This window comes from Chanos chanos, chromosome 7 (assembly GCF_902362185.1).
Source record: "Chanos chanos chromosome 7, fChaCha1.1, whole genome shotgun sequence".
NCBI classification, from domain to species: domain Eukaryota; kingdom Metazoa; phylum Chordata; class Actinopteri; order Gonorynchiformes; family Chanidae; genus Chanos; species Chanos chanos.
This window is the reverse complement of record NC_044501.1, coordinates 23,029,619-23,101,707: the sequence shown is the minus strand read 5'-3', so window position 1 is coordinate 23,101,707 and position 72,089 is coordinate 23,029,619.

Here is a 72,089-nt window from a genome sequence, read left to right as displayed (position 1 = left end):
ATATTTGCTGTAAGTGGAGTAAAAGTCAAAAGTACCCACAACTAAATCTACTTAAGTAAAGTATAGATACATGAAAAATGTACTTAAGTACTACATTCCACCACTGCAGACCAGTAATCATCAAACACAACTGAACAGGCTGACAGACGCACAATTTGGCAAATTAACAGGTAAATTAATGCATTTCAGAATTATTTCCTTTACCAAAGCCATGTGAGAGAGATCAGCTGGAATGTCTGAATCTATTATAGAAGAAATTTTTTTATAATGGGAGCACTCCTTCCTGTACGTGGTAGAGATGTGAGATTTCAGACCTGAATAAACTGTGTATATGGTGAATTCACAATTTTACAGTTGTGCTAACCAACTTCAACCCCACTGTTGAAGTTTTCTATTTAACAGAGATATAATCAGAGCTTTGACTAAGAGAAATATTGTACAATTAAAAAATAGTCTGGGGACATCTCTTGCCTTCTATGCGATAAAAAAGATTAGTAACGATAGTGAGAATGTGTACACCATGTATGTATGCGTTTAATTCCTACACTTTAGCGCAGTACAGCTGAGAGAATTTCTATACCAAATATGCATATATCAAGGACAATTTATTTGTTTAATAAATGTATAATTTATTTCTATACCAAATGTGCATATATCAAGGACAATTTATTTGTTTAATAAATGTATAATTTATTTCTATACCAAATGTTCATATATCAAGGACAAACATCGGTCTCTTGATTGCTTCCAACTGGAAGCAGACTGATTAATTAAAAATAAAAAAATGTGAGTTACAAGCAGGAAAATTACAATCACTTTATCCAAATCATCTTAATCTGGGCAGTTTGTGATCTCCACTCATAAGACAACCTAACTTCACTTATACCACTGTAAAACTGAACACAATACAAGCTTTATACCCACAACAAGAAAAGTTAAATTAATAACTAACTACATTTCCCAAGGTCCCCTGTGCCAGAAGACAGCTGGTAGACCACAGAGATGGACAACAATTTCAAATAACTATGTACTGTGCAAGTTTGAATGAAAAGGCACAGGCCAATAATCAGAAGAGACTTTATTTAGTCTTTGGGGCATTTATTGACACAGGAGAGATAAAATTGTAGATCAAACTGTCTGAAAACAGATGAATCACCGAAATTGATGGAACAATTGATCAGCTTTTTGTGTAAAACTCCCAGTGTTTGATTGAGAAAAATGCATTTAACAGTGGCATGACATCAGCCTTACCTAATTCTGGGGATGTGTAACAGTTACCCATCACTCCAGTTCAGCAGTAATTTTGTATAGCTGTCCCTGTGAACACATATCAAGCTATGTTTGCTCATTTTGCTGGCCTGACCACACAGCTCCCAGCACACGTGAGGGAAAAACTATAGAGCAAATGTCATGGAGAACTATTTAAATATAAGAACACTTTGGTAAGGATTAAGACTGTGCATTAATTATTTTTCCTTATTTGATTTTTAGGGCTGATGCACCGGAGGTATGTGTGCAGAACCACAAATGCATGTAAACAGCACAATACAAAGGTTACAATCAGCACGGTCTCACAGTGCATGTGAGTAAACATATATTCATAAGGTCTACACACTTTACTTTGCACCCATTCAGCAGAAGTCATGATGTTAGAAGTCTTTTTTTTAGGAAGCAGATGCATGTCCACAGTGGGTGAAAAGCAAACAAGTGACAGTGGAGCGGGGAACATTTTATGAACACTCTCCACTAAAACATATGTTCAGTTTACTAGAGATCAGCAAAGTTAAAAAACAAACACCCAGACCTCTCTACAAATCTTTTTTTCCTCCACAGAAAGTTTGTAGTACATAGCAATGGCATGTACGCTAGCAATAGTCTTGTCTTTTCATGACAAGGCTGTGGGCTACGGCCAAAAATATCCAACTGACACGTCAATGTCGCACCAGGGTACAATCCACTTTGAGCTAAATCATTCACAGCATGAAGATTTTTTTAAATGACCTTCAATTTGCACACTAATCTAAGTAAAACTTGATTTATACAAAAGACCTTTCACTGCTCAACACTCAAGCACCTGTTTACAGCTATTGATTATAATGGAAATGTTGACACTGAAGCGTCTATACACTGTAATCATGGAAGAGTCGGTCTTGGGCCTTCGTGTGGTCTCTACGTTGGCTTGACCTTGAAACACGGCGAATATACTGGATACCAAGAGGAATGCTGTCTCAAAAGAACAGGACAATAATCCAACTTTGCATGCAAGCTCAAAATATCGCCTGTCAGCAGTAGCCTTTCCACTCCAACATTATGACAATACAGGTGCACTGCCCCCCCACCCCACCCCCCTCCACCAGCTCTCTGTAAACCACCCATTCTGAATCTGTGCAGACACATGTTCAGTGAATTAGCCATTAGTCTGTTTGGACCAGGGACCAGGGCCAGGAGCACCCCTGCTGGCCTCATCAATTCAGAAGAGCCCTTAAAAAACAATCTGCACTTACTCCAAGGACATGCCTGATTTTCACCTCCAGTCTTTACATCACAAATTCAAATGCCCTCTCATTCCAGCACCTGTACTTTGTTTTAACAGTGGTTTTGTTATGTACAATGTTAGATGGGCTTTTGTTGGTCCTCTTGTATGAGGACATGCATTTCTGCCTGTCTCTGAATACCAGAGTAGGACAACGAGACTCCCTGAGGGGAGCAGGGCTACAATAGCATATGCACTCTGACAACCAACCAAAGGGTCATGTCTGTGTGAAGAGATTCATAATAACAGTAAGCAAAAACTGTTAAATATTGACCTCAGAGTCCATTTCAGGACGTAGCACAAGGCCCTGTCAAATCAACTTCCACAGTCAAATCTGAGCTGAAATTGTACCTCTGGGTACATTTAACCTGCTGGGAGTTAATTCAGTTTTTGTGTTTCACGTTGGGATCTTTGTTGAAGTCAGAAAAAAAAGACATGTTGCCTCTTTATGTGGGTGAAATGGAACAACATCCCGCCAGTTGATTTAAAATCGCAAAGGTCTAGCGTATAGACACTGCCCATTATACAGTTTATACTAGCCGAAGATCAACTGCAAGAACATGACAGCGATACCTAGCCTTTTCATTGTTTTCAGCACTTGCCTTTTCATAATTTTCAGCAGTCTCTTGACTCAGTAATATGTGACAGAAGTAATGGATGGGATGACCCTGGGCATGGGCTTTAGCACATAAACAATGCAGGGAGGAAGTGATAGTAAACGGGCTGTTACACACACACATGAAGGATCACCTGCCACCATTGTCATTAACATGCTAAGTATCTACAGCTGAACTTTCTGTGGCCCTTTTACATTATACAGCATCTTACATGACATCAAAAGTGATTTTTGAATCATTAATGCACAAGAACCAAATATGTGTTCTGTCCTGAGGTTTAGCCACGCTACATTCATTTACAAAGGCAGCAAATGGGACATGTTATCGCTCTCCCCAGTACACTGTGAGTTTACATTTAAGCCTAGTATGAGATAAAACACCTCAGTTATGGTCATAAGACACTTAGTATACAGATGTTATACTAATACAAAATCTATTGATACCTATGACAGTTTGATCAGTGGAAAACAGGGCATCTTTAAATTGTGACTTAACACAGAGAACTGTGCATTTACAGGTATTGTCCCCCAAAAATCTTAATGTGCCATTCTTACCAGAAGAAGCTGATACGGAAAAATCACATTTCCTTTAGTATGAAAAAAGAGGTGGAAGAAGAAGAAACAAAGGAAGAAGAGGAAAAGAAAGAAAGAAAGAAAGAAAGAAAGAAAGAAAGAAAGGAGAAGAAGAAGAAGAAGAAGAAGGAGGAGGAGGAGGAGAAGGGGAAATCATATCAATCCCAAACTGAATGAAAAAAGTTTTTCATTTGTTTTATCAAGCTATTGTTTGACAAGGAAATTGTTCAGGGTTTTAAAATATGCACTTGAGTGACCAAGGCGACGCAGCAGTATTTGTAGATATTTAGGGTTAACACACTCCGCGCCAATCTGAGTGTGTCTTATTACTTAGACCTATTCCGTTCTCCCTGTTCATATACCATGTGGCGCAGCCGCGACACTCGCTAGACTTGCAGGTTGCCCGAGGCAAATACCTTTTACATTTTTAATGTACATTTACAATACGCTACGCAATTATCTTCCATAGCAGAAGGAAGATATTTTCCTGTCTCCCATATTTTAGGAGATAATCTCTCTGACCCCAAAGTAGACATGTGCTCTACTGACAAACAGCAATATTTCAACAGCACAGTACGAGCACGTGCCACTGTCAATACCGCTGGAAGCGCTGTGGTGAATATCACGATCAAGGGAGAGCCAAGTTTGTTCATTTAAGAAGACGGTATAAAACAGGTCGCTGTGAAAATATTCCCCGCTACATGAAATCCCCTTTTAAATTGCCAAGAAGGAGCTATGATACGTTAGCCTGTTTCAGTCGTACAGCCAGGTACCGTTTCAGTGTTATATAGAGACAAAGGATTCCTAAAAATTTGTTTTCTTACGAAGTATCATTCTTAGATCGATATTTACGTGAAAATTCAGCAGGCCCAGTGAATCCGCGAGTAAGAGTCTGAGGCGTATTTCCCGTTCACTGCGCAAAATAATTCCGTCTTACTGAGTTGGCGACTCACATTCTTTGATTATAAAAGAAGAGAACGAGAAGTAAGCTGGGTAACCGTTGTCATGAATATCATGTAAATCTTCTACATATTTAAGTACGAAAAGCACGAAGACAGCCGACAGCACTTCATGAGCGTGTTTCGTGTTTGTGAGTAGAATACAGTAACTTGATTTTGTTCCGACTGAATCTTTAGGTGTGCTAGATGTCATTTAAACGGACAACAGAGACGAGTGGAGTTGAAACTCAAATATATTTATACGTCACATGTGCTCGTTTGATCAGGCACCTGACACCATACTAAAAGTGAATATTTGCTAAAAGTAGCGGTGCGTTACTGAAAATTGGGGAAAATAAAACAAATTCAAAAAAGGACAAAAAGTCGAGGATTAAGAGAAAAAGGAAAGAAATTACTCACCAATGAAAATGTCAGAGCGAGTAAAAATGTTGAAAGAGTAAAAAGACAACAACTGCAGACGGACCCAGACGTGAGAGCGGTGCAGCGAGTGAAAATGATCTGTCGCTCCGCAGAAAACCACTATCGGTGTGGACCAAACCATTCTGATCAGCATAGGGGTTAAAGCAATCACTACTGCGTTAAGTGCGATGCACCGTCCGTATTTCATCACTAATATGGCTTGAGGGTTGTTTCAGTTGAACGCAACGAAAAAACATGCATGTTTAATTGACAAGTTGACTCCAAGGCTAAAAAAAATCCAAATCACTGTTTCAGGCAGCAACCAGTTCTTGTATCTAAAACTTAAAAACGGAGTTAACTGAGCAGATTCTGTATAAGAAAAAAAAAAAAATCATGACAGAGGCGTCAGTTTGGAAAATCCAGCTTCCCTTGGTGACGAACTTAGTACTGACTCGTGGAAAGGCACCAGTTCAGAGCGTAAAAACACGACTGGACTGGTCCTTCAGCTCAGGACTGGTCATTCACATTTTTCTGAGAGGAGATTTTCTCTGTTTTTCGGTTAAAAACCACTGTTACCAATGTATTGCAACATTGGTAACTTTTTGTCACAGCTATTTATTCAGTAAATATAAACACTGCTTTAAAGAAACTCATTGACGTGAGTGTTCGTACGGTAGATGTCAGTTTAGTTTAGGTGTAGTAATTTGACTAAAATTATAATAACGTAGATAATCGGTCACTGGACTCATACTGAGCATCACTGTCCATATTAAAGCCATTGTGTTCTGGTCTGCACTAATGTTCACTCAGAGACTGTTTATAGCCTATTCTGTAGTAGGAAGTTCCCACTGGGTAGAGTTAGATTCAGGCATACCCTCCCATGAAAGGCTTAAAATAACAGTGAGTTTACAGTGAAAGGTATTAGTTTTTTGCTATAGTTTACTGGTGGACTGCAACTTTTGTCTTTGTAATCAAGTGGTCATGGTGAGTTCTGGACAGTCAAAGGATCTTTTCTTCCTCTCAGGCTCTCTCCTCAGCCGTCCTCTGCTAGCACCATACAGCTGCTGAGAATTCAAACATTGAATGTGGACAGGAAACTCAATTTGGAGATTTAAGACAACAATTTAATGTATTCATGCCTGCACTTAAACATTGTCACACACATACACAAGCACACACACAAGCACAAACACACATACACACACACACACACACACACACACACACACACACACACACACACTGCTAGCCTCTCTTTGACACGCCTTATAATTACAGCAAAGACATAGATGGCCAAGACCACTCAGGTCTGGGCAAAAGGCTGTATACATCATCTGCAACACTCAGGGCTTGGATTAATATTTTTTCCTCCGTTTTTACTGGAATTTGACAGGGCAGATGCAGACATTTTCCATTACTGGTGGCAGCTAAATAATATGATCCAAGAAGCTACAGACTAAAATCAAATCAAAGAAATTGAAGATTTTTCATAAAGTGACTCTCACAGAAAAAAAACATCAGTTAAGTAGAGCCAGATGAGCAAGTTCATTTACTGAAAAAGAAAAAGGTTGTTTTAAGAAGGAAAACCTGGAGGAGAGGAAGAGATAGACAAAAAAGAGGGAGGGAGGGAGGGAGAGAGAGACAGAGACTTTTGAACATTTGTTCATTAAAACAGTCCCAAATATCGACAGGTTACATTACATGTCACATTACAGAATATTCAAAAAGAAATATATTTACACCTTTCACCAGAGTTCACCTATCAACACTCACAACAGTACTAAAAAAGTCTTAAAATGCACAGAGACCAAAAGGCTCTCTAAATCTCTGAATAATTCTCTTGCCCTTAGGCATCTACATCAGGACCAATGTCAGCCCCACTCTTCTGAACCTGTGACCTGATTCTGGAAGCCTTAAACAGGAGAACCAATGCCTGTGTGTCACAGGAGACCAGAGGTCCTGCTGTCCTGGTCATATAAACTGGGCAACTTTGCACCACATGACCTGGTTTTGCAGGCCAACGCTCCAAGCCGTTTAAGTTTGGACCTTCATACAAACCCACTCCCACCGACTCAGAGTGATCAACTGATCTGAGCACAGCCTTTTGGATCTTCATACCAACCCACTCCCACTGACACAGAGCGATCAACTGATCTGAGCAGAGCCTTTTGCTCCTAAAACCTGTCAACAATATGTAGACAAAGGAGGATAAAAGAGAGAGAGAGAGATAAAAGACAGAGAGAATGAGAGAGTGGGAGAGAGAGAGTAGCTGAGAGAGAGAGAGACAGAGAGAGAGAGAGAGAGAGAGCCTAAGCTTCTGTAACAAACATAAGTATTCACACATCTGTTTCTGTGGAAAGTATGCCAACTTCACAGCTTTTCATCAGTTCCCCTAGAGAGCCCACTCCCTCTCTGGCAGTCTCAGGCTTTGTTCAGTCCTGTTAGCTTTAGATAACCCTGAAAAGGAGCTCCTATTAAAGCTGACGAGAGGAGACAAAAATCTGAGTTCTTTCTCTGGGATTGTTCCATACTGGAAAAAAAAATGTTTTCAGGAAGCGAAGCTACTATAAAAACCACGTGACATCAAATAATTTAAGGGAAAAAGCACATTTCTTATTGTACCAAAGGACCTTAATCACAGAGTTGTATAAACTACAGTCTACTCAGAAATTAATGTATGTGTGTGTATATGTCTATGTATGTGTTTTTGTGTGTGTGTGACCCATGGCTGCCTCTTTGTTATTTAATCCATTACCTGGGCTGTGGATGAGTATAGTCTGTGTGTACCATGAGCTATAACCTGCATAAAGGAGTAACTGAAAGTCAGTGAGAAACAGGATGGCATGAAAAACAGCACTGTCATCTGTACATCTGTACATCATTGTAAAAAAAAAAAAAGTACTCATGACATATTGATGATTTCAAATCATTCAGCGAGGCAAAACCTTTGACATGCCCAAGACATAGCATTTACGATTACGGCCTGTTTTGTTTTGTTTGTTTCTGTTTGTTTGCTTGCTTTCTGTGTAAATCTCATTGTCAACAAGAACAGAATAACAGAATCATTATCTGGGTTATTCTTTTCCCTGTATGATGGTTTCTGAAATTGCAAATTGTATTTGCTAAAGGTGTGCGAGTCCTAATCCATGTATTACAGTGTTAGCCTTGACACCCTGCCCTATACAGTGTTCCTGGGTTCACCTTGCTGTAAATTACTCTGCATGAACAAATTAGTCACTTATCTTTGCTCTGAAAATGAACCAAGAGAACCACCTGAATTTTTAACCAAAGCTAAAATAATACTCTACCCCATGCTGTTTAAATAATAGAGGGATTTTAGCATGTCTGTATTGGTACACTGGTCTGAGAATACGGGATTTTAAAGGACTGTAATCTGTGTTATGACTGACTGGGCTTTTGAAACGCTGAAAGGGTTATGCCTACAGGCACCTCTGAGGTGAATAATCACAAACATTCACAAAATCTTCATCATAATCACATCACCAGTCTAACTGTCTTACATTCCCTCAGGCTAGACAGCATGAGTCATTCACAGATAACATCAACACCATGCCAACTTGCAAACCATCCAGAAAAGACAAGATAGACACTTCCAACATTGACCTGACCAACAAATGCAAAACAATGGACACTTAGTCTTTTCACCAGGCATATGAATACAAAGACATGCAACACAGCTGAACAGTGATACACTGTAACATAACTGTCACATTGTGACAACTCATACTGTGGTAGAAAGAGCAAACTGAACAGTATAGTCTGTAAATGCACATAAAAAGAGGAGAAAGACAGAAGAGAGAGAGAGAAGGAGAGAAGAGAGAGGGAGAAAGAATGAAAGAGACAGAGAGAGGAAGAGAGAGAAAGGAGAGAGGGAGAGAGTGCTTTAATGTAGAGCTATAAAGAATAGTAAGTATTCTGCAGTAGTTTGTCTTTTGTTTGCTCTAGTGTTGAATGTCCAACCTTTCCAAGCAGTGCCTTTCCCATCCTGTTCTCTATAGATATCACAGTCTCTGTGTTGTCTCACTCTTGTCTTAATCTAGCCCACTGTTTTCTGCCATAGTGAATATGATGATGGTGCTATGGCTGGCTGTGGTTTATCAGGATGACTCTGGTTCAAGAAAGGCACACACAGACAGAGCAGTCTCCATCTCCTCCATGATCGATGCTCTTATGTAATGTGCTGAGTTGTTCAGACTCTATTCATAGTCTCTTCAGTACTTATTTCATGTGAGGGGCATTGGACAAAGCTGGGAAGGGAAAAAAAAGACGGTTGACAAGTAATGTAGAACACCAGCTAATAAATGAATAATGCATTGAACAGAGGTAAATAAATCATAAATTATATTCTAACACAACGCCAAACATAGTGTGTGACAGTTCACCTGTAGTGTACTGACTGTAAAAGCTTACGACAGATGTTTGGCTGGGCTTGTCTCCTTTACCATGTGGGTTTAAACACACGCAAAGAATACCAGATGGAGAAAGCATCATCAAATATATGAAAATTTTTTTTTAAAAATGGCCAGGAGGTGAGGATGTTCAGCACAGACAGAGCGGTGGATGAAGGTGGTAAATGGGAGCAGGGACATTTAGAAGGGGGTGAGGTCCAGGTTAGTGAGTGAGGTACTGATGTATTACTCACAGCGAGGGTTGGACCATGCTCTTTCCCAGTGACACACACGGCAGTGTAACATTAGGTGGGTAATGAACCTCTCACCCTTTCCGCTGAGGAAAGGCGGAGCCAGATGTTTGTTAGGACACAAGATTCTGTGAGATGTTACAGTATATATGTTTCAATCACTTCATTCATTTCATCTTAAAAAAAACAAACAAACAAATAAAGACAATGATGTTTATGCACAGTGTACTATATCTGATGTTAATTTGGCCAGATTTGAAAATATCTCCAAATACATTAAATAACCAGATCAAAATTAAATTTGGATCTCCCTGTCACTACAAGACACTTTTAACTTTTCTTACAGCTCTGCACTGAGCCCCCCCCCCCCCTCTCTCGCTCTCTCTCTCTCTCTCTCTCTCTCTCTCTCTCTCTCTCTCTCTCTCTCTCATATTACATCAAATATAGAGGAAAAAGATATTAAAGTATGAATAGTATAACTCTGAGTAAAGTTACACAGACACCCCCTCCCAGTTTTGTTTATGCAAAGCAGATTTGTTATTCCGTGGCTCAATGCATATTATTCATTAATGATGAATGATTTTCATTATTCATTTTCATGTGCATTGCCTCCTCTCAGCTGTACACACTGGAGTAAACTCTGTTGGTTTAAATCTAGCATGCAATTTTTTAGTGCCAGAGATGGTAACACCAATAATAAAAAAAAGTTTTTGAGTATAAAGTAATGTTGACCATCCTTTTGTTCTCATCCAAACTGTGCATCTTGTTACGGGGTTCTGACTGTGAGCTGGGGCGTGTGTCTTTTTATGGAGCTCTGACTGTGAGCTGGGGCGTGTGTCTTTTTACGGAGCTGTGACTGTGAGCTGGGGTGTGTGTCTTGTTACAGGGCTGTGACTGTGAGCTGGGGTGTGTGTCTTGTTACAGGGCCGTGACTGTGAGCTGGGGTGTGTGTCTTGTCACAGGGCCGTGACTGTGAGCTGGGGTGTGTGTCTTGTCACAGGGCTGTGACTGTGAGCTGGGGTGTGTGTCTTGTTACAGGGCCGTGACTGTGAGCTGGGGTGTGTGTCTTGTCACAGGGCTGTGACTGTGAGCTGGGGTGTGTGTCTTGTCCTGGGAGTCAGTGGTCTGACTGAGAACAACATCAGAGACAAGAAAAGAGAATGCACCAGCACTTCTTTTTCTCACTTTAGGCCCCATTAGCCTTTACTGGCTGTGTGTGTGTGTAGCAGTCCTGATTAGAGATTTCTGTCTCTCACTTCAGGAGCAGTAAATCAGACTACACAACATCAGTTAGCATTTTCATTTCCCCTGAGAGGGGAAACAATGACAACCTAAAACCCCAGCCTGCCTCTGAGAGCCAGGCCACGTTCCTCCACACAGACACTGACCAAATATTTTTCAGAGGCAGCTGTCAGTGCTGTAAAATAACCCAAAACAACTTAGAAAATTGAAAAGTAAGTGACTGTCATTAAAACAGAGTTTCTCTTCAATCCATCTTCTCTGCAGTCGTGCCAAAACATTTCATTTTCAAGCAGTTGTGTTAGTGGTGTTATAGGAACCTGAACATCGTCCTCAGGCAATGCTTCCCTGCTGTCCAGCGGGAGTGCTCTCTTAACACAATGCAGTCTTATTGACATTATAACAATACATGTATATTCATAACAAAACTGTTAAAACTGTACAAATTTTCATTGAAAAATTCATATCTATACAATGGTCAAATCGTCATCTCACATACACCATTACGTTAAATGCTTAGACATTATTCCCAAACCCTAAGTATTTACTCTGATAACTGATGAGATCTCAAGGAAACACAAGGAAAACAAATACAGACACAAGGCCCTTCATGTTCTACATAAAACATGATTAACTGTTATTTCTGCTCACCTTCCCACTCTGCTGTCACAAACCATTGAGTTCTTAATGGCTTTAAAGGTGGTAAAGGGCGTAAAAGAGGTTGGGAGGAAAAGAACATGAGGTAAAAAAGCACTTTCCATCTTCCTGGAAAAAGGTCACATCTTAATGGACTTTATGAGGGGGCAAATTATGATGTCAACGCCCAAACACCTTTGTCCTCATCGCCCGCCCTCTCCTCGTCATCGTCCTCGGGATCAGCTCTGTCATTCCAGCAGAATGTGCAGATCAGGGTGTGTCTGCAGTGAAGTTGAGTTTCACAATATCTCTCAGTGGTGAACATGTCCTTTTTTGAAAAAATCAATTGTCATTGGATTTTTGAGATGTCCTGGACAACTGTAGATTGGTCGTTTACAACGGTATTTTTTAGTTTTCAGCATTTTTGGAAAATTGATTATTGCACAAACTTTGTTAATGAGTAGGACGCATCTTTTTCATAATATTCAGTAGCCTATGTTTTGTTAGTTGTCAACCTTGTCTCCGCCACCATCTTGTCTGGCCAATCAGAGCTCTGCTTTGTCTACTCATTATCCACCAACTCAGTCAAATCATTGTCTGATAATCATACCCACCTGTCTCTCGTTCATTCACTCATTTAATCCACCATATGTATACACTCCTCTCTCTCGTTCATTCACTCATTTAATCCACTGTGTATGCATGCTCAGAGGTTTTCCCTCTGTGCATTGGGAAGTCTCTCACTATCTAGAGTCTACTAAGCCATGTTAATCCTGTCTGTGTTTCATGGTTCCTTGTCCCTGTTTAGTAATCCTTGTTTTCTGTTCTGATTCTCGCCTGGTTCCTGGGTCCCTGGGCCCTGGTTCCGACCCCAGCCACACATGAAAATAATAAGTAATTGAATAAATAATAAGTAACTGGTTTACCATTGACCCTGATGCCTGATTGTTAGAGATCATTAATGTTTATAACAGCCCGACACTGCAGTCCAACAATCCCCTCAACTTCCTCCACCCTGAGTTACTCTACAAACCCACAGCATAGCACAAACACAAACCAAACACAACACTGTCCTGCATCAGACCCCATCCCCATCACTCCAGATGCTTCCCCTGTTCCATCAAAGCTGAGACAGATCAAACAGCCAGTGACTGTCTTTAGTGTCAGACACATACTCTGGTCTGTGGCCTATGGATAACAGTTGCCATACATGGAAAATGATGAGAGAGAAAGTGGATGAGACATTAGCTGTGACATAGAACACGAATATATTTTCTAACTGTATAAATGTTTAACTGCTCAGAGGGCAGAAAACCATTCAACACTCTATTTGGGGATGAAATTGTATTTGCCTTGTACAGTAATGTTATCTTTACAAGTGCTACACTTCTCCTACAACTCCATGCTTCATTTCACATTAAATATTCAGCAGATGAATTATTTTAAAATAAGGAGTAGGAATTATTCAGGGCCCGTGCTCCCCTGCCCCAGGCGTCCAGAACGCTCGTCTGAATTTTATCTCCAATGTGAGACACATGGACACAGATATTGTCAGAGAAGCTTGCAGTCAAACACGTACGTCAATGTGCTTTCGATTTTCCAGAGAAGTACTTTCCTCCCTTAAAAGCTCTAAAATGAGAAGTTGTAGATGAACAGAACTGTTTGGAGTGAGGGGGAAAAACTACGTCTAAGCCTCCCGAAAAAATGTCACATATCAGACATCACCCCCTGTAAAAAATGTAACTAAAGACAACAGAACAAAAATTGTTTTGAGCGACATATTGGTAAATTACACTGTGTTCTGACACTGAGGTGTGAGTGTGAATTTAAGTGTTGTTACTGCCTGAATCGGATTGTAATGAAAGAGTCAGAAGACCCAAGTGCAGAGCTCTGGTACTTTAATAAAGCAGTCCAACAAATCCAAATCAGAACCCTCACGAATAAGTTAAAAAAAAAAAAAAAAAAAAACACAAGCTAGGGTCAAAACAGCATGGAGAGCAAACTGGAATCCGTACAAACAATCCAAATCTTAAGACAAAGAGCAGGGTCAAAAAAGACAGGCACACAGGTCAAAAAACAGGAACAGAGTAACAAGTAGAAACACCAGTGAAACCATTCAGTAGATCAAGCTCAATACCTCATAAAGAGGTGCCTGAAACTGCAGTCCTGCAGTGAATTTGCTGCAGGTTGTGGTTAATGCTCAGGTGAATGAGAGCATGGGCGTGGCTGAACAGAGAGCGGGCTGGAGATGGGTCTGACACAGACAGTGCTGCACAAATGCATAAGCACTGGATCACATGGCGTGGTGTCAGAGCCCGTTCTCCTGACTCATGGAACTGGATGTGCAGCAAAAAAAAATAGAAAAATATTTCCTTGAAAGTAGAATCATGAAGCACTCTATGTGTGTAAACTGTACCATTCTCCTGCGGGTGTTCCTTTTGCAGGAACCACTGCTGAGAGGGAACCAGTTCTGAATTTAACTAAAGAACAGTCTGAGTCAAGTCTCAAGACATGTTATAGGCAATTTCTCAAGTTATATGAAATTTAAATGTAGCCCTTGCATGAGTCATCAATTCAAGTCATCAGCTGAAGTCATAAACCTGAGTCATCTGCTGAAGTTATCGACTGGAAAGGTCATCTGAGGACATAACTGAAGTCATCGTCATAGATGCAAACCAACATGCAAACACCTTAGTGAAATTTCAGTGAAAATTAGGTGCATTTCAGTGAAAACTGGTTTAAATGACTTGAGCTGGCTCTACAGCCACCCTGGCAATCTTTATTTTTAGCAGAAAAAGGTGAACCTGAATATTTAGAATATACTAGAATATTTAGAAATGACTTTCAGAGATAATCAGATTTCAGTGTATTGGATGTCAGAACAAAGGGCAAAAATGAAAGGCCTTGCTCTGAAAAAGTCCTCTGGCCCTGATAACATCAGCAATGAAATGACAAATTCTGAGAATTGCACCTGAAATGATTAACTTTAAGAGGCCAAGTGTTTCACTGAGATGGGATCTCAGTTTTAAAAACAGATAAATTAAACTCTAAAAATTATTATTATTATTCGTGGCCTGGCGCTCTCTTGGTTTAAATCTTATCTCTCTGAGAGAAAGCAGTGTGTCCACTATAATAATGTGACCTCTGAATACCACAAGCTTAACTATGGTGTTCCTCAGGGATCAGTCCTTGGCCCTCTTCTATTCTCTATTTACATGCTCCCTTTGGGTGACATTATTCGTAGTTACAACATTAACTTCCATTGTTATGCTGATGATACTCAGATTTTCTTACCTATCCAGCATAATGACTGCTCTGAATTGGCTAACCTTGAGGCATGTCTTTGTGCTATTAAGGCTTGGATGTCTTCAAATTTCCTGATGCTTAACGCAGGCAAGACTGAAATGCTGGTCATTGGTCCCCCTACGCATAAGCATCTTTTTAGTGATCTAACTCTAAATTTTGACAACTGCATCATCTCTCAAAACTCTTCAGCTAAGAACCTTGGTGTGATTTTTGACTCTAGTCTCTCACTAGTCACTCATATCAAGAACACAACCAAAACTGCCTTTTATCACCTCCGTAACATTGCTAAAATTAGGCCCTTTCTAAGTATGGCTGATGCAGAAACCATTATTCACGCATTCGTCACGTCTCGCCTCGATTACTGCAATGTTCTTTACTCTGGCCTGCCTGCCTCTAGTACCAATAGTCTTCAGCTGGTCCAGAATGCTGCTGCTAGAATTCTGACCCGAACGAAGAAGTTTGATCACATTAGCCCTGTCCTGGCTTCCCTTCATTGGCTCCCAATTCATGCTAGGGCAGATTTTAAGGTCCTCTTATTAACATATAAAATTTTACATGGGCTTGCGCCTTCCTACCTGTCTGGCTTAATTACACCCTATAACCCACCTCGCACCCTGCGCTCTCAAGATTCTGGATTATTAGTCATTCCAAGAGTTAAAAAGAAGTCCGCTGGCAACCGAGCCTTTTCCTACCGCTCTCCCTTCCTTTGGAATGGTTTACCTAAAGAAGTTAGAGAAGCAAACTCTCTCAATACCTTTAAAACAAGACTAAAGACTTATCTACTTTCTCGAACTTATGCATGATATAATTTTGATTTGACTTTGTTATAGACATGTAAAGCCCTTTGAGACTATAAATAGTGATATTGGGCTCTAAATAGATATTATTATTATTATTATTATTATTATTATTATTATAAAAAAAAAGATCAGCACATCTGTGCACACCTCATCTGTGGAAGGTTTTTCTGGCCCTACTTTCAAAATGCTAACATCTTAAACATGATATCTCTACCTCTATCTCTTTCTTCATCCCAGTGAGAAGCACAGAACCTAAAAACTAATATGACAAAAGTGCTGAAAACAATCATACATTCTGGGTGTCATCCAGTCTGATTCTAGCAGTATTAAGTTCTTACAGTGTTGGATTAGCTGTGATGCTGTGGCAGTCTGTTGGCCCTGGTTTCACTCTCCATGACACTGGAGTGAAGCTGCTAATGTACGCAGATATAACATCACTCTGTGTCCCACTTGGGGGAGGAGTTTCAGTCTCGTACCAACAGAGATTGGCACTGTTGGGAAATCTGGACAATCCCAGCATAGTATTCTGGAGGAAAACCAGATGTCATGGGAACAGACACCACTTCACACTGGGAAACAGAGAAAATTCCCATACTTACTCTGGTACAATCACAGTTTTTTACTATTGCTAAAACACAATTCTGAAACTAGGGCCCTCTTCGTCAAAACTCTACACACAAAAAACAAAAACATATACACAAAATCCGAAATATCTTACATCTTTTGCAAAAGCAAACACTTCATTCAAGACTATATAAACTCTTCTAAAAATTGCATTTTTGCATCACAACTTTACACGCAAACACCAAAAAGCTCTTTCCACATGACAGCTGGACACTTATGTGCTAAGTGTAAAACACTATTATCTAGAATCTTTGGCATTTTCATTTGTAGCTTGCTGTAAGTATAGACTATGAACACAAATGCAATAAGGAAACAAACAAATTTATATATTCTCAATACTCATATACTCATAACAGTATCAGACACAATTACTTTAACTCATTAAGGCCAGATGCAAGATTTGTGTGATCCCTTTAAGACTGTGTGCGATGTTTGCATGCTTTTACCTTTAGAGCCAGATGCGATGTGAACACGTTTTAGATGATTTAATCGTTTTCAAGACCAATGAAATACATTGTGATTCACTGAAATACACATGAGGAAGGCGAAATGCTTTGTTTATTTTTAGCCCGTGTTAGCCTCTTAGTCTCTGTTTGGACTGCAAAAATGTGTCTAGAGTGTTTGTTTTTTTTTGAAACTTATGACTTTCACACCACTCCATTTAAAAGAGAAATATTGTCCTTTTCACTCCACTATTTCAATGAATGTTCTCGTTACTCATTACTTTGAACCCTAGCGTTGAAGTCAGCAGATGAATTTTCTTTTCTTAAATGTAATAGGCCATGTTATGTTCGTCATAGGGGAAAAAACAATCACAGTAAACTACTCCAATGCTGTCATTCAAGTCCGTGCTACATTTTTTTAACAGTTGAACTTGGCGGTTTTACTGGTGGCTGCTACTACGGCAGATAAAGATGATAAAGATAAAGGTTACTCATCAGAGCACCCATGACCAAATCTTAAGTCCATATTTGAGATATTTGAAATCAACTGGTTTTCAAGCTAACTGCTTCCCATACACGTTCGCACGCTGTGCGCTGTGCTCGCCTAACATTTTTTCATAGGTGGCTGTGATGTAGTGCTCACCGTTGACTTACAATCATATTCGCTGCAGTAGATATGAGGTGTGACTTGAAAATCGTGATTAATATGTTTGTGAATATGTGACGAATCTGGTGACAGAGGCAGACCACAACGGCTACGGTTAACACAGCGTGTGAACATGAACGGAAACCAGTTAGGTTGGAAACCATTTGGGACATAACACCAGGTCCTGTGTGAATCCACTGCTGATGCATACTAATAGTTAGCTAGTGAAAATGCTTAACGTTACTGACAGATGTCCTTTCAAAAATATATGTTTTAATCTTGTCTGATAAACACATTATTAGTAAGGTCACGCGAAGGCAGTGGATTCACGCAGGACCTGGTCCCAATAAGATGGAATAGTGAAGCTATACAGTGTCTTTTATAGAGGAAGCATTCGATTCAACTGTGTTTCTATAGGCTTTGTAGCCTATACCACAAGCTTTTTATTCTACAGGCTCTACAAGCAAGTCAGTGCATTCAGTAGGTTGTTTCAGAGTCATTAGGTTCTGTAAATGCATTGTGGCAACAATACAACAGTCTTCTTCTTCTTCTTTCGGCTGCTCCCGTTAGGGGTCACCACAGCGAATCATCCGTTTCCATCTTGTCCTGTCCTCAGCATCTTTCTCTGTCATGCCAACCACCTGCATGTCCTCTTTCACTACATCCATGAACCTTCTCTTTGGCCTTCCTCTTTTCCTCACGCCTGACAGCTCCATCATCAGCATCTTTTTCCCAAGGTATCCAGCATCTTTCCTCCACATATAACCAAACCACCTGAGTTTTGCCTCTCTTACTTTGTCTCCAAACTGTCTGACATGGGCTGTCCCTCTAATGTACTCATTTCTGATCCTGTCCATTCTCGTCACTCCCAATGCAAATCTTAACATCTTCAGCTCTGCCACCTCCAGCTTCACCTCCTGTCTTTTCGTCAGTGCCACCACCTCCAAACCATTCAACATAGCTGGTCTCATTACCATCCTGTAAACCTTCCCTTTCAGTCTTGCTGGTACCTTTCTGTTGCAAATCATTCCTGACATTCTTCTCCACCTACTCCACCCTGCCTGTACTTTCTTCTTCACCTCACTTCTACATTCCCCATTACTTTGTACCATTGACCCCAAGTATTTAAACTCATCCACCTTCACCACCTCTGCTCCTGGCATTTTCACCATTCCACAGTCCTCCTTCTCATTTACACACATGTATTCCGTCTTGCTCCTACTGACTTTCATTTCTCTACCCTCCAGTGTATACCTCCACCTCTCCAGGCCCTCCTCAGCCTGCTCCTACAGATCACAATGTCATTTGCACTACAGATCACAATGTCATGCGCAAACATCGTAGTCCACAGAAACTCCTGCCTGACCTTGTCCATCAACCTGTCCATCACCATTGCAAACAAGAAAGGAATCAGAGCCGATCCTTGGTGTAATCCCACCCTACATCTTGAACCCATCCGTCACATGTCCTGTACCACTCTTACATACCTCTCTGCCACTCCCGACTTCCTCATGCAAAACCACACCTCCTCTCTTGACAAAGACACAGTGCAACTCCTTCTGGCCTTCTCTATATTTCTCCATCAACATTCCCAAAGCAAACATTTCATCCGTTGTGCTCTTTCCTGGCATGAAACCATACTGCTGTTCGCTAATCATCACCTCTCTTCTTAACCCAGCTTCCACCACTCTTTCCCATATCTTCATGCTGTGGCTGGTCAGCTTTATGCCCCTGTAATTGCTACAGCTCTGCACATTGCCCTTGTTCTTGAAAATCGGTACCAGCACACTCCTTAGGCATCCTCTCTCTGTCCAAGATTGTGTTAAACAATTTAGTTAAGAACTCCACCGCCATCTCTCCCAAACATCTCCAAGCCTCCACAGGTATGTCATCTGGGCCAACTGCCTTTCCACTCTTCATCTTCCTCATAGCTGTCCATACTTCATCTGCTAATCTGCTGCACTTCCTGATTTGCTATCACCCCACTGTCTGACCTTATCTCTCTCTCGTTTTCTTCATTCATCAGCTCCTCAAAGTAGTCCTTCCATCTTCTCAGCAAACTCTCCTCACTTATCAGTACAATTCTATTTCTGTCTTTCATCGCCCTAACCTGCTGTACATCCTTCCCAGCTTGGTCCCTCTGTCTGGCTAATCGGTACTAACCCTTTTCCCCTTCCCTAGTGCCCAGCCTCTCATACAACTCGCAACATGCCTTTTGCCTAGCCTTTGCTACCTTGCGCCGCATTTCCTTATACTCTTGTCTACTTTCTTCATCTCTCAGGCTGTCCCACTTCTTCTTGGCCAACTTCCTCCATATACTTTCCTGTACTTCCTGGTTCCACCACCATGTCTCCTTGCCTTCTTTCCTCCGTTCAGAAGACACACCCAGTACCTTCCTAGCTATCTCCCTTATCGCTCCTGCAGTAGTTTCCCAGCCATCTGGCAACTCTTCCCTGCCACCCAGTGCCTGTTTTAACTCCTCCCTGAGCTCTGCATGACAGTCTTCCTTCTTCAATTTTTGATCTTTGGTTCTGCCTTCATTTTCTTCCTCCTCTTGATCCCCAAAGTCATCCTACAGACCACCATCCGATGCTGCCTTGCTATGTTCTCCCCTGACACCACCTTGCAGTCTCCAATCTCTTTCAGGTTGGACCTCCTGTGCAGGATGTAGTCCACCTGTGTGCACCATCCTCCGCTCTTATACGAAACCCTGTGCTCCTCCCTTTTCTTGAAATATGTGTTAACCACAGCCATTTCCATCCTTTTAGCAAAATCTACCACCATCTGTCATTCTGCATTTCTCTCCTTGACACCATGCCTACCAATCACCTCCTCATCCCCCCTGTTCCCTTTGCCAGCATGCCTATTGAAGTCTGCTCTGATCATCACTCTCTCTTCCTTGGGTACATTCTCCACCACTTAATCCAAGTCACTCCAGAAATCTTATTTCTCCTCCATCTCACACCCAACTTGAGAGGCATAAGTTTAAGTTTCCGTGATTGCACACACACACACTGTGAACAGTGAATTTGTCCTCTGCATTTAACCCATCCAACACACCAGTAGTGAACACACAGACCAGATGCAGGAGCAGTGGGCAGCATTCCTTGTGCCCAGGGAGCATTGGGGTTAAGTGCCTTGCTCAAGGGCACACAGCTGTGGATGTTGGGCCTGGGAATCAAACCAGCAACCCTCCAGTCACAAGTCCGGTTCTCTAACCTTTAGGTCATGGCTGCCAAAGCTAAGGTTCCACCGAGATTTAAACTCGGATCGCTGGATTCAGAGTCCAGAGTGCTAACCATTACACGATGGACCATATACACTGACGTTCATTATCACACCTTCAATATCCAGCTTCATACTTATCACTCTGTCTGACACTCTCTTCACCTCCAAAACACTCTTGACATACTCTTCCTTCAGGATTACCCCTACTCCATTTCTCCTCCCATCCTCACCGTGGTAGAACAGTTTGAACCCCCCTCCAATGCTCCTGGCCTTACTCCCCTTCCACCTGGTCTCTTGCACACACAGTAAATCTATCTTCCCTCTCTCCATCATGTCAGCCAGCTCTCTCCCTTTTCCAGTCATAGTGCCAACATTTAAAGTTCTGACTCTCACCTCCACACCCCTACCTTTCCTCTCTCCAGCTTCCTCCGGACATGCTTTCCCCCTCTCCTTCTCCTTTTTCCAACAGTAGCATAGTTTCCACCAGTACCCCACTAGTCAACAGTGCCAGTGGCGGCCGTTGGTAACATGGGAATCGACCGATCTGGTATGGACATCTGATTTATGATCTGGTATGGACATCTGATTTATGATCTGGTATGGACATCTGACTTATGATCTGGTATGGACATCTGACTTATGATCTGGTATGGACATCTGATTTATGATCTGCATTTTGATTTGGCCTAGGTTTTAGGCCAGATGCCCTTCCTGATGTAACCCTCCCCATTTATCCGGGCTTGGGACTGGCACTGAGAATGCACTGACTCTGAGCATCCCAGTGGCTGGGTTGGCATCAATACAGAAGTGTGCTGACATTAATGTACAACAGTGTGTTGAACTTTTGAATACTTAAGTTTTTTTAAAAGCAAGTACTCCAGTACTTTAACTCAAGTAAAAATTTAACTGAACAACTTTTGCTTGTATTGGAGTAATATTTGACCTGGAGTATCTATACTTTGACTAGTGGAGTTGTGGACTTTGTCCACCTCTGACAATGGCTGACGACCTGAGTGAGGGGAGAGACATTGATGTTCTCCCCTCGCTCAGGAAAACAAGCAAAACATTTTGTGCTGAAAACAAACAAACAAACAAACGAAAACAAGCATTTCACCTTCCCCTCGTGTATTTCATCGGTCACAGGTCTTGAAAACGATGACGTCATCTAAAATGCGCTCGTGTTGCATCCGACTCTAAAGGGAGACAAATGAAAATGTCGCATGCGGTCTTAAAGTGATCACGCAAATGTTGCATCTGGACTTAATGGGTTAACTGAAGATGACATGAACATAGTTACTGTATTGTTAACAAAATACAGTATATTGCAATGACAATCCATCCTGTCTTCGATATGCATCTGGCCACAGAACCTCATCAACATCACAACCAATGTCCTCTCTGGCCAAACACTGGGGGAAGTACTGTCTTGAGTGGCATACAGGCCTCTTCCAATGCCTGGAGAAGAGTTGCGCGTTGGTGGGGTTGGTGGTCATATACCTTCCAATGCCAGAAAGAACTCCTCAATAGGGCTCAGGAAAGGAGAGTGAGGTGGAAGGTGGAGAACTTGAAATTGTGGGTGATTGTCAAACCAATTATGGACCACAGCAGCTCGGTGGAAACTTACATTGTCCCATATGACAACAAACCTGGAGTACCCTGGCACATTCCTCTGGTCATTAGGAATGAGGATGTCATGCAGGGTGTCAAGGAATATGATAATATGAGCTGTGTTATGTGGGCCAAGAGTGGTATGATGGTGACACTATTCTGGCCAACTGCAGCACAAAATAAATGAATAAATAAAATGTAACTTCCTTATATATATTCATAGCGCAGTTGTTTCACCCTTCAGAGCTTCTTTTAAACAGAACTCTGTACAGCTGTTTCATCCAAAGTTCAGTAGGTGGCCCAGTGTGGAAAAACTGTTTATGTTGCTGAATGTTGTGTTGTCAGTGATGACGTGGTGCTGCAGTTGTCGCAAAAGTATGCTGTTGTTTGTAATGACCATGTTTATGGTATGTTGTTCCTGTTCTTGTGTCAACAGAGTGGCCCGGATCTCATATGTGACAGTTATCCTACTTCTTCTGACTTGTCCTCTCGCCACTCCTTGTCCTCTTCCTCCTCTTCCTCCTTCTTCTCCTCCTCTTCCTCCTTCTCCTCGTCCTCCTCCTCTTCATTGTCTTCCATTCTCTTCCGAGTCCTTGTCCTCCAACAACTCTTCCTCTAACTCTCTCTCCAAAATTGGCCTCTACTGTTGTGCACATCAAAGAGCAAACCTGAATCCTATTTATAGTGTTCAAGCTCTGATTTCTAAGTGATCAAATTGGTTACAAGTGTGTATTCTGGGTGCAGGTAATTGATAAATGAGTGTAATATTTCAATGGCAGTGTTTTGCAAAAACACACACAGGCTTTTAGTTTTGAATAAAGTGTCTAATGAAGATAACAATGTTTAGTTATTTGCAAAAAGTGTGTTTTAGAATTTATAACTTAGTGTGAAGCAGACAATGTGCTTATGATTTAGCATACCTGACCAATTAGATGGGCTACATGAGGTAGTGGTTTCAATAACTGTGCTTCAAGTACCAGTTTTTGTGTCTTAGCAATAACAAAAAACCTGTATTATCCCCATAGGGCACCTGGCTGTGAACATACTCACTGAATCAGCAAGGAAAACTTTGCAGGCAGGCAATCAAGCCAGATTTTGTGGGGGAAAGTTTACAATTATAGTTTCTTACGATTGCTTAAGCACAATTTTGAAAACAGGGCTCATTTTGTCAAAACACTACACACAATTCACACAATCACACACACAAGTAGCAGAACTCAGATCTTTTACAGAATGAAATTTTTCATTCAAAACTATACAGTAATTTATGAAAACCCAACTTTGTCACTGTATGGCATACGCATTGGTTCATACGAACCAATTCTGTTTGAACCAGTTGCACACTGCTGAACTTAATCTAAAACACTTTTAATATTTCTACTTTTCTAATGATATAGTCTGGTTTGAATTTTTTCATAGATATTGTTAGAGTAAAGTACATGAATATATTGACCAAACACAACACACAAGACCAGTACTGCACACTGATGAAAATATTTATTTCTCTCCAAAATCAGTCAATACATACATGCATTTCCAAAGTTTGCATTTTGCACTGAAAATCAGAACAGAACATATTCTAAATAGAATATAGTACATACCATAAACGGAGCAAAACATCTGTGGAGACAAAAAAGTATGAATTTAAAAACAAAACAACAAAAAAAACCCCTGAGCATCATCTCTTTGCCTAGCTGGATCTGGCCATAGCACTTCGCCCACATCACAGGCTATGTCCTCTCTCACGACACAGTGAGGGAAGAGTCTTCTTGAATGGCGAATCCATCCTTGCACAGACCTTGCATCAATCTGGTCACAGGCCTCCTCCATGGTTTGAATGAGGGGTATCCTGACATAGGACTGGAGATTGTAAACCCTCCACTGCCATGCTGAAAAAAGCTCCTCAGTGGGGTTAAGGAAAGGAGAGCATGCTGGGAGGTATTGGAGTGAAAATTGTGGATGCTGATGAAACCAGTGCAGACTGGTGGAAAGATACATTGTCCCAGGTGACAATGTATCTCATCTGCTCTGCATGCATTTGGTCTTCTGCTGTGACAATGTTGTTTAGTCTGTCCAAAAATGTGAGTATGTGGGCTGTGTTGTAAGGACCCAAGTCGACATGGTGGTGGAGGACCTCATTCTGCATGATTGCAGTGCACATTGTGATGTTACTACCACGTTGGTTTGGGGAATTCAAAATAGCTCTGTGGCCAATGTTCCATTTTTGTTGAAGACATAAACTCACCTGCTGCCTTTTTGTAGTGCTTATGGCTGATTTGTGAGCTCACAACTAAGCACCTAAGTGTCTGTACACCTGATGGCTGTGTTTGATCATAGGTTCATAAGTGTGGCATTTTGAAAGGCAGTGCCTTGAAATGGCAGAGAAGTGACATGACATTAGATTTTTGTGTCTAACTGTACGTTCACACTGAGAGCGGCGAGAGCGTCAAGAGTCGCCCAAACCTCCCTGCCAACGACGCTGTTGAACACTGTGGACGCTCTGCCGTTGATGAAATAGGCGGGTACAAGTTCCTTCGGAAAGCTTGGTTATGCAAATGTTTTTAAAGGGGCTATAAAGCAAACAAACATGTCGAGCGGTATCTTTGTGCTGACTGACCACCAGTAGGCTATAAGTTAACCTTATGAGATATTTTAAATGAGAAGGTGCGAAATCGACCGATGACAAAAATAAACAAACAATGCTAATTACATATTTCGTAACAAAATAAACTAATGAAAAACACTACTTAAAACGCCCTTTGCCGCGACGCCCTTTGCCGCGACGCCCTTCGCCGCTTAAAGACGCTGTCTCTCGTTGAAAATGAATGACTTCCGGTCACTTTGACGCTCTCGCCGCGCTCAGTGTGAACGTACAGTAATGTAGAGAAGTGTGTTTAGTGTTTTGCAAAACACTGTGTGTAATGTTTTGCAAAATGTGTGAAGCTGAGAATGTGTTTATAGTTGTGCAGATCTGAGGTTTTGCTCCTTGAATGTCAGGTATCACTAACTGTGTGTTACTTTTAATTTTATCGTGTAAACAATCATAATAACTGCAACTGACTGCATATTCTGTGAAAACAAGATGAATGTTGTTACTGGTATGGTCCACAACTGATGGATGTTGAGCTAACTGTATTTAGAGTTTTGAAAATGTGACTACAGATTGGACAAAAGGATGTCCAGAATATATCTTTAGAAAAGTAGAAATGTTAAAAGCGTTTTAGATTGAGCACAGCAGTGTGTAAGTGGTTCAAACAGAATCAGATCGTATGAACCATGTGTGTGCCATACGGTGACAAAATTGGGTTTTTATAAATTATTGCATAGTGTTTCATTTTGCAAAAGATCTGAGGTGTTCTGCTACTTGTGTGTGTGGTTGTGTGAATTGTGTGTAGAGTTTTGACAAAATGAGCCCTGTTTTCAAAATCATACTTAAGCAATCGTAAGAAACTATAATAAATTAATCATGGAGGTTAATTTGAAAAACACTTATGCCAACAACTGCAAGAATATGATTAAATTACCATTCTAACCAGTACAGATGTCCTCAACAGATTCAGGCGTTTGCTTCCTGTGGGACAATGCTGCTTCCTGTCAGACAATGCTGCTTCCTGTAAGACAATGCTGCTTCCTGTGGGGTAATGCTGTTGGTGAATTATGACAGAGGGCTGGTACAGTGCTTGTGATCTACAACAGCTGAACAAAAGTGCTTAGATGGCTAGAAAACACACTGGAAAGAAAACAGCCTTATCAAAAAACCACAATAAATACAGCAAACACACACACACACACACACACACACACACACAATCTAAAAATCAGTACGTTCTAAGGTTCTTCATCAAGAAAGTAACAGCAAGATTTCCATTGTCATAAGTGATGGGAAAACCAAAGAACTGCCACATCAGTGATTTTAGTGCTGTGGGGCATGCTTGATTTCAGGATTGTTGCTCGAGCATGCCACATCAGCAGAAATACAAGCACATGACAACTGCAAAGTGATGACCAACTGCTCTGACCTTTCTCAGATCAATGCACAGGTACTTCAATATAAGTCAAATGAGTTCCCTCTTCAAGTAGCCAAGAGGTTAGATCTAATTTATTTGTTCATGTGGATTGATATATTCCAATATAATTCATATTATTAATGGTCATAGTAATGACACCATGTGATTTTTTTTGTTTTTGAAAATGGTTATTTGGTTGACATTGTCATTAAAGCTTTCATAATCTGGCTCAGTCAAAGCATACGTGCACCGAATGATAAGAGTGGTGCATATATTTTCTCGCATTGAGAAATTAAAGGAAAAAGAAAAGACCTACAAGCTTCAAAACAGGATTAACTTTATTCTTAATGATAAAAAGCGTTGACAGTATAGAATGTTCTCCTGTTCTAGGAATATGTATTGGCAGAAACAAAAACTTTTACTTAGAAAACAGGTGAGTGAATAAAAAAATCAGTGGTTCATTACACGTGCATCATGAAATGAACCAAGGACTACAGAACCACAGTTTCAGTTTTGGTACAAAACCGTTATATCCCCAATATGTATGTATTCATATATTGATTAATGATTAATGACGACTTTTGCATCTCTATTGTCAAGTCACAGACAAACAAGACAGTCCTGAAGAATTGAAGGGAGTCACAAGAATCTGAAACAAAGACTGACCTGTTTCGTGTTATTTAGGACAACTTCTTGAGTTTCACATCAGATAAAGTTGTATTTGTTGTCAACATAATGTGTGTTATTTGACACTAGTACAGTGTCTTGTGTCGGGTCCAGATTGCATGTATTAGCATTGGTCTGGGCATGGTGTTCCGGAGATGGTAATATTAAGTGTACTCAGAAAATTAACTTTAGTCATTTTGCTACCGCTAATGAAAACCTTAACTCCCCTGCAAATGTCGGGGAAGACAATTGGCAGTCAGTCACATGTCAGCATAGAGCACATAGTACAAGTTAGTTTGACGTCCTTGCTCATAATGTCAAATATAAGCAGTTCTTCAGCTTCAAGTTTTGTGTAACATTCTGTCGACCTGCTGCTGATGCAGAAGCATTGCTTGTTTAAAGTCATTCATGATTTCATATATTTTAGCCTTTGTTTCAGTAAATCAATTAGCAATCTGACTTTTAAATGATATTGTAGGGCACCAGATTTTCAGTAAAATACACATCAGTAAAGCACTGAAGGCAGTGTGTGTGTGCGTGTGTGTGTGTGTGTGTTTGTACTAAGACAGTGTAATAATAACAACTGCTTGTTACCTTACATTTTGGCAAATTGTAATTTGTAACACCAGTGAGAGAAAAAAAACATGTCTAGTAATTATCTCTGTGCAGTAATTATCCATGTCTAGTAATTATCTCTGTGCAGTAATTATGTCTGTGCAGTAATTATCCATGTCCAGTAATTATCTCTGTGCAGTAATTATCCATGTCCAGTAATTATCTCTGTGCAGTAATTATCTTTGTGCAATCATTATCTCTGTCCAGTAATTATCTTTGTGCAGTATTTATTCATGTCCAGTAATTATCTCTGTGTAGTATTACAGCAGTGTCTTCCGTCTCATGAGAGGAGAAAATGCCCCATGTCTATAGTTTAAACTTCTCGATTACAGTTATTATTATCTAAATTAATCTAGTTAGATTGTCTCAAATTGACACATGAGAACAGGAGCTTCAATCAAATGTCAAATATCAAATCTTAACAAGTAGGAGGTCATTAAAACTGGTGTGTAAGTCGTCACACTCAATTTAATAAGCGCTATTATTATTATTATTATTATTATTATTAATAATAATAATAAGAAGAAGAATTTATTATTTATTAAAGTAAAATAAAATAAAATAATTCTCATTCTTATATCAACTGGGCCATACTGTAGATGTCTATGAGATTATTAAAATTCATATTGATACTTTTGTGATTCACTTCATTCACTTCTGGATTTTCGCTTATGAGGACCAGAAGTAAAATTCTGTGATTGTGATTCAGGTAGAGGCCAGAAGAGTGGTCAGCACAGCTGAAAACTATAACAGGACCTGAAACAAATCACGTATGTAAACATTCATTTTGGCTTGCTGTTTTTCCTCTGACACGCTCCAGTACTCGATCAAAGAGATTACAGATGTAAATTTCAGATGTGTCCTCAGATCAGGGAACACTTCCTGGAATATGCAAGACAGCAGGTCTAGAAACACATCTCACAGTCTCTGAGCTGCTTTTCCCTCAGCAGGGCTGAATTTCAGAGTTTCACTGTGCACGCAAATTTGGACAGAAGATAAAATGAAGGTTCTATAAGAACCTCTAAATATGTCACAGGTAGAACAGTGTAATACATTTTTAATAGCGCAGTAACCACACTGGAAATAAAGCACAGTACACAGAAGTGCAAGCAGGGTTTTCACTCCTTTTTCACTTTTTTGTGTCAGAAATTTTACAGTAATTTCCATAGCTTTGGCAGCATCTAATACATCTCCACAGTGGATGGCATGGCTTACTGTAACTTTTATGGGAGAAACCATTTGGAGAGGTAGGGGTAAATTAGCATGGAGGAAATTAAACTCAATAATAATTTAGAGGGTGGCAGTACGTAAGAGTGATATATATATAGTGATTTAATGGAATTCGGAGCACGAATGTGCAGTGATCCTTGGCATTTGTTAAAACAGCGAGCCTGTTCTCTCTCCACAAACATCCCTTAGGAAGTCTTTGATTCAAGACCCTATGCTAATGCTGGTGCACAGTGAGTGAGACAGATAAGATGTCTCTCTCCACTGAAAAACACTCACTTCATGTCACTCTCTTTTCAGTCATGCTGAGTCCTCAAGGCCAGCTGAAGATTGAGAGTGGCGTTGTTTTTCTTTTCTTTTCATTTCCATCTGTGTTTTGTTCACTGTCATACATTGTTTTAAACAGTCACATTGCTTGGTGCTGTTTGACTGCTATCCTTTTTCATCATCATCTTCATATACCTTTGTTCTGTGGTTTCTATTTCATCCATAATCCCTTTAGATGATTTCTAGAATGTACCAGATTTCCCCCCAAATAACTGTAAATCAGTCATTTTTGATTAATTTAAAAGGCTAATACATTCAAAAGTGCCCTAGTATACCCCAATCACTGCTTAATTATCATTATCATCAGAGTTTGTTCAATTATTTTAAACTGTCCATTATACTGCCTATTCAGAAAATCACTATCAACCTGTTTCTTTAATTCTTCAACTCCAACACTTGCCTAAATCTAAACCTACTCTAAACCCACCTTTGATTAAATGTTCAGCCCAGATAATAGAGATGAAGATCCAAAAAGGATGACAATCAAAGAATGACAACAAACCTACCAGATGGTAAGAGGTCTATTCCACTCCTAAATTTTCTACAACTTCCCACACATGAACAATGATAAATCAGACCTAAAAGGTCAAAGTCCAAACCCCCATTTGTTTATACAAGGCTCAAACTTCAGCCAATTTCATTTCACACAACAACAAGAATATACTAGTAGTAATCTTCCTAGGGGCTACTGTTATGATCTTCATGAAGCTTTGAAGAAGGCCTACGCAAACCTGAAAGGTGAAAAATACGTAATTGTCTGTATAACACAAGCCAGGATCCAAAACAGATGGTTATCAAACAACTACAACAAACCTACAGTGGTACCTTTAATAGGTTCATTCCACTCCTAAATTTTTTCCATCTTCCCATGCAGGGACAATGAGAAAGATTCAGGATTCAGTGCTCACGGTGCTAAGACCCATTTTGTTTTTGCGTGATACAGACCTCAGCCGAACTCCAGCACACAGCAAAAAGTATACACAAATTACCTTTGTAGAAAGCCTTCATAGACCTGATGAAACAGAATGTTGAAATTGCCTACAGCCTAAATTACAAAGACAATGGTGTAGAACAGATACCTACCAAAGAACTGCAACTAACCTACAAATCCTTTGATAACTACATTGCAATCCTGACTTTTCCTAGCTACTGATGTAAGGACAAGGTGAAAGATTCAGGACTAGAAAGGTGCTGTCTAAAAGTTCATTTTCTTTAAAGGATAGTCAAGCTCCAGCCAAACTCCAGCACACAATTACAAGTATATACAAAGTAGCTTTGCTGAAGCCACATTTTAGGACTCTGTGGAGGCTCTCAGTATGCTTTACCAGTCAGCACACTCTACCAGTAAGTATACTCTACCAATCAGTATACTCTACCAGTCAGCATACTCCACCAGTCAGCACACTCTACCAGTCAGCACACTCTACCAGTCAGTACGCTCTACCAGTCAGTACGCTCTACCAGTCAGTAGACTCTACCAGTCAGTACACTCTACCAGTCAGCACACTCTACCAGTCAGTATACTCTACCAGTCAGTATACTCTACCAGTCAGCATACTCCACCAGTCAGCACACTCTACCAGTCAGCACACTCTACCAGTCAGTACGCTCTACCAGTCAGTACGCTCTACCAGTCAGTAGACTCTACCAGTCAGTACACTCTACCAGTCAGCACACTCTACCAGTCAGTATACTCTACCAGTCAGTACACTCTACCAGTCAGCATACTCCACCAGTCAGCACACTCTACCAGTCAGCACACTCTACCAGTCAGCACGCTCTACCAGTCAGTAGACTCTACCAGTCAGTACGCTCTACCAGTCAGCACGCTCTACCAGTCAGTACGCTCTACCAGTCAGCACGCTCTACCAGTCAGCACACTCTACCAGTCAGTATACTCTACCAGTCAGTACACTCTACCAGTCAGCACGCTCTACCAGTCAGTACGCTCTACCAGTCAGTATACTCTACCAGTCAGTACGCTCTACCAGTCAGTACACTCTACCAGTCAGTATACTCTACCAGTCAGTATACTCTACCAGTCAGTACACTCTACCAGTCAGTATACTCTACCAGTCAGTATACTCTACCAGTCAGTATACTCTACCAGTCAGCACGCTCTACCAGTCAGTATACTCTACCAGTCAGTATACTCTACCAGTCAGTACACTCTACCAGTCAGTATACTCTACCAGTCAGTACGCTCTACCAGTCAGTACACTTTTCCAAGCCCTCAGGCAAAGAGGATACACACTCTTCTTTCTGAGGAAATACTACCAGACAAGAAAATAATATCTCTCATGACTATGGAGCTAAATCAGACACTTTAAGCTTGGCATTGAAAAAAACAAAATTGGTATTGATAAAAAAAAAAAAAAAAAAAAAATCTAAACTGAAAAATAGAACACTGGCATTGAAACACTTGTGTTGAAATTGACTTTGGGCTCTGAGAAGATATTTTTGTCAGACCTGCTTCCAGCCAATCCTCTGTTCAGCCACGCCCACGTTCTGAGTCTCCTGAGTTTTAACACACCTGCCGCAAATTCACCTAATCACCACTGGGGATTTAAGGGCTGCAGTTGCAGGCACCTCTTTGTGAGGTATTGAGCTTGCTCTACTGAACGTTTTGAACCTTTGCTGACTGTGTCTGATATTCTGTTCCTGTGTTTGACCTTTTTGCCTGCCTTTTTGACCCTGCCCATTGTCTTTCGATTTTAGATTGTTTTGTACGGATTCCTGTTGGTTCTCCATTGGATTTTTGACCTTTGCTTGTGTTTTTTGACTATTCCTGAGGATTTTTTTTTGGATTTGTTGAACGGATTTATTAAAGTACCAGAGCTCTGCACTTGGGTCTTCTGTTGCATTCATCACAAATTTGATGTTTTTTGTTTATTCTGATGTGCTTTTTCAGTGACAATCTTTTCTTTGTTTCTCCATATCAGCCTTTTTCAGTGGTTTTTTTTTTTACACTGTCTTTTTTCTTTTTTTAGTACTTTTCAATGTCAACTTACTGTCTCTGTTTTGGCATGGAAGGGGAGGGGTTTGGAGGGGAAGGTCAACAAATGTGTTATTGACCTTGTGTTAAATAAGTTAAAAATCACTGTCTAAGACCTACGGTCTGCTCGGAGTCTGAAGGCTTCCTGCAAAGATTTTTTTTAAACAGCTGCAACTGCAATCCCCTCTGCTTCCAGGATGGCTTCTGGAACACCCAAACCCTGAAGTAACTTTAGTCGTATATACGGCAATGGCTGAAGTCCAGGGTCTGGCATAGGAGTGTGCGATATGTATCATCTACGATAATATCTTAATTGTTGTTTTAAGGATGTGCGAGCTGACATTATCAAGTATGTCATTCACTTTGCAAAAATGAATCAAAAACACGACTTGAGAGTCCACGCATTCATTGCGTCATGTAGCCTAGTAGGATAGACTACTGTGCGTGTCTATCTAACCGTAGGTAAACTAACTAACATGAACTAGCTACAGTTAGCATTAGCCTTGCTCCAACCGGGCATCTACCAAATGGCACAAAGTAAAAAGTTAACTTTATGCCATCCTGGTTTATTTGGGGACAGCAAAAACCAAAAAGACATACTTATGGTTTTAGGCTGCCTATCACAGAGGTGCACTTGGAAAAGTAGAAACATAGAGGATTACAGGCAGAGCTGTTTTCGAAAAATCTTTGCTGGAAGGCTTCGGACTTGGAGCAGACATTAGGCCTGGGACAGTGATGTTTTTCTCATTTAAATATATGCAAATGACACATTTACTGACCTTCCCCTCCAAACCCCTCCTCTTCCATGCCAAAAGAGAGACAGTAAGTTGACACTGAAAAGTACTGACAGTGAAAAAAGTACTAAAAAAAGAAAAAAGACAGTGTAAAAAAAAAACCACTGAAAAAGGCTGACATGGAGAAACAAAGAAAAGATTGTCACTGAAAAAGCACCACATCAGAATAAACTAAAAAGACATCAAAATATCTTTTCAGTGCCCAAAATTAATTTCAACACAAGTGTTTCAATGCCAATGTTCTATTTTTCAGTTTATTTTTTTTTATCAATGCCGATATAGTTTTTTTCAAAGCCAAACTTAAAGTGTCTGATTTAGCTCCAGACATGACGTCCTACTCAAACCTCAAAAACTTCCAACTTCCACACAATGGTCCAAAACAAAAATATGCTACGAAAGTGCAAAATTATCTACAAAAAAAAGCCACGAATGTACAAAATGCTATAGCAAACTATAACCACTGTCAGGGGAAAAAAAACACAAAAACTTTTCCAAGACTCAGAGGATGTTTAAAAGCAGGACCAATAGAAATGTGTAGTTTGGGTTAGGGTTAGAATTGAGAGTGAAGAAATTTTGAGGTTATGGTTAAAGTTTGTTTAGTGTCCAGTAGGTGATTTGTTATTTTTTAAGAGGGGGGGATGGCCCAGTGGTCACTGACACTACTCGATAGAGTATATAGGGGGATGGCAGGTTAACAAGGGGGGATGCATTTTGGTCATTTTGCTAGCAGGGGGGATGACTTCCCCCCTGACACACCTACAAATCGCCTGCTGGTGTAGACATTAGGGTAAGGGTAACCGTTACTGTAACCACAACCCTAATTCTATCCTCAACACTAACCTGACACCAACTCCAACTGTAAATTTTTACCTCAATCCTAAACCTGCTAGCTGCCTGAGAACTTAGAAATCCCTAACACTAACCACAATATTAAGCCTAACCCCAATCCTAGCCCTCCTACATCTAACTTCATCCAGACACTGACCACACCCTTAACCTCAACCCCCTAAAGTTGTTCTTAAACTAAACCCTGATCCTTCCCTCAACATTAACAATAATCTGAACCATATGCTCAAAACTATTGCTAAAACCAACCCCAACCTCAACCCTAATCCTAGCCACAACACCAACAATACCCCTAAAACTAATTTAAAAACTAACTTTGACCACGTCACCAACCTCACCCCAACCACAAACCCTAAATTTAGCTCTAATCTTAACCTGAGCCCTTCCACTAACCCAAAACTAAATCCTAATCCAAACTTCAGTGGTAATTCTAATGCTAACCTCACTCATAACTCTAACCCTAATTGGTTTCAAAACCTCACTCTTAAAAATAACTTTACACCAACCCTAACCTCAACCCTTACCCAACCTTAGTCCTAACCCTAACCCTAAACAAAACCCTAATCCCACCCTTAACACTAAGTCTGACCCCAACCGTAACCCTTAACCTAAACATTACCTCAAACTTAACCCTAATCTCAACTTGAGCTTTAACCCTAACACCAACAACTGGATTCCACAGGAAGTGAATGTGACACCAGGATCTGCTGGAGGCATCCAAAGGGATTACACAGACTCCTTCCTTAGGAAAACACATCCAAACCACAGAACTTTTTCAAGACCCAGAAGATACCCCATGAAACAACACATAGGATTAAAAACCACCAACAGCATTTGTGCAACCACATACAAACATTCAGTTTGCAGTACATAAGGGAAACAGGGAACTTTATAGAACCACAACTGGCACTTCACAGTTGCAAAGTTAATGACAGAAAGGAACTACACACTCTCACACTCGATTCACATGTGATCACTCAAGTTTGTTGATGATGGACTGGAGAATTGTTGATGTCTCTGGGACCCCTTATGTCTGTGTGGCCCACTGCCTCTCCTTTTTCTTTTGTTTTTTAGGGTTTTTTTTTTTGGTTTAACGCTGCATTAATTAGGGTTGCCAGAGCACCAGTGCTGCACTCGAATCAGAATGAAAATTCTGAAAACATCTCAAAGAACTCTACCACATGCTTCAGTTTGCTTAACAATCTTTCTGCATCCCCTCTTCTTTTCTTCTCTTCTCTGCCCCAATATTGTGGCATCTATTCTGTGGTGTACAAGGTACCAGTCCCAAGTGTCTGTTCCCAGCATAAGGCCTATGTACTCCTGTCCGTCATGCCCGGACCTCCTGCAGGCCCATGTTCTGAGCCAGTGGCCCACCTGTTGACTGAACTTGACTGTGGAACCAATAGCAACCTGTCATTTATAGACACGGCATAATCTCAGTTTTAACTATAGAAAAGCTAATCATTCTCAGCCATTATACAGTCTTAAGGACACATTTATTGATATGAACACTGCTTGGTTATCAAATTAATGTATCCATACTATCCAAAACTCCTAGAACCTTCTATATATTGAATATTTTATACTGTAAACAAACCATATATTGTAAATCATTTTAGAGACCATTAAATCAGGTTACAGTGGATTCATTTTATACTGTAAATGTCTCTGTTCTACGTGCAGGCCAGAAGAGGATGGGCTCCCAATGTTGAGTCTCGGTCAATCCCAAGGTTTCTTCCTCCTATTCAGTTCTTTTGGGAGTTTTCCCTTACCACTGTCACCTTGAGCTTGCTCACTGGGGGTTTAGGCACTGATCTCTGTAAAGCTGATTTGAGACCATTTTTAACTGTAAAAAGCACTATAGAAAAGTAAACTTGAACTTGAACAGTTAAGCATTCCCTGGGCCGTAGATCAATAGAAACAGAACTAATAAGACTACAACATAACCATGACAATACCGTCACAAAAGCCATAAGAGGAGAAGCTATGAATACAAAAATTAGATATCTGATCCCTATTTGGCTTCACTTAAAAGTAAAAAAAATAAGCCTTCACCTACATGTTAAATGCATTATTAAAATTTCCATTAGAAGAAGAGAAATGAACATGATATGAAAATAATATTGATGTTGTCATATGTATAGTTCCATTTGACTTCTAACATGGCCTGTGAATTCTGTTATCTGCTACATTGGCTTTTACAAAGTTAGGCATTTTGATGGTCTTTAAGAGAAAGCTTGCAGATTATTCAGGTAATTTAACATACACATAAGGTATTTTATATGAAAACACTCGGTGAGAATGTGCTACATGGTTGATGTAACACTTTGTTTTATTTAAGGGTTACAATTCTGCTAGTTTACCCTTCACTAATGTGGCTAGCTAATATCTCACTGGATAGCTTGCATGAAACAACGCTGATTACACGTCTATTTTTTTTTACACTGTTTAAACAATTTCATGAGAAGAAATACAACTTAAGTTGTGCATGTAACCAGCACAAAGTCTGATTAGATTAGCTTCTAGTGGAAAAGTCACAGAGGAGACATGTTTAACAGGGATGAACACTTTAATGAATGCACATGTGGTTGACAGACCAATGTGCACATTCTCTTTTAAAAGGAGATGATCAGTGCTTGAAGGACTATTCATCTGATGTGTCCACAGTCCAAATATGTTCTTAACTCCCACCATTCCTCTTTTTCTCTCAATCTCCCTTTGTTCTTCCTCTCTCTGTCATATTTTTGCCTGTGAGATACTCCTGGAGTAGTCTCCAGGTTGTCTGTGGATGATTGTGTGGTGGGGACCTGTGACCTGACAAATGTTGAGAAGATCCCTGTAGGAGCAGCTGCCAGTGTGGAGCTTTGTGGTCCAGACTCTGATAATTGATGAAATGCCACTGATTGTCAAATGCACTTGTTGTTTCAGATAAGGCAGTCACATCTGATTACAGAAGGAGTTTCTCTGACAGCTGTGACCGAGTCTGGCATCCCTGCTGTGGAGAGGGTTATAATTTGGCATTTCGTTCTGAATGGAGACTTTGTTCCCTGATTAGCCATCTGGATGCTTCTGTATTTTCTCCAATCCTAATACTCCCAGTGATGCTTTGTGGTCCAACAGGAGAGCCAAGAAATTTCTCCTCTTATTGAAGTAGATGTTCATCAGCACCTGGAGATATTTTTAAAACCAAAGTGCATTCAAGGTGAGATTTGTTAAGCATTTACACTAGATTAATTCCTTTTCTTCTGTCTTTATTACTGTTCGTTGTACTTTTCTGAAAACATGTCAGTTCTACCAGTTTCCTACAGGCCATGAGCCACCATCCAGAACATTTTGATTGGTGAAAAGTGTGTGAAGTGTGAATGAATGTCACTGGTGTGCATTGTGGGGACTTCTCCCACCTTACTTTGGTTTCATTAGCCCAGGAATTATCAGCTGTAAAGCAAGAGACAGCTCCTTCAGTTATAGCTCCTTAAGCCCAGTATTCAGGAATGTATCTCACCTAGGGGGTAGATGTCTTGACAGAGGAGAATGGAACCAGATGTGAAACACAGGTAAGACATGACTACCCTTCCCAGGGGATACAGCCAACTCCCTGCTCCAAAACATCTCACAATCTGCAAACACCTGTACCACAACAAATAGTTTTACTCACACATGATAAATATGGTACTTACATTAGTCATAAAGAAGCCTTTGTCATGTTGAATTAAGTTTTGTAGCCAGCATTGGTGTAGTCAGATTAATCTTTGTGCAAGAGTTATGTGGAAAATAGAAGATCTGTAGAATTCCAGTACTCTCCCAAGAGATGGTATTATATGGCATTTTAACAGCATAATGATATTTCCTGAGTTAATGTATAACAGGTTTACTGCCTGAAGTCTGTAGAAATAATAAAATGCCATATAGCTCACGATTTGCACACACTCTAAATTACATTAACAGTCTTCAGTACTTTGTTAAGTTTTTTTTTTACTGTACAGATCCATAGTTCTCTGCATTTTTTTTAATGTGTCTTTTGTTGCTTGAACAAGTTTTTAAGTTTTTTTTTCTGCTTTCTCACACTTGCCTGAGCTCTGACTTTAGACTGCTGTGTTTACCACCAGTTTCCCCATGTGTCACACTACACATTTTTCATCTTATTCAGATGTTTCTGCGTTCTCTCCAACCCGGACTTAGGCAGAACACTTCCTATCATAGGAAAGTAAACACCCTGCAACAGTGGGGAACGCAGTAAGAGCCTAATGCTGGTGAATCCTACACACAATGCACTCTCCCTTTGATTGTCTGATGAACAATGCAAATGGCATAACAGAAAAAAAAACAAACTGTCACCACTGGAATCTCTCACAGATTGTGCCAAGCATGTGAGTAGTTTTTACTGGAGATCTGCTGCAATGGTTAGTCTTGAATAACCTCCAATCTCATAGTACCAAATAAGGACACCTCCAGTGTTGAGATGACAGTAGACAAATACTAAAATGCAGTTCATTATATCAATATTACTGACCAAGTCTTACAGCACAAAAGCAATCATCTGCCATTATGGCAGGTAGCAAGTGCAGTGAGAGGTAGCAAGATCAATGTTATGTTGTTAATTTGATGCTACCTTTGTTCATTGCTGTTTGTATCTCCTGCTAACCGCTTATTGTTAGGGACTGGTGCTCAGGCACTTAAGTAATCATCTCACTCACCTTCACTAACACAACTATTCTGAGATCATCATATCATCATAATCAGGCTTTCCAACCTACGTACTGGTATGTATGCATATAGGTGTGTATGTATGTATGTATGTATGTATGTATGTGTATCTATTCACATATTAGCATTCAGTTATGATTTCTGATTTCATTTTCTCATGAAAGTTATATTTTCTTTTCTCTGCTTTTCTTTTAAGGATGTCTTGTAATTTGATAAAAGACTTTTCCTGATGAGCTGTCATTCTACCTTCATTTCAGGTTTATGATTGTTGTGGCCAGTGTCAGGACCGGGGACAGGTATTTGAATGTGTGTGCGTCCACCCTTCTCTAAATCTTTAGTCTCCACTCCCTCCAAAAACCCTGACAACAGATTGGAGCAGACAGCAGGTTTTGCCAAGCAAGCTTTAATTACCATGTGCCAGCCACCCCCCCCCCCACACACACACACACTGGCATTGCCAGCTTGCATTTGTATCACCCACTAATGAGCGACTTAGCCTTATGTTGGTTGGCACGGGGGGGGAGTTGTTGAACTTGGCCTCGATGAATTTCAGTCCCTTAACTGGTAGACATGAAAGGTGAGGAGATGAGGAGAGAGAGAGAGAGAGAGAGAGAGAGAGAGAGATGGGGTTGTGGTTCCATCAGTTCTTTTCAGTTTCTACCCATCCCACGTCCTCTGAGTGAGTGACCTTGCCATCATCAGGACACTGAGCAGTGCCCCATACCGTGTGTGCCATGGCTTATTAGTGAAGATGGCCCTTCACAGTCACCACACAGAGCCATCTGATCCAGGAACAGACACAGTCATACTGCTCTAAAGCCTGGAAACTCAATCAGTGCATTCAATGAGTCGCAGTCTGGGCAAGGTTTGAGTTTTTCACTTATTCATACAAAATGGTCATATTAAGCTAACAGCACCACTCACTCCCGAATTTCTGGACCCAGCAACGAACACTGAATGCAAAACTGGACCAAAGTAATTATGTATTCCACAGCTTCAGTGTCTCTTCATTACAGCATCAATGCCTTCTTCACAAACATCATCAGGAAGAAGTTGTTTACTTAATAACACTGTGGCGTTGAACTTGACAAAGTGAAGGGGAGTCATGTGAAGAAACGTAAGGAACAGGAAAAGGATCCTAGTATGGATTCTCTCTGCTCCATTGCCTCTCCTCCTCAGGATGTCCTGAGGGTGTGACTCCATGAAGATGGAGCGAAAGGCTCCCTCTGGTAGTGCGTAAGCCCAGGCAGGGCTTCCACAGATAAGAGGGCCTCCATCAGTCACAGATTATATTTAGTCCAGCCAGCCACACAGGCAGCTGAAATGTACACCGCACATCCTCTCTGATGTGTACAGAGGAAGGGGGGGGGGGGGGGGGCGGCGGCGGTTGCAACCATGAATTTGGTTGTGATTGGTTTGTGATTCACAGATCATTCCTTAAGTCATGTCTGGAGTGACTGCTCGCTCTGATGGATGCTACTGGGTGCTAGTGGGGGAGACGGAGGTATCGACCCAGATATACTGACTGATTACCTGCTTCCCTTCAGTCTTGACAATCAGCACCACAGAGTAGATTATATGTTTCCATATTGTACCGAAGAAAACATATCAGTGGACGTCAATGTCTTTGTCCTTGCAAATGTGTCTATCCATCCATCCATCCAGACCTCTGACACAGTATTTAATTACTTCATTTTATTGTAGACAATAACAACAGAATGATCTGTCACCTAAAGTGCATGGTTCAAGCAGTCTAGGTGAGCTTTCTCAGTGCTCCAGGTAACGGAAGCAGTAAAAGGAAGTGAATCCGCAGTCAGACAGTAAATACTTTCAGCCTTATGACTTTTTACGCTGAACAAACTGTCTGCATATTCGACAGTGCCCCAAATAAGATCAGTCCTACAGTCTAGCAGTAGCCCTGCTGGTCCCTTGCTTAAGATCTGACGTTTTAAAGAGTCTCTTACTCTTTCAGTGTGCATGCACCAGGCCTGACATAGCACCTCAGTGATTCATCCATTTCACTCCATATAAAAGAACAGTGAACTTCAATCATTGATGGGGGCTCTAAGCCAGGTCTGCATTATTAATTTTACGATAACCTCTTTCTGTAGAGGTCCTCACTTTGGAACAAAATGATGGGTAATGTCATATTCTGATTGTGGATGGCACTGGATGCATGTAAATGATCTATGATGGATGTTGATGTTTGTTTTTTCTGCCCTCAGAAACGCTCAATGTCCTGTCCTGTGCTGTGAAGATGGCCTTTAATTGAGTCATTCATTGTGTTTGTTTTGACAACTTTGCATTTGTCAGAGGAAAGGTATTGCAACTTCTCCTATTTGTTTACACAAACAAATCTATAACGCAGCTAAGACAGAAAGGCTATTCAAACACACACACATATATACACACACACACACACACACACACACACACACACAGTGAAACTTAAATTTTGTATTACTCATTAATATGTGGGAGACTGGTGGAAGGGCATAGAAGGGACGGTGAACTGTCCCTTGTTTGAGGTGACTCTTGCTGTAAGCAGAGGCAGAGCTGGTGATGAGGAGTGTTGTAACTGCGTGCTCCTTACGGAAATTCAACCACTGCAATTACAGCTCTGTTACTGCGCCACCGTGATGGACTGCCGCAATCAATAAACACACCCATGACTATAAATCAACATCTGCGTTTACGGTCCCAGTCAAACTACCCCCCACCCATATAATCTATGTCAGAGCCACCTGAATCAGACTGAAGTGCTGTTTGTGTAAATCCTCCTACAGGCTTACTGTGTAGTTACACTCATTGTAAGCCCCTTCTCAGATTCGTGTGATCTACAGCAAATCAGGGGTGCAATGTGAGTGAAGTGCAATAACAGTGGAATACAATACGAGTGAAAAAGTGAGCAATTACCCAGATTTTTATTTACTCCCACAGTTCATCGGTTATACAGGAGTTTAAATAAAAAACAGAGGTAATGTAGTAGACAGACATCTCATTGTCTGCAAAAAGACATTGTTAAACATAGTTTTTTAACATTTTTGTTTTTATTTTTGTCATGGATCCCACAAACCAAATCAGTTTCCATTAGACATTATAAGACGGTTAAGTGTCAATGCTGTAATAGCATGTTCTTGTATTTTTATATTTTTATATGAGTGAAAATTTTGTAAGTATTAGATGTATGTCGGCACTATGGGAGGACACACAAACAATGCCCAGTGCATGCCTGAGTTCAGAGCCATGCTTTAGGAGAGGTCCTCAGGAGAACAGTCCACTGCACTGATATGAGCATTTGGGAAGAGAAGAGAAAACCCATCATTGCTTTACCTTCTATGGGCTACAGTAGTACCACCAAACTACTGTTTGCCTACCAAGACATGACAACAACAATAACAACAACAACAACAACAACAACAACAACAACAAAAACCACATGAGATGTAAAGTTGTATTGGTTTTTTGTTTGTAAGTTTGACAGTCAGGCCACATCATCATCGCAATGTTTGCCTCCTATCCTTTGGTGAGGTATCTGCAGACAGGAACAGAGAAGGTAAACCCCAAAAAAGTCTGTCTGAGAGTCAGCAACACACCAGTGGGACTGAAAATGACATCTGTCTCAATAATACAATGCATTCTCATTTTGTATTAACACATCGACAGCTGGGAACTTTGAAGGTAAAACCACAGTGGACCCCATGTGATGGACCTCCGTGAACTGGCGAACATTTCTTGGCTACCACCTTCCTGAAAACAAATCTTTCTACCACAAATCTTCCTACCACCTTCCGGAAAGTAAATCTGGTTTCAGTCAAAACTGGAGAATTTTGTTCAAAACAACAATAAAAGAAGTGGGAGAAGAAGAAGAAGAAGAAGAAGAAGAAGAAGAAGAAGAATAGTTCTATTTCTGTTGAAATCTGTAAAAAAAAAAAAAAAAAACACATTACCCATTTCAATGTTGTAAACTGGGGTTAATGTCAATGGTGATTCTGACTCAGGAAGCCAAGATCATGGGAAACTGGAGAGTTCAGGTGTCTGCTGTCTTATGCAGCTCAGACACAGGGAGAGACAATTACCTGGAGGAGCTAAACAACAGCTCTTCAGGGATTACTGCACAGTGACTCCAGCCCTCAGCCTTTCAATTTCGTTATGAGTCCCGTATGAAAACACACTCGTGCGGTTTGACACAATGCAAACCCATCTGTATGCCTGGCATAGACGAGTCTGTGACGCACTCAGAGTGATACAGAGTGCATGAATTGGACAGAGGTAAAGTGGCTGAATACTGTTTCTGTGTATTTATCAGTGATAGATTGGAATGGTGTACACACAGCGGTAACTGACGTTTAACAAGCCAGTGCAGAGTGTTCTCTCTGAGTGAATGAAGACTGAATAAGGACTGCTCCATTATGTTTGTTGTCCAAGGGCTGAGGCTTTTTCTTTTTCTTTTGTTTTTTACGTGAGACTCTAACTCACATCTTCGTAAAACTGTCATCAGACAACTCTATCCACATTTTATCCACATAGCAAAAATCTGAGTAGGTGAACTTGATTAGATTTCCTTTTCATGTGTACATGTGACTGTTTATAAAAATCTCTGTTACTAATTTACTATTTTCTGTGTTTGTGTGTGTGTGTGTGTGTGTGTGTGTGTGTGTGTGTGTGTGTGTGTGTGTGTGTGTATGTTAGTGTGTGTGTGTGATGTGTTGCACATAATTGATGCGATCGGTTTAAAAAGTTAAAGATTTTGTTGCTGAATATTTTGGTGACTTAAACTCAGAAGTATTCGACTATGTGGATGTGCTTACGTCTGTGTCAATACTGTATACCTCGTTAACATACAGACCGTTAAGAGTCTCTGACACTCCACAGGATAGCTTTCCTTTCCATAGATAATAACAGCACTCTCTCAATCACTTGGAAAGGTACAAACAAAAGAAAAAAAAAAAACAGGTTGTATTTTATCCATGCATCTGTATTCCCCCTTGTTGTACTGGAGACATGCCAGAACACGCGTCATATTCAAGCCTTTTCTAGCTGATAGTGTTACTGGCATGGGACCCAGTAAATCATCCATCTTCCTCTAGAACTGCTGGCAACACCATGTTCCCTTGACATTTGCTTGTGTGCTGGGTTAGCGTAGCAGCATGAGCTGCTAGCTAATGAGCCCATATTAGCACCTGATTGTGTTGCTTTCCACCTGGAGAAGGAGAGTTTATACATGGAGCGATGGCAGTGAACAGGAAAAGCACAGGCTGAAACAAATGGGTAGAGGGCCACTTTTCTGTATGGTTCTGATATCTAACATACCTGTATTTGTGCGTGTGTGTGTGTGTGTGTGTGTGTTTTGTAAGAGCTTTGATATAAGGGTGTACTGGGTAACAGTTATGTGTGCGTGTGGATATATAATAGTCACATTTGCATATGGATGTACGCATGTAGCACTAAGGCAAAGACTAATGCACCGTTACACTAATGCACCATTAGAATGATCACATGAGAAATAAAACCAGAAGCTTTTTGCTATCCTGACTGATCTTATTAACATTCATTAGCAACTGGAGAGCTGCGCATGCATGTCTGGGCATGCGTGCGTGTGTGTGCATGTGTGTGTGTGTGTGTGTGTGTGTATGAGAGAGAGAGAGAGAGAGAGAGAGAGCTTGGAGTTGCTGAGTGACTGAGGTTCTCCTATCGCCTTCGTCCTGGAGAATCTTCCTAATTAGTCTGTCCTTTGATCTCAAAATAACAGGCGCAGGCAGCATGGAGAGTACTTGTGCTAAAGACTCCCACCACACAAGCCTCAGCACAGGGGAGGCTTTATGTAAATACAGCTCAGGAGCATTAAAACACATTTGTCCTGGGATAAATATAAAAAATGTTCCTGTTTCCATATTCTACCTTTTCATTTGATATTTCTGTGAACTACCCTGGGCTAGACTGAGCTCCTGTTAGTGCAGGCTATGTGTAGCATATGGAAGAAACTGTTTACAGTGACACCGAAAACAAAGGCCTGCAGCTGAATGCAACAGAGAAATAAAATCTGGATGTGATTGGTCTGAGCAGCTTCTAGCCCTAGCCGTAGGCTTTACCTACCCAGATTCCAACTTCATTTGGGATAAATTAATCAACACGTACATACATATATATATACATACATACATACATACATACATACATGCATACACATACACATATGTATATACATAAACGTGTATATGGTTTTTTTTGTTTTTTTTATTCCTTTTTGTTTTTGCTTTGCTATATATATATATTATGTAGTACATAAATGATCTTTAGAATTGTCTAAAAAAAAAAAGGAAGAAGAAGCTCATCCATGTTATTCATGACTGTAATACCGCTTATAACCAAGTAACTATTGCTTTTTTGTTTTCTTTTCTTTACAAGCATGAGGAAATCTCGCTCTTTGTTCAGTGATGCATAAAACCAGGTTTTCTGCATGTCTTCCCAGTGTCAGATTACACTATACTTCAGCAGCACTGGTCATTTGCATATTTATAATGTTCACAGCTATGATGGCATGCCAGTGCTGGTAAGATTTGTGGTCCAACATATACGGCATAAGAGATTGGTCAAATAATGAAAAGAAATAAAGAAAAGAAAAGAAAAGTTGAATCATGTTTTGTGTGTCCTGGGTTTTGTAGATCACAGGGTTTCAGAGACTTATGAAAGAGTGGTGGTGGTACATGATTCCAGAAGGTCATGTCCTCAGTGGTCTCCATAGACCTCAGCCATGTCTCTCTGAGTGTGAGCACTCAGGAGCAATGAGACACAGAGGCAGAGATCAAACGTCACTGACAGAGAGCAGGGATAGCACAAAGCACAAATAATTTCCATTTTTAAATACTGGTTTCGAATACTGATACTGATTAATTCTGAATATTTTATAGAGGGTATGCACTGACGTCACTTTCGCACCAGGACACGCCCCCTCAGTCAGATTGAGTGGCAAAAGATGCTCCAACATGGCTGCCTTTAGTATGGGAAACTGCGAAACTGTGAAATAAACGATTATGTGCTTAAATTAAATTAAAGAAACAGTGGTCCATGGACATTGACATTTGACCAATTTTCCTGATTTGTAAATGTACCAAAATACTGTCCAATGATCACCAGATTTGTCTGACATCTCACATGTCGTAAACACCATCTCCTGTCAAAAAATCAAAACTAAAATCCAAGGAATATGGTAGTTAGGCTGACGTTATGATAAGCGCTGTCCTCTCCACTGCTGCCCATTATAGGCAAAGGAAAAGGCCACCTGGCTTAATACACCAAAAGTACGATCAAAGAAGACCAAATTTCTCTCACACATCTCTTTTTATAAATACAATCTCCTCTCAAAAAATCAGAAATCCAAGGAATATGGTTAAGTTAGCCTAAGTTAAATTAACACAGGCTAAGCATTTTCACTCTATTGACTATAAGGAAAAAGCTTTACATGTCTTAATACACCAAAACTACAATCAAAGATCATCAAATTGCCCTCACACATCTCTTGTTATGAGCTCTCTCCCATCTTAAAATTTTAATTTAAGTGCATAAGGATTTCCTATATGTTCTAATATCAGGAAAATATGTTTAATGTAGGAGGAAGTAAGCTAGGGCTTCGCCATGTTAAGCTTTTTCCTTATAATGGGCATGAATGGAAAGGAAAACTATTAACATGAGATGACCATACTCCTAGGATTTCGGTTTTGATTTTTTGACAGGAGTGTTTCTGACAAGAGATGGTCGAGAGAAATTTGGCGATCATTGATTGCAGTTTTGGAACATGAAGCAACGTTAAGCTTCTTCACGTTTTGGGAAGAAAATCTGCTGCTCTGAACTGTCCTCTATAGTCTTTCTGTCCCTCAGTGGGTGTAACTGAAGTGACTCCCGCCTACTGTGACATCATGTGCATACCCTCTACATATAAACATCTATATATATATATATAGATAGATAGATAGATAGATAGATAGATAGATAGAGATACATGTACATGTTCAGTACAGGTGCAACCATCCTAGGCCTAACTACATAGTACACGTCAGCAACGACGTAACATTTTCATTCTTTCAACACTTACAGATTGCTTTCGTTAAATTTCATTTAATGTTTTATTTTTTTGTTGAGAGATAGCACTTTGAGGTGTTGCTGTGACCACCTAATTGCTTTTAGGAACCATTTTTTCACGGAAACAGGTTGCACACAACACAAGTAGCGAACAAGCGAGACTCGAGGTGAACAATGCTCAAACACTGAGTGCTGGAAAGAAGACTGAGGATCTGTGAAACGGTGGGAGGCTACAGCAGGGTATCCCTGCCCACCACTTCATTCGTGTAGATTTGGTGTAGAAATTTCTTTGGGTTGGATTCTGTTTTTTCTTTCCCCCCCCGAATATTTTCGCTCCATGGTTGGTTGAATCCGAATATATATATATACACACACACACACACACACACACACACACACACATATATATATATATATATATATATATATATATATATATATATATATATATATATATATATATATATATGTATATATGTATGTATATGTATATGTATGTATGTATGTATATATACATTTTTTTATCGCAGCGTATTGCTGCCATGCCAGAAAAAGAAAAATGTGAAAAGTTTATTGTGATAACGAGATTTTTTTCACATTTTAACAAGATATTTCATGTATCGCGTTATAACGTGAAAAGTTTCACATTATAATGTGAAAAGATTATTGTTATAACAAGATGTTTTCATGTTATTACGTGAAATGTTTCATGATAAAACGTGATAATTTATAATTTATATAGAACATGAAACGTTTCACATTTTAACAAGATATTTTCATGTTATGATGTGAAAAGTTTATTGTGATAATAACAATAAACATGTTTTTCACGTTTTAGCAAGATATTTTCATATTATAACAAGATATTTTACATTATTACATGAAACATTTTACGCTATAAGGAGATAAGTTGGTCTTGGGCGGAGGTGGACTCCCTGTGATATGTAGGCCTACTGTGAACTGGCACTTTGGCGTTTGGCAATGAACTGGCATCACCATGGCCCAAAACACAGATACCCCACTGTCGAGATTTCAGATTTATCCCTTTTTTCGTACAGCTCCAAGCATTTTAAAATCCATCTTACTGTACGCATACTTGTAATATATATACATGTATGTGTGCGTGTGTGTCTGTATGAGTGTGTTTTTGTGGGCTAATGATTAAAATGTAACACTTAACATTTATGAACTGGAGTGTGTCTTTCCCTAAAAGGCTTATCTGGTGGGACTGCATGACGTCTCAGCGTCTAACAGAAAAGGGCTCTCCCAGGATCAGATACTTAAACACATCAGCCTATTCTCCACTTTCACACTTTACCTTCTCTAATGGAAGGAGGTCATTAGGGAGTTGGTGTGATCGTAGTTTTGAAATGCACTTAAGCTGTTCCTCCATGATCCCATTTAGATCCATTGGTGAAGATGGTGCAGCGACTGGATCAACATGTTTGCATCACTCAGCCTTACTGTGCGGGTCAGGCCTACTCGTGGACTCTGGAACCTGCTCTCTGTCATGCCAATGAAGAATAAGCTTGTCATGCTTTTAAGATAAAGGATGGCTCTCCTTTTGAAGCATCCACTTTCCTTTGAAAACATACTTAATGAATATTACCATAGATCGTTTCTTATAGGGCTACACAGTGCTTATTCTGGTATTTTGGGTGGTTGGTGTTGGTGGTTGGTGTTGGTGGTTTGTAGGTCACTCAGTGCACTGTTTCTTAGTCCTGCTCCCAGAATTCTGCAGCAGTACACGTTTTCTCCCTGCTTTAACTCTCATCAGCTAATAACTCAGGCCTTGATGTGCTGCAGCAGGTGTGTCCAAGCAGAGAGAGACCTGAAAAGTCCAGACATCCAAGGGCAGGACCGGAAAACACAGAGTTAATGTCAGGTCTGAAAGAGTGCACCAGGACGTCAAAAGCTGGGGAAGTAAAGAACAATTATATGTATTTGTTTTCTGTCAGTCAATACACATTCTCTTGCTTTTTAATGATTGACCATAATCTGTTTTATCTGAGTTCACATAAGACAAGGGTCTACAGTAAAACTCAGTTAATTAATTACCCAAAAATAGGCCCGTGCCATTTAATGTAACTCCATATCAACAACAAACAAACACATATCACATGTACTGGAAAGCCAGTGTACAAGCTAACTGCCAAGAAAGCCAGATTTAACTGTAGATAATTAAGCAGCAAGAACCAGCTGTTCCACTTAGTTCAGCGCCGGGTAGGGTTGGGGAACCTTTTTGGTATGAGTCTTAGTGTCATTCAGCTCTGTTAACTAAAATGTATTAAATAAAGGTCATTCTTGAGGGGAAAATCTGAATCTGAATTCTTGGGTGTTGTAGCATCTGTTCTAAGATGTCTACAGTACAGAAAAGCAAAGTATTTTCAGAGTAATTCAATTACTGAACAGAATCAGTGAACGAATTAGGGAATGAATCTCTCCAATGAACAGAGTCAAAAGAGTAAAGTTACTATCAAGTCACCACCAATGACCCATCTTGGTTTGGAAGGTTCCACCATGGCTGTCTGGTGTGCAGAGTCCAGACAGGTGGTGGGCAGTTAAGGTTTTGAAAAGAACTCCCTGTTTAAATGTTGGTTCAAATGTCTCATCACTGTATTAAAATCATCTGCACCTCAAATCTATCAGAGTCCAGCAAAGGGAGATCGCCACATGGGGTCACCCAGTCAGTCCAGAACAGTTATGCAGAGGGGAAATTTGGAATGTTTCAAGGTGCACTTGCATTCAGAATGATCCTTTTGCATTGCTGCCAGCTCATGCATTTTCTTGGAAAGCTCAGCGTTTGGCAGCAGTCTGCCTTTGTTTGCCGACAGAGGCTGTTTCTGAGTGAATGACACTAACTTTCCATCTACATGCTGTTAACCTGGCATTCTGACACTACGTGCTCAACATACTGAGATGGCAGTTCTCCTGTATATTGAGGATTAAGGTTTCACTGTACTGTTATTCTGGTTTTTTTTCCATAAGGACTGTGAACAAGTTCACGAGTTCACTTATTTCTTTAACTTGCATTTTCATAAAGTAGTGAAGGTTCTACAACAAGACCAATTTGACTGTGACATGCCTCCCTGAAACTGCCATTGTTTTGTTGACATGTATACAAGCATCAATTATCAACGCATTGCTGTGAAGATAGAATCAATATTTCACACTTCTGCAGTTCCACTTCTTCTCCATACAGAGCAGAAGTGGACCAACTGGCAGCGTGGTGCAAAGTCAACATCCTCTACCTAAATATAGGAAAAACTAAGGAGGTCATCATCAACTTCAGAAAGACCAGCGCCCACCATACCCCCCGGCCATAGATGGTACGGACGTGGAGAGAGTCAGCAGCGCTAAGTTCTTGGGAGTGCACATCACAGAGGACCTCTCCTGGTCCTCACATGTCACTGTGCTCTCCAAGAAGGCCCAGCAGCGCCTCCACTTCCTGCGGCACCTGAAGAAGGCGAGTCTCCCCCCATGCATCCTCACCACATTCTACAGAGGCACCATAGAGAGCATTCTGACCAGCTGTATCACTGTCTGGCATGGGAACTGCAAAGCCTGCGATCGCAAGTCCCTACAGCAGATAGTGAAGACAGCTGAAAAGATCGTAGGAACTGCTGTCCCATCCATCCAGGCCATCTACGATATACTGTGCACCTGGAAGGCCCTCAGCATCGTGAAGGACCCCACCCAACCTTCCCACATATTGTTTTGTACAAGTTCTACTCAGTACTTTTGTTCCTATGTTGTACAAGTTTTACTCAGTTTTAATCAGTACTTTCGTTCCTAATATTTATTACTCAGTACTTTTTGGGGGTTTTCTTTTTGTCCTCAGTATTTATTGTGCGTTATTTATTAGTTTTATGTGGCACTGTGGTCCTTGTGTAACGCAATCTTGTTCCTCTGTATGTATGAGTCATGCATATGTGGAAATGACAATAAAAGCAGTCTGAGTCTAAGCCTAAGTTGCCATGAGTGGCCACCATTTCTTCTTTTTCACTTTTAATTTCTAGTACAATCTTTCACACATGCTCAAAAATGCTACAGACAAAGTCACAGTAAACAAGTCACAACAGATTATGGTTAGGGTTTGGGTAAAGGTTGTTGACAGCAACTCAGTAACTCAAGCAATTCATTGACTTACATGTCAAATATCGACTCATGTGTCCACATTGACAGCATGCATTGTGAGTGTGCGTACTGTTCGCTGATGAAAACATCGGACCATGATGGACATACAGAATCATAAACTCCCCTGGAGTCTGGATGGGGTCTTAACCTTATGAATGTACTGTATATGGTCCCTCACATTAGATATTCCCAGGGTTGGAAAAAAAAACATCCAGTTTGGGCATCTGCAATTATAATCTTTTACTTATGATTTTGGAAAATTTTGGAAAGCAGTGTATGAATGTGCATAACCACACAGCCTGTTAAAGCAACAGGTTAATACTAGATTGGCACATCTCCTCTTCCCTCACCCCATCTCATTCCATCCATCCCTCTGTCCAGCCCCCAAGCTTTCATCAGCACAAGTAAACTGAAAGTGCTTATCTCAGTTTCAAGCAGTGATTAATTTGGTGGGACTTTAACCCTCTGGTTCATTAATCAGCCCAATAGTGATTGTACATAAGTCCTGAAGCTGTGATTCCTGATTCCCTGGAGTTGCAAGGATTAGTGTGAGCTCTTTCACACACAGAGATAGATGTTAAAAAGCCTCATTCCTATGCAATAACCACAGCAACGGCATTTTCAGCACAGCATGGTTACCAACACACGCACTCATATTGTCATTCAGCCTCTCTTCTCCTCTCCTTTTTCTCTCTCAGTCTTCAGCATCGGTTTATTTTTCTCACCTTGGAGATATCACCGTTATAGTAACATACTTTAAACAGCTACTAGAGGAGTTGTTTAATTTGCTAATCAACTTATCGGAAGTGGTTAATCAATAAGGAATGAAGAAACAATAAAAAAAAAACAGACGGGGAGATTGTTTGAAAAGGTCAGACACCACCTCTGTCCTCCACCTCTCATCACCCTATAGAAGCTCCAGTTCACAGATACCACAGGACAGTGACAAAGGAGCACTCCGGTTTAGCGACAGATCGAGTTTCAGCTGCAAATAGCTGAGAAACCTTGAGGGTCTATTTTAAACCTCGGACAGCTGGGGGGGAACAAGATAGGGTGAGAGAGAGAGAGAGAGAGAGAGAGAGAGAGCAGGGGGGTGAGTCTGATTGTTTGACCCACTAGGCATCATGGCTATCACACTAGGAGAGTCCCTGAGGATCTTGGCTATTTAGTCACAGTAAAGTGCTCAGTGCGTTGAGATATGAGTTCTCAGAGAAAAAAAAAACAAACTCTCAGGTCCCAACTCAAAAGTCCCTTCATACCCCCAGTACAGTTTGGGTTTTTTTTTTTCTTAAATCAGTCTGTTTACTTACCTGATTATGTGCAACTTAGAACAGTGATCTTATGAGAGAATTTGCCATTTTACACAATACACAGTAATGATGCATAAATCTTTCAGAATAATTACTGACCCAAGCTGTAAACATACATTTAATAAGGACATAGTCCTCAAATAGCATATGCAAAATTTATGATTATCCTACAAGTAACACATGTCTGAGTGACTTCAGAACAGTCGTATTTCTCACAACTCAACATGTGAAAAATCAAACACAGACAAGGCCGTTATATTTATGCAGAAGCTGTTTCTCAGAGGCGAGCCTGATGTGGAGAGAACCAGCTGTGGCATTTGAAAGGTATTATCGTGTGGGGGTTTGACTGCGGCGAACTGCATCCCCGGCTTTGGCTGAGAGAGATAGCAGCATGTTCATCATTAAAGCCCTCAGAGCACACACATGCAAATATACACCTCAGAGGAGCCTGTGGAAAAAGTCCACAGGTCTCACTGTGGGATCTGAGTATGAACCATCTACCTCCACTTGCGTCTCTTTCTCTCTCTCTCTCTCTCTCTCTCTCTCTCTCTGTCTTCTCTCTCTCTCTTCTCTCCCCCTCTCTATCCATCCTCCTTATCTATCCCTACCCACAACTCCCATTGCCTTGCCTTAATCTTGTCCACAGAATCAAGTATGCCTTGGTTTTCAGGCCTGAGGTAAAGTCTGGTTTAGATGAAATATCTTTCTTAAGACATGTCAGTACTCATACATAGTTACAGTTTTGGTGGCTCCTGTTTGGGTTATGGTGTAACTCCAAACCAGTGTTATGAATGTGAATAGGCTCTGTAATTGACACCAGTTTTAAGGATGGAGATCTTGGACTGAATATGAATTCCATGAATACCATTCACGGCAATAGCAGCATATCCGTCTTTGTTTTGTCTGTGTCCAGTGTTTTTATTTAGCCGTGAAACACAATGGAAAAACACCCTCAAATGATCAACATAGCAAGGCACAAGACAGCAATGACAGAAGACCATGATAAAAAATCTTTTAAGGAAGCTACTCTCTCTAAAATAAAACATAGGGGAAGAAAATGACACTCCACTTGATTAACACCCTGACTGGCTGTGACTGAAATGACTGGTAAAGGAATTGTTTTGAAAGAACAGATAATTTGATAACTGATGGCTCAGATTATGCAAGAGAATGTTTAAAAAAATAATAGAATAATACTTCTTTTTATGGCAAACTCTTCAGGGACCGTTCCAATTATTGAAAATGTCTTTTTCTGAGATGTTTGGTTATTATAATAATACAAAGGAAAATTAAACAGTGGGAGAAAGAGTGATATCCCCTTAAACTGCATTTTTTCCCTATTATTATTTATCCAGGATTTATAAAAACACAGCAAATCCCCATGACACCTCATTACTGCAGGAATTGATGCCTTTACCTCTTTTGTTAATATTTTTTATTAGACCAGTCTCTGAATAGTTACCTCTTTCATTAAAGTTAATCAACTGATATGATAAAGATTGTCTGAATCTATTACCTCCCTCTCTTCATACACCCTTTTGGTTCTGTTTGACACAGTCAAACACACATATCCTGTGTGATGGGGTGACTGGAGCATTCTCTCTGATGATCTGCCAGGTCATGGAGTGTTACTCTGACACAGATTACTCTCACTCTCAGTTTTTTATGTTTCTTTCACCAGATGACTGCAGTTTCACCAAGGGTACCTAATTAAACAAGCCTACAGAAGCTACACTAATTCATCTGAAGTGCAGTCCTTCCACATTCCATTTGACTCAAAGGCTTCCCTTCACCCTTTAAGCTTTGAAAGCTTTTGAAAGTAATGGTGATACTTTCATTTAAAGGTATGGGTGAGACAGTAAAATGAGTAAAGGAGAAACAAAGGCAGTGAAGGGCAAGACATTAAAAGAGCAAGGTGCCTGTGAAGAATCTAACTGAGAATGAAAGTGAAAAGAAAAGTGTATGTTATTTTCATCTTGGTATTGTTAACACTTTGGCATGCTTTCAGCTGGTTTTACAAGTTGAGTGTGTCTGGCCCAATATCTGCCTCTGCATGTTTCTAGCCTAACTCATGGCATCATTAAGAGAACTGACTGACTCTGCGCAGTGGCTCTGTCCTTGGTACATAGCTGTCTTGTACTATGCAATATAACTGTAATTACAGGATGAACAGTTAGTATCAGTAAAAGATCATGTACTAGCCACTGAACAGAGGGAGTCTGATATTGACTTTCTGAAAACTAAATTATGCCAAAGTCCATGGTATTGGAGTTTTTTTTTACAGTGTCTCTTGGTCAAAGATGAGTGATGCTGACAATTTTCGGAAAAGATCTGGAAAAATCTCCTGCTCCTGAGTGTTATGCCTTTGATCCTCCCAAAAAAAGAAAAATTCCAGTGAACTTATCAGCAGCCCAGAAACTGAAGATAAAGATGAGATCAAACAGTCGCTTAAATACTGAATGTCAAAACATCAACTAGAGTTTGGTTTCATTTCATTTTCATTTTCATCTGTCCAGACCTGTGTGTGGATATTGCCCCATAGTCCCTCCTGAGTACCGCTAACCTGGAAAACCCTTTAAAAGGAAAAAAACAAAAACAAAAAAACCCCAACAACAACCCATTTCAAGTCTCAAGTTGCAATAGATCAGAAAAAAATATTTTTATATCAAACATTCAGGATCTTGTTAAAAACAAGACAAGTCTAATCTCCTCAGAGGTACATTCTGCTCAGCTGTCATTAATTCTGAGGGTTTTTTTTTTTAAATGAATGCTTCTCTCATAAAGTAAGAATGCACCTCCACCAAGCATGTAAGGCCTACACCTGAACATGAAAGCAAAAAGGCACTGGCTGGTCACCACAACACTGGAGTCCCCTCTCAGCAGTACACTTACCATCCCTTATTTTCACACACACACACACACACACACACTTCTTTTTTACAGCAGTCACATCCTCTTTGAAGATAGAGTAAACCTCTATCATCAGAAATAAAGTGCATGCTCAGAACATCATGGTAAACATTCTTTCACTTATATAAACTGAATCTCTGGGTGCCAGTTAAGACGTCTCTGATAGAATACGCCTCTCTCTTTTTGTTTTGGTAATGATACCAAAACATACATCTTTTCCAGTGTATTCTGTTTATGAATGTTATTTCTGACACATCGTCTATATACCTTATGTCTCTAAATTGTCTGCCCTCATGTTTTGCAGACAATTTAAAGATTAAGATTGATGAGATTTTTGCAAGACTCTTTCAGTGTCTATTCTGTCTGACAGGCACAATCAGAGATTAGGAATCTGCGAATGTTGACATGCTGGTGGTGTGTTCATGAATAGTAAACGTGTTTATTAATTAACATAAGCAGGTCCTCATTAATAAAATGCAAGCTTGTGCAATTCATTAAATGTACACACATATGCTGTGCAGAGATCAAAGATTTTACTGCATAAAATATTATTGATGATGAGTAATACGTCTTTTAGATGTAAAAAAACAAAAAAGTACTTTCCTCTGGGAAGGCTCAGTGCATTCACTCTGAGTTTATTAGTCATTCTGTAGTACATAGATTCTCCTACACTTCCTCCAAAGATGTGTGAAGCAAAAGAGGGGTGATTTCTTCATTTTTCCTTGTCAACTGTGGGAAAGGAGTCCCATTATTTTTGGTAGTTTTGTAACGTGTGTTTTCTGAACCAACTTACGATTTGCTGGGTGATATTGTGTTTTCTGTGTGTTGAGGGTTTCTGGGCATTGTGTATTGGATATGGTGAATTACTGTGTATTTGGGGCTTAACAAGATAAATGAGAACCACAGATCTAATCCTCTGTTATTGAACCTCAGTTATTGTAAATCTTTTATTTACAATATATACAATACTATATGAAGTATTGACGCATGGGAGACAGCTGGTGACCTGTGAATGTATCTGACATGATCCATATTGTCTTTAAATTACTCTGAAACACAGATTCTCTGACTCTGTGAGGACAACGAACTTGATTGAACCTGATTTGCCTTGAAACCAACCAACACATTTCATACTGGCAACATAGTGTTGTCATGTAACGTAATGTTCAAGGAGGACAATGTTGAATTGTACCCTCATCTACAACTGACTAACAGTGACTGGAGAAAGACCCTACATGAGGAAAATGCTTTACCATAGATCTGCTAACCACAGTCAGACAAACTTATTTTAAAGCCATACACAGGCAACCCAAGCTTCAGTCTTCAGTTTTTCAGATTCTGGCTCTGGTCTTTGGGGGCTGAAATTAGGGTTTGAGGCAAAGTCTCGTGTGAAAAGTTCACTGTTGTGAAATACCTCCATCTCATCCAATGGAAGAGGTACACTGTTGCTCAACTTGATCACAAAACTCTAATCAAAAACAAGTTTCCTTTGAAACACACATAAAACATTTCTTACATTAAAATTTCATTGTCAGGTGTTTATTCACCAAAATGTGTCCTGCCATGGCTTCTTCAGTTCCTGATGCTTAACTATTAACAGTGTAACTCTGGATTCCTCAGGACTGCTTGGACTAGTCAAACCCACTGTGTCAAGTTTGGGAAGGAAAGATTGCAGGCTTTTCCCCTAAATGCAGTCCTGGATTATGTTACCGAAGTTGTTTCAGGACTGGTGGTATTTCTGTTTGTCCAGTCTTAAGCCTAGGGCCTAAGCAGGGACTCTCTGCCATGTGTCTCACCATAAAGTGACTGACATTCACAGGTTGGTAATTGAAAAATATAGAGAGGGCTTTCTTTCTGAGAGGAAGTCAGTACACAGGGGACACTTAGGAAAAGATCAAAAGTACTTCTGAAGCATAACTATTATTTTTGGTGTGGATAGAGATTTTTTTTCCAGGGATGTCAGAGTTGGGCTTGGGTGTCAGAGCCCCTGTGAAGAACGCGGGTGCCTGTCGTAAAACACACAGAGTGTAGCTCCACTCCCCAAACCCCCAGGCTCACAGACAAAAAAAAAATAGACCAGTACATGTGTAGGTCAGCAGGTTAGGTTTAGAACAGCTCCTCAGAGTGTTGGTAGTGTTGTCTCTAGTCGCTGATATCTTAACATGCCCCTATTCAAATGATCTGTGACTGAAGCGTGTCAGCCAGAGATACACCTTACAAAAAAACAAAAAGACAGTCAGAAATATACCTTACTGAAAACACAGACAGCTGTCGCATCTCTTGTGTGTTAGTTAGTCAGTAACACATGACAACTCTTGTGCAAGAAACTGACAGTTGTTTTTATTATGCTGATATATTGAGTGAGATCTGAATATTCACAACACAGCAGAGCCATGCTCTCTCTCTCTCTCTTAGGTACACACACACACACACACACACACACACACACACACACACACACTGAGTGAAAATCTAACTTGATTGAAGAAACCATATTGTTGAACAGAAGCAATGTTTGTTCTGCCTTTTTCATTTTAATATTGTTTAAGATTAAGGAGCATGCATAAGTTGTGTGGCAGGAAAACAATGCTTGTGTTTCCATGGCACCTGTTGCCATCTGATGTGCATGGCTGATAAACATCTACAATAATTTTGTCTGAAGTTTTAAATCTGCTTCACACAAACACAGAGAAAAAAAATGAATGAAAAGGAAAAATCAGTTTACTTACATTCGAGGTTCATATTCACTGCATGGTTACATATTCACTGCTGCAATTTACAATTACAATTTGGTATTTGGCAGACGCTTTTAGCTAAAGCGACTTACAGTAAGTGTATCAGTCAGATTCCTATTACCTCATAAGCAGAGATCACAATGAGACTGAGCGTTAATTTACCCCTCTGTATTGCGCCCCTGGAATACTTTGACAAACATAGCTACAAGACAAGGTGTTTTTTTTGTTTGTTTTTTTTGATGTAAGGAGAGGGAGGTTAGGTAGTGGGGGACAGGTGGGTTCTGAAGAGGTGGGTTTTCAGTTTCTTGTGGAAGATGGTAAGAGATTCCGCAGTCCTAACTGCATGAGGGAGGTCGTTCCACCACCGCGGCGGCAATGGCGGAGAAGAAGCATGGTTGGGAGGAGCGGCTGCCAGGTTCCCGAAGTGAGGGGACCGTCAGTTGAACAGAGGTCGTAGAGCGGAGGGTTCTAGTAGGGGTATACAGAGTTATTAGGGACTGAAGGTATGATGGGGCGGAACCTCTTGTGGCCTGGTAGGCCAGCACCAGTGTCTTGAACTGGATGCGGGCAGCTATTGGAAGCCAGTGGAGTGCAGTAAGCAGTGAAGTGACATGAGAGTGCTTAGGGAGGTTGAATACCAGGCGTGCAGCGGCGTTCTGCACGAGCTGGAGCGGCCTAATGGCACAGGTCGGCAAGCCAGCCAGTAGAACGTTGCAGTAGTCCAGGCGGGAGATGACAAGCGCTTGGACCAGGAGCTGGGTTGCCTGTTGTGTGAGGAAGGGGCAGATTCTCCTGATGTTGTATAGGGAGAATCTGCAGGATCGAGTGACTGCCGCGATGCTGTGGTACATCGAAAGTGTTTATCCACTAATTTCAGATACTTTAGTGCCTTTAAGGTTGATGTCTAGTGTTATAAAGTGAATATACTCAAGGGTAATTTGTTGTGTCCAAAATCCTCACAGATAGGTCAGGAAATAATCTGGTAGACATGGTTGACTTGATTAATGGAACGATGCTACCATAACAGTACATGAAACAGAAATAAAAAACAAAACAAATGCATGATAGGTCTGGAAGCTGGATATAATTAGGTGTGCAAAAATGTACATCAACATTAAATATAGCCATTGGGTTATTTCTTAAGGCTATAGCTGGCACCTTCAGAAAAGGGATTTTTCCCTCTCTTTCAGCAGTTGTGGTTTGAATGAACTCAGAGAGGGATAAATCACACAGTTTTCAGGATTTAACAAAGAGGCTTTGAGAGCTGTTCACACATCCATGTGTCTCCAGTGGGCAGAATGGCTTCTCAGTGACAGAGAAGTGCATTAGAGTATTATGGTATCACACTCGTTCTCTGACAGGGACACTGTAGGAAATGCTACTCAGACTCTGTCCCCATGCTTAGTGTGGAATCCAGTAAAATTCTCACACACACACACACACACACACATGAAAAACACAAACGCACAAAAAACACACACATATATCAGTTTGCTTTACTTCAGTTTTAGGGGGTCAGATGCAAAAAAAAAAAAGAGCACTAGGTTTTTTTGGTTGGTCATGTCTGTTACGTACCTGAGTCTTCTCCATCTCTAAAAATCTTCTCATCCTGTGTCTTTACAGCTAAAACAGCTGCTATTGTTTCAGGGAACTGACCTGGTTGCCTAAGCATAATGTGGAAACAATTATTTTAACCTTATGTTAACTGCACCTTCTATACACCACCACATATCTCCTTCATACAGGACATATGTTCTGGGATATTCTGACAGTTCTCCTGATTAGGTATATCACTTTTTGTCTTCATTTTGTCTGGTCCCAAAAAATGGAATGGCAGCTTGGCATTTTTGTTTTTCTACAGAGGATAATTTAAACAAACTATAGAATGTGATTTTCTGGATCCATAAGCCTCAAAGTGATCAAAAGAGGCAGGAGAGGAATAGGTCTGACCTTCAGATATGGTACAAATTGTTTAAATTGGCAGATGATTGAAAAATGATGAATAAGTGAAAATTAACATTATGCTTAGACAGAACATGTCAATCTGTAATTTTTACATAAAGAAATTCCTGAAATAGTAAAATACTAACTTATCACTGTCAAATAAAGGGATGAAATAAGTTTTGAAAAAAGTTCAAAATCATGTTAAGAGAATCAAACATTTAGATATCTGGCGACATATGATCTGTTTCACCTCTAAGTGATTTGATTCAGCATTTGACAACCTTTGCCCTCCATGATGGTTTTTTTTATTGGTGCCTAACAAAGAAAAAAGTTGATCAGAATCCTGATCTGATTTGTCAATGGCAGTGTTCTTTCACATATGAAAGTATTTTTTCTACTTCCATTAACTTTTCATTAATTTGGCATGGCAGAGGAGAACATTTTATGGTGACAATGTACTGATCTACTGAAATCTCTTTCTTTCTTTTGTGGCACATGTTTGTTTATGGCACATGTGCTGTATTGTCATCTTCAGCAACTCAGTGCTCTAAACACACCAGAGACAGACACAGACAGTGTATACATTACAGACACTGACACTACAGACACCATAGACATTACAGAAAGCACAGACACCGACACCATAGACACAGACATTGCATACACTACAGACACCACAGACACAGATAATAGATACTTGGGATGTACCCGAATCCGAATACGTTATTCAGGAAAGCACAAATAATGCAATGGAAACAGATATTTCTTCTACCCGAAGTTGCTCGTTATTATTAGGGAAAACATGTCTGTGCATCAGCCATTATGTTTCTTCAAATTCGATTCATATTATTGTGGGGACTACAAGATAAAAATGCCCATTGTGTTTGCAACATAGGACTTTGATTTCACTAACTAGTCATTTCTTTTCTACACGTTGTTGAAAAGTAATCACTATTCTGTCGTTGCCCCCACCGAGTCAGGTGCGGCAGCTAGCGAGACAAGCCTGGTGTGGCGGCTGGTTTACCCCGTAACCTATACATCAAAATGAAGTTTAGAACCTGTAGTTTTTAGCTATAAGTGATAATTTACTCCATTAAAAAAACCCAGTTGAAAGTTGTTTCATTTACTACATTATTGAAAAGTGATTGCCATATTCTGTAGTCACCCCCACCCAGGCGCAAATTACTAGAGATGTAACGGTACACAAAAATCATGGTTCAGTACATACCTCGGTTTTGAAGTCAGGGTTCGGTACGGTTTCGGTACAATGTAAAAAGACACACAAAACATTAAATTTCTCTTCATTTATTGTGAATTTATGAATGTATACAAACTGGCCATAATTTCCAGTTTGTGCTCCACTATGTTTTCTCCTTGTAACTGTAACCCTATTTCTTTGGAATATTGTGGGCTTTTACTATGCTTGACTCTTGGAAGGATGGGGTACAAACAAGGCGGGTTACAAGAGGAAGTACAGTTCCTTCTGTTATCTTTATTTCTTCACAGCATGGCAGGGACAGCAGTAAGTGTTTTCTCACAAAAATCTCTCACAAACTAGGTCCGGCTCCCTTTTTGGGGTCCGTAAGGAAAATGTGTCTTATTTGTCTTCCTGTAGCAAATAATAATACATACTGAAAATAATGACATTCATAACACAAGTCATGAAATAATAAAATATGAAATGATATATTATATAAAGGTTTTGGCTACATAACGATGATACTCACATTTGGATGATGCCATCTCAAATGAGTATTCTTGTTCCATATACTGCCAGCACGCCCACTTCCGGTCTATTATCTGAATACAGATACAGATAATAACGTCTCTGTACACCTCTTCTAGATACACTGACACTACAGACACCACAGACACAGACACTAGTTACACTGACACTACAGATACTGACACTTCAGACATCACAAAACACTGACACTACAGACACAGGCGCCACAGACACTGACACTACAGGCGCCACAGACATTGACGCTACAGACACAGATGTTACAGATCCGAGCACAACAGACACAGACACTACAGACACCACAGATGCTATAGACACAGACACCACAGACACTGACACTACAGATACTACAGACACCGCAGACACTGACACTACAGATACTACAGACACCGCAGACACTGACACTACAGATACTACAGACACCGCAGACACTGACACTACAGATACTACAGACACAGGCACTACAGACATGGACATCACAGAAACCACAGACACAGATGCCATAGATGCAGACACTACAGACACTGACACTACAGATCTGAGCACAACAGACACAGACACCACAGACACAGACATCACAGACACTACGGACACAGACACTAGATACAGTGACACTACAGACACAGACACCACAGACACAAACACTAGATACGCTGACACCACAGACACTTACACTATAGACACTATAGATACCACAGACACTGACACTACAGACACTTCAGACACCGACATGGACGTCAGAAACATTACTGTCGTGGAGTGACGTGATTCGTGGGTGATTTAAACAAAAAAAAAAAATGACTGGCTCCGCCGCAATAGCACTTCAGTGCAAAGGTGTTTTATTTACAGTATTTCCCAAACAGCCCAACAACGCAAAATTCGGTGACAAAAATCCAAAAAGTGCAAAATACATATTTAAGGTTCACAAAACAAAAGACAAAGCAAACCAAAAAGAATTCAGATTTATGTACATGTACATGTACATGTACATGTACATGTACATGTACATGTACATGTACATGTACATGTACATGTACATGTACATGCGATTTACTGTTCACACCTCTCAATGGTCCTACCATGACCAAGTCCTCCCAAGAACTATCTCTAGGTACCCCGGGGCTCTTCTTCTACCCTAAGCCCCGCCCCTAGCTCATACCATTGTGGAGGATTGAGAACCAAATACATTTTTCCTTCTTTTTGCCCCTTTTATAATTTCTCAGGCATTTTTAAAAATCACATTTAATTTATACACCCCACGTTGATAATAAAAGTTCATAATATTTAAAATAACACTTTCCATGACCCATTTCATTAACATATTTCATGTTCGGTCACTCTTGCATGGTTTGCGCCACCAGCTCGTGGCGCGAAAGAGCCACCCACCAAGCTTTAAAACAGTCAGGGAAATTACGACTTAGTTTGGCCTTTTGCAGCGTCCGTAGCCAGGAACTTCAACAGTTAATACGGAAGACAGTGGACGAACATAGCGCGCATTTACAAACTTACATAACAACGACAGACGAAGATCTTCAAAAACAACAAACAGATAAGACAGTAATAAACTTGGTTTTAAATGGATTTCTGCGTCTGTATAGATTTGTGTTATGTAGGACCGGGATGAATTATGTCGTGGTTGTGATTGCGTGCATGCAAATGGAACATATTTAGCCACTAATTCTGTGTGTGCGCTCACAGAAGCGTCTAACTAGTAACGGGGAAGGGAATGTAATATGTTTGGGGGTCAACCAAAAGTGCCGCCGCGGTTACCGACAGAGCCCTCCGTCACAACTACAGTCTTAGACATCACAGACACAGAAACCATATTTATGCGTCCATGTGTACACTGGCCCCCACAATGAGAATTCCTATGAGTTTTTATTAATTTGCATAGCTTTCATCACTATTCAATGTTATCGATTTACTAAACTCTAGTTAGCATATTGCTAACAGTGTTAAAGCAAGGACCTTTAAAGTATTCACAGACAATTCAAGATAGACAAGTGTGTGAGAGCTTTTCCTCGCATGCCTCTTTACTAGCTTTACTAGCCAAGACGTAAGAGTCTGCTGAAAAGAAGCTGTGTGCATTTAGCATTCCAGCTCTTTTTGTTCAGTGAAGGCTTCAGGGACACAGAATTGTACCTGTTCCATTTCTCTCTCTTTTTTATGTAAACACAGGAAGTAGACAAGGTTAACAAACTCCTGCATCATAGCTTTTCAGGGAAGACAATCCATAAAACATAACTGTAGTGTATATGAGGTAGATTCTTGGAATATATCAAAGAAGAAATAAAAAGATACACTAGAACAAAAAACATACAGCATAACTAGATTCCATAGAGGGTAGAATGCACTTAGACTATGAAAAAAGTATTAGGACTGCTTTTACTTTGAGTAGGCCTCTGCAACGCCCACCCACCTAACATTTCCAACCCTGATGCTGTGGTTGTTTGCCAGGTCTCCCCTGTCTTGAAATTAATCCCCAGGCACACTCCACCATCTTTCACATGTGTCTCAAAATTAAATTAAACTGGTGGATACTTTCCTATGCAACAAAAAAGTTGATCCTCGAGTACATGAAAGAAGTACAGAAACAGAGAGTTGGACAAAGAGAGAGAGAAAGAGAAAGAGATTGGTTCCATCAGTTCTTTTCAGTTTCTACCCATACCTCCTTCCTCATCCTCTGAATGAGTGACCTTGCCATCATAACTGCTTCACTCAACTCTCTCTCTCTCTCTCTCTCTCTCTCTCAATCTATACCTCCATCTCTTTTTGAGACTGGAAAAGGGTGAAAGAGAAGCTTGCTACTCCAGACTCAAAAAAAACATTTTAGGTGGAACATAGGAGAAGTTGCTCTGGCTTGTCTTTGGCATGTTAGACATACAGCCTAAACCTTTAACAATCAGCAAAAACTAACCAACTCTTCGCCTCTCATACACATGCATGTCAGACAAATAATGTACACAATATACCCAGCGCTACGCAACTATACCAACAGTGAAAAAGCAACAGTATGTATTAGCACTTATCAAGTAATTACATAATACTCCCCCACAGGACATGCAGCTAATAAGTTTTTATCAGCTGGTCTCTGGGGACTAGCACCAAGCCCTCAACTTCAAAGGATTAGTCAATATTTCAGATACACATCAAATGTACCAAGCTATTTTAGAAATTTAAAACAGAAAAAAAAACAGGCTATCTTCACTGATTGTATTGTCTGAATGTATACAAAGGGGAGAGAGAGGTTTGTTTCGTTCAGACAGTAAGGTATCGGCCCATACACCTCACCGTTGTGTCACAACTCACACATTGACCCATGGCTTCCACGCCTGCTAATTGCTCGGGGACAGGGTAATTGAGTGGTCTCATGGGTTCCACCAACGCTCGGCCAAACTTCAATACTGTCAGCAAATGTCAATGCATGGGGTTAGGATTAATGAGCTGACGCTACAGCCACTTGAAACCAGCCCCCTCCCCCTTTTAAGTCCCAACTGTACCCTCCAACCTGACAGGCTGTGACAGCAAATGGCCCTCTGGGAGATTTATAGAACTCTGGGATATCTGGAGTAGTGGAGGGGCCTCTACCATGTTCTTGTGAGGGGACTGCTTTTCAATGATGAATGTTGTACATGGGCAGAATTAGGCTGTGGAACGAGAGGAGTATACATCACATTAACTGATTGGATTATGCATCAGGAGGTAATTCACCCCGAAATATGGCCAAATATATCATTTTCATGAGTCAGCAACTGCATTATGTGTCTGTTATGAGGAAAACATGGTGAAGATAAAAGCATTATGGGTAAAGTTTTCTTTTTTTTATAATGAATGGATCATGTTCATCCTATAGACAGATAACATGTGAGATATTGCCATAGGCTTTCATTTGTTTTCCCTCCAGCCCAGTTTTGAGTGTCCAGTTACATGTAATCTCAGAGATATCCTCATTGCTAAGGCAGGGTGAATGAGGCTGACACACACTTACTCCAAGCATTTTCTCATATGAACTATGGACTATGTCTGCAGAATCAGGTTTGGACATTGTTCGAGATTGCCCTTTCACACATGTAGCACACAGCAGGAGACTGTCCGTGTCAGACATGTTCTCACCTACTGGAAATACTCTGTTCGCTTTAGGTGAGGGGTGGCACCTGAATGGAGCATACAGGAGGCAGGACATAATGCAAAAGTACGCTGCCAAAATCACAGTGTTTTGTTTACAGCACATTGAAGATGGCGGACAAGGCTACTGACATTTGTCTGACAATTTCAGCGTCGGCCCTTATCGACAGAAGTTCCCGAATCTCTCCACTTAGGCATTTTGGTTGCCGTGTCCATGTAAATGACCCTTCTTCTTCACTCTCGGATGTTTGTATTCTTCTGGTTTTGTGCCAGTCGCATGACAGAAACGGCATCAGCATGCCCACTCACTTGCTGGACAATGACCTACTCTATTCGCACATGCACTCAATCGGACATTACACGAACTTTGTTCTAGGGAGCTGGCAGAGTAAAGTCCGTTTAATGTCCAATACAACTGATTTGGACATTTGCGTTCTCACATACAGCTCCTCTGGGTAAAGTCTAGATTAATTTAGGGTTGCAGTGCATGTCTGAAAGGGGCTTCTGTTGATTCACAGTCAGCATACTGTAGTCAAGCAGATAAACTGTTCAGAGGAAAGTGCTAAAAACATTATTCTGCCTTCAAAATCCACAGGGCACTAGCTCACCATGTCTGCCACCATGCAGCACAGAAGAAAATAATTCTGATCTACAACAAATGCATCATATTCCATAGATTCTTCTCAAGTGGCCAATAACTTTTACATAGATAAAGAGGTATTGTGAGGTGAGCCTTACCCAACTTCTCCAGTAAATCATAAATGCATAGCATGGAATGAAAATCAAGCCTTGATCCAAGGCTAATCCAGGCAGTCTGTAAGTGACCCAGCAGGTTTAGGTATGCTGGACTGTACCACACACTCAAGAGGCGCTTTTGCACCGGAGGAGCTTTTCCATAGTTCTTAGAACTGTTGGAGAAAGTACCCCCTTTTTAGCATGTTCGCACCGCAGGAACTTAGAACGATTATAGTTCTAAGAACGCCGTTTTGAGGGGCTATTTTAGCCCCTACTCCAGGGTAGGTACTTTTGCAGCACAATAGGAACCTTCGGGTGATATAGGTGTACGGCGATTGGTCGAGACGTAGGTATACGGTGATTGGTCCAGACGTAGGCGTACTGCATGCAACCGCCATTTTTAAAAACCCGTTTGCCGTGCAAACAGAGAACAGAAAGAACAAGAAGAAGATAAAGAACACAGCACCAAGGATTATACAATGGACAAAAACGCCGAAAAATGGACCGACAATGAAGTTCAGGCTCTACTGAGCCTATATTTGACAGAGGAAATTCAACGCGATTTTGACGCCTCCAAGCGAAACATAGAAAATATTCGCTAGCATTTCCTCTCAGCTGGCTTCGTTGGGTATCCACCACACAGCGAAACAGTGCAAAGAGAAAATCAAGAAACTCAAGCAGGACTACAAGAAAATAAGAAACCACAACAACAAAAGCGGGTCGGATCGAAAAACGAGCAAGTGGTATGGCACTCTGGACAGTATCCTCGGCCACAGACCGGCATATGTGGGAAATGCGCACACAAAGGATTCAGCAGTCGGGCTTTTGAGGCCATCGCCAGTGGCACAGAGAGCTGCAGTCTGCCGGTAGAAGCCTCTGCAGAAGGTTATTGGCTCCTTGTATACTCAGCGTTAGAAAATACTTACTATTAACGTAAAGTATACATCACATGCAAGAGCACAGAGTGGGTTGCGTGCTTTACCGTTTGCTAAACCTAGCTATATGCTAACCATCACATAGCTGACCAGTACCATCTCTACTTGTTTCTTTCGATTGCTATTACAACCTTGTGTGTGTTGTTCCTTTTGTCTGTTCACACAGTTGTTCAAAAATGTGATTCTGACCCTGAAATGTTGATTGGTTTTAGAGACTGTGCCAGAGTCTTCGACGTTGTGCGAAGCCAGTTTTACCAGCGATACCCCTACGGCCTGCAGTACCCCCAGTCGTCCTAGCTCTCCTCCACCCGCTAGACCAGGTACTGGAAACGCATGTAATGGAATTGTCTGTTCACCTGTGTCATTTCATAATCACTTATGTGTTTATTATTATAATGCCTATAGTGATCATAATACCAATCACTTTGGGATGTCTCCCCCCCCCCCTTTTTTTGTTTGGCAGGAAAGAGAAAAAGGGGTGACTCCAGCGTCCTATGCCTGATTAAAGACATGTTGGAGCAGGAGCAGGAAGACCGCAGACAATGCCACGCACAAGTGCAAGGTCTTGTCAAGATGCTAAAGGAGCAGACTGAGAGAGAGGCTGAGGAACGTAAGCAGCTACGGGCAGAGGCAAGGCGCCAGCAGGCTACTTTTCTTGAGGGCCTTATGACCATCATGAATAGGCTTGTGCCAGGGGTGCAAGGCCCAACTCACCCTGAATTGGACTGACCCAAAGTGGACTGACCCCTTAATTTATTTGGTTGTTTTGTACGCACTCTTGTTTTTACACTTTCCTAATTTATTTGTTTATTTGCTTGTTTTGCATGCACTCCTGTTCTTTTTTATGCTCATACTTTATTCTTTTGCACTCTTGTTGTTTTGCACAAACCTTACTGTTCTGTTGTTTTGCACATGCTCTTGTTCTGTGATTAAGGTTCAAATAAAGATTTGTACAGAGATATGGTGTGGTAAAGTTATTTGTGCAAGTACCCATACTACTGGTAAAGTCATGAAAGAAGACAAAGCACACAAAATTTGAAAACATTTGAAAACCCTTTAATTTCCGTATCTGTTGCCCCCAACAACTAAAGAAATACACAATTATAATAACTCTGATTTGAAACTTATACATCATACATCAGCCACATGGTTAAGATGATGCATCAAGGTTGCACGCACTCCAATTCCTTCAGTCTCTGCAACCGGGGGCTGCAGTGGCAGATCTGGCTGGGGAAAAGGGATAGGTACACCCCACTCCTCTCTGTACTCCTCATCATGGCTCTCACAGAGGTTGTGAAGTACACAGCAGGTTAGCACCATAGACTTTACTCTCTCGAGACTGCAGTCGTTGTGCTTCTGCAGACATCTCCATCTTCCTTTGAGCCTGCCAAATGTGTTTTCAACCACAACCCTTGCCTTGCTTGTTTTGTGGTTGAATACCTCTTGCTGTTGAGTGAGGTGGCCATTATCCGGAAAAGGCTTCACGAGCCAGCTTGCCAGCGGATAGGCTGCATCTCCAAGGATGTAGTGGCCAATGTCCTGTCCACCAATGCTCCTGTGTTGCTGTGAAAACAGCTTTCCTCTCTCAGCCAGGTCCCATAATGCAGACAGACACAGAACTCTGGCGTCATGCAAGCTGCCAGGTTGCCCAGCGTAAACGTTCCAAAACAAACCTCTTCCATCAACTACTGCCTGCAATACAATGGAATAACAGCCCTTACAGTTGAAATATTCTGTGTGGTATTCCTGGGGAGCCAAAATAGGGATGTGTGAGCCATCAATAGCCCCTACACATTGTGGTAACCCCCACCTGTGCTCGAAGTAAAGAGCCATCTCTTTCAGCTTCTCCGTATTTGGCATCTGAATGGTTTCAGGCAATAGGATTTCTTCAACAGAGGAGCAGAACTCTTTCACGCAGTCACAGGCAGTTGAAATGCCCACTCCAAACAAATGTGAAACAGTCCTGTACTCGGCATTAGTAGCGAGTTTCCACAATGCCACAGCAACTCTTTTTTGGAGTGGCACAGATACACGATAATTTGTATCCATTTTCTCCAATGCAGGCTTCAGGCGGTGACAGATGTATTGAAACGTTTCCCTGGACACTCAGAAATTTTGTATCCATTGGTCGTCAGTAATACCGGGAACAACAGTTTTCCACCAGTCGTCAACTCTCCTCTGGACCCAAACGGATGGTGAACAGCGTTGTGCAACGATCCGCAGCAACGTCTGAAACACATACAATACATTTTTGTTGTACATCAGATCCTTTTAAATTCCTCTGAAATGTTTTTCACATGACATGAAAGTACAAGCTAACGTTAAAGCTAGTTACCTGTCTCCTTTGTCTGCGGCGCTGTGTTCTTCTCACAACTTCGTTGATGTGAAGTACTGCCAATTCTCGAATGAGTTTTCGCCTCTTAGCTCTCTTTCTTGCTCTTTCAATCGCATCATTCACACATTTAATTTCGAACTGTATCATTATCGTGACACACACGACACACAACAAACACATAGCTCCGATCACGGCATCCTCCATCTTGTTGTTGTTGTTGTTCTATGCTGCGCAGAAGTGACGTCGCTATACCACCTGTCGGCCGGCTTACATCACCTCAGCGTTCCTACTGGCGGTGCGAAAGCAAACAGAAAAAAGGCCCTAGAACGAATGTAGTTCTAGGGGAAGCTCCACAGGGGGCAGTTCCTATCGGATTAGACCCTAGAACTGTTCGGTGCGAAAGCGCCCAAGGAGAGTTGTGGCTTTGCTTTCCCTCTTATCTCCTTCAGGAGATTCATGTGATACACCTAAAATTTCTTTTTCCTTTTCTGATTACAGCATTTCACAAGTCACTAGTCACTAGTCCCTGACTCCTTAATATTTCAAATGGACCTTGCAACTTGGGTAAGAGCTTATTGCGGGATCTGAGCAGAAACAATAGTACCTTTTGTTCTGATTCACTGGCTGTGAAGAAGATCAAGAGGTCCCTGGACTGGCTTCTGGTAGCAGCTTGCATCCAGTTCAAGACACTGGTGCTGGCTTACTAGGCCACAAAAGGCTCTGTCCCATCCTACCCTCAGTCTCTGATAACTCCCTACTCCCCAGCCAGAGCTCTCCACTCAACCACCTCTGGTCAGTTGGTGGTCCCCTCACTTTGGAAACCTAGCAGCCGTTCCTCTCGGCCATGTCTCTTCTCTGTCCTTGTTCCGCGGTAATGGGATGACCTTCGAAGTAATTCATTTTTGTTTGTGTAATTCATTTTTGTTTGCCAGACTATCTATACAATCTACCTATGAACATAAAACAATACCACCAATAATAATAATAATAATAATAATAATAATAATATTAATAATATAAACCATATGAAATCATGTCCGGGGACACACAGTGGACCAATGGGGAAGGGTTTTAGAGGAGGGGAAAGGCGTTGCTCCACTAATCCAAAGTAAGACTTTTGACCAATTGCAGGATACCTGGTGGCCCAAGGTGTGAAGTGCAAATGTTCCCTTGCAAGCATCCCTAAGGGATTATTCACCATATGGCAACTAAGGGCTCTAGGCAGACCCCCAAACCAGGTACATATACAGGAGTATTCCATGCCGCGTAACAGAGCTGCAAACTGCTGGATACAGCCGATTATCTGTGGAGTATCCAGGAGTATTCCAGTCCGGATACACCTCTTTTCATGCAGTGTTCCTCAATCAATCAGGACTGCAGAATCTCCTGCCATCTTCCGCAGGAGACTGAAAACCCACCTTTTCAGAATCCACCTGTCCCCCACTGCTGAACCTCTCTTCCTGTGTTATGGTATTAAAAACCTCAAAAGCCCCAATGTCAGAAGTCTTGTTTACTGTTTTTCTGTTCTATCGTCGCAGAATATACAGGAGTATGGTACTGAGAATGATTAGTTTGCATTCTTAATTTGCATTCTTACCACAATCTTTCGGTTATGAGGTAATTAAACCTGATTGATGCACTTATTATAAGTCACTTTGGATAAAAGCATCTGCTAAATGCCAAATTGTAAATTGTAAATTGACTGACCTGCCATACAGGAGGTCAAAAGGTGAGAGCCCTGTTGAAGTTTGTAGTGCCTCTCTGTATACAAACAACAAGAAACAGGGCCACTTGTGACAATATTTTGCCATATCAGACACAAACTCCTGAAGCATAGAATTGAAAGTTTGGTTGAATCATTCAGCCAAGCCTTCTGTTTTAGACAATGTTTTTTTTTGTTTTTTTGTTGTTTTTTTTCAGACTGGTAATGACAAGTTGTTGTTGGAACTGTTTCATGAGGTGGGAGGTAAAGTATGTACCTTGTCCAGGCATTAGTTCCTCAGGAAAATCCACCTGTGAAAACAACTGGACCAGGGTATTGATTGTTTAAAAGGAACCGGCACGAAGGATATAGACTGGAGAAGTATTTTACGTGCCTGATGGACTGGAGTTGTCTTCTGGTAATCTGGACACATGTTGCTCTACCACTTGGTAGTTTATGGAAAGATGTAGGACTAAGGGTCAAAGAGCTGTTGGAATTACCAGGTAGTGATCAGAAGGATCTGCAAGGTACAGTGTGTTATTGTTAATTATGTGTTTGTCTGTGCCAGTGAAATTAACAGGGTTTTTCCTACAATTCAACCTTGAAAAGGAAGGCTAATGAAGGATCTGCATGCTGTAGGGCACTGATGTTTTTAGGGATCTGTCATTTGCCTACATTAAGGCGAGTGATGTCAGGTGTATGAGAGGGTGCACCTTTGGTCTCATCTATGCCAAGTCACTGCTGTGACTTTCATGGTTCGTTTGTACACTCCTGAAATAAGGTGTCATCTGCAGGCAAAACATATTCAACCTCAGCTCTAATTTGTGACTTAGTTACAGCTGGGCAAGATAGATTGATTGTTTTCCCACCCCTGATTAAATCCCCCAACACAGTAAGAGATCAGAGATCAGTCTTTAGACAAATCACTGACAACTCCCATCTGCATC